The sequence below is a fragment of the Pistacia vera genome, unplaced genomic scaffold (genome assembly GCF_008641045.1).
Source record: "Pistacia vera cultivar Batoury unplaced genomic scaffold, PisVer_v2 Contig246, whole genome shotgun sequence".
NCBI classification, from domain to species: Eukaryota; Viridiplantae; Streptophyta; class Magnoliopsida; order Sapindales; family Anacardiaceae; genus Pistacia; species Pistacia vera.
The window spans coordinates 13513-85349 of NW_022196053.1; the positions used below are offsets into that span (position 1 = coordinate 13513).

At 37.4% G+C, this 71837-nt stretch overlaps 4 protein-coding genes and 2 pseudogenes across 7 annotated transcripts; all 6 read right to left on the reverse strand.

Annotated features, from left to right (window-relative positions):
- Positions 1 to 340: 340 nt before the first annotated feature.
- On the reverse strand, positions 341 to 9651 carry LOC116131927 (non-functional NADPH-dependent codeinone reductase 2-like). 4 transcript variants are annotated; one of them, XM_031417597.1, is made up of 5 exons: positions 9239 to 9651; positions 8908 to 9148; positions 8643 to 8822; positions 8308 to 8511; positions 341 to 422 (listed from the first exon to the last, which is right to left on the reverse strand). In XM_031417597.1, the coding sequence occupies exons 1-5, from the start codon at positions 9550 to 9552 to the stop codon at positions 402 to 404; spliced, it is 960 nt and encodes a 319-aa protein (XP_031273457.1). In that variant the 5' UTR covers positions 9553 to 9651; the 3' UTR covers positions 341 to 401. The 4 variants fall into 4 exon arrangements, with proteins under 4 accessions (XP_031273457.1, XP_031273456.1, XP_031273455.1 ...); XM_031417596.1 differs by having other exon boundaries at positions 356 to 407; positions 8293 to 8511; positions 9239 to 9650; XM_031417595.1 differs by lacking the exon at positions 341 to 422 and adding an exon at positions 6996 to 7249 and having other exon boundaries at positions 8286 to 8511; positions 9239 to 9649.
- LOC116131930 lies at positions 467 to 1534 on the reverse strand (annotated as a pseudogene).
- Positions 9652 to 12895: 3244 nt separating the features above from the next.
- On the reverse strand, positions 12896 to 14259 carry LOC116131929 (non-functional NADPH-dependent codeinone reductase 2-like). Its single transcript, XM_031417599.1, has 4 exons — positions 13845 to 14259; positions 13522 to 13762; positions 13266 to 13430; positions 12896 to 13177 (listed from the first exon to the last, which is right to left on the reverse strand). Exons 1-4 carry the CDS (start codon positions 14156 to 14158, stop codon positions 12953 to 12955), a joined length of 945 nt encoding a protein of 314 aa, XP_031273459.1. The 5' UTR covers positions 14159 to 14259; the 3' UTR covers positions 12896 to 12952.
- A 948-nt stretch (positions 14260 to 15207) lies between these two features.
- LOC116131867 (non-functional NADPH-dependent codeinone reductase 2-like) lies at positions 15208 to 26730 on the reverse strand. Its single transcript, XM_031417530.1, is given in 6 exon segments — positions 15208 to 15432; positions 15997 to 16052; positions 25880 to 26005; positions 26081 to 26322; positions 26401 to 26484; positions 26696 to 26730. Coding segments are annotated over 6 exon segments (768 nt in total).
- A 199-nt stretch (positions 26731 to 26929) lies between these two features.
- On the reverse strand, positions 26930 to 28974 carry LOC116131926 (annotated as a pseudogene).
- A 40154-nt stretch (positions 28975 to 69128) lies between these two features.
- LOC116131928 (non-functional NADPH-dependent codeinone reductase 2-like) lies at positions 69129 to 70614 on the reverse strand. Its single transcript, XM_031417598.1, has 4 exons — positions 70164 to 70614; positions 69848 to 70088; positions 69583 to 69762; positions 69129 to 69451 (listed from the first exon to the last, which is right to left on the reverse strand). The coding sequence occupies exons 1-4, from the start codon at positions 70475 to 70477 to the stop codon at positions 69227 to 69229; spliced, it is 960 nt and encodes a 319-aa protein (XP_031273458.1). The 5' UTR covers positions 70478 to 70614; the 3' UTR covers positions 69129 to 69226.
- Positions 70615 to 71837: the final 1223 nt, after the last annotated feature.

Here is a 71837-nt window from a genome sequence, read left to right on the forward strand (position 1 = left end):
CTCTATCTGAGAAAGTGAAGCAGAGGAATCTGGTCATTGAGATTTGGGCTTTGAGGGTTAGTTCCAAAATCTGTATACTCCAAATCATTGTCATTAGTTTTGTATATTCACTGAACCTTTTTTATTTGGCCCTTAGAATTGAACCGACTACCAGTTAATAAGCTTATATTTTGAAATAATGCTGTGGCTGATTTTCTTGCGAAATCTAATGACCATCTCCTCATTATTTCAAAGAATTTATGAGTGATAATAAGAGGTTTAAGGATTAAATTTCCTTCCCCTGTTCCAACCTTGGAACAAAATTAGTTTAATTCTGAGTTTATTATGGGAGTGCATAATAAATATAAATACAATTAGAAATACATAGTTTGCATTGAAGTCACAACAACAGTAAATTGACCTTAAATTTCTCCATCCCAGATCTCTTCAATGGACTTGTAGAGAGAAACCTTCACATATACAAAATAAAGCGGAGAGGAAGTCAAGCATTAAATCTCGTCCTTTCACTCGAAAATATTACTAAAATAAGTTCAGATAACTTGAAAAAAATTGGAATGAACTGACTCAGAAATCTAATTAGCTGAGCAACTGTCTTTCCTTTAGCATCTCTTTCAGCACTTGAGAATCCATGACTCTGTTAGTTCCCCAAACTACTCCTTTGGCTCCCAACGGCGAGTAAGCTGTTATATGGATGCCCTTTTCCTCACAGAACTCTCTCAGCTTCTTCTGTTGCCAAACTGGGTTCATCTCCACCTAACCAAAATATCCAACACGCGTGTTTATTCAGCTATATCAGCACTAGAAACATAAAAATTTTGTTAAAAGAATTGACTTCTAACTTGATTGATAGCCGGAGGGATTTTGGCAGAGGCAAGTAATTTCTCAAGCTTCTTGCAGGAAAAGTTGCTGACTCCTATGGATTTCGTAAGACCCAGCTTTTGACATTCCTCCATGGCCTCCCAAACAGATTCTAAATCAATTGCAACGATATTTTCTTCATTAATCGCAAACCCCGACCCTGGTTTCAAGCTTCCCGGAAAATGAATTTGATGAAGATCAAGGTAATCCAACCTAAGATTCCTGTAATATTGAAACAAAATATCAAGGAGTCTGTATATATATAATACATGTAAAAAATAAACTAAGAAATTAATGAAAGTAGTAGTTTACTTGAGAGAGTTTTGCAGGGCAGGGAGGACAAGCTCACGGTGTGAATCGCTAGTCCAAAGCTTTGAAGTGATGAAAAGCTCATCGCAAGATTTGATGAGGCCAAGATGTAAAGCTTCCACTATTGCTTCGCCGAGATATTGTTCGTTCTAGTACATTGAAGTAGTAGCGAAGTGTCTGTAGCCCAGTTGAATTGCTTGGAGAACATAATCTTTTGTAGCTCCAGTTGAGTTGAAAGGGAATTCGGCTGTGCCAAAGCCTACCAGAGGAATGGTTTCGCCATTTGAGGGTAAGATTGCCACTGGAATGCTCACCATTTTCTCCAAGAGAACTCAACCGCGTTTAGTATTTGCATTCCTTTGTTATATATAAATGATGTTACTCTTTTGATATAGACTTTGGATCAAGCTTTAAAGAGTTGATGTTAATCCAATGGTTGCAATAAGGTAGCGTATATTATTTACAGCCGGCCGATTAACTGTTTTCGAATTAATTTTTTAAAGTAATTTTTAATGTTTCTTCATCAATTGCACATCACTTCTCTAAATATAAAAATAAAAAACAAAAAAATTAAAATAAATTTATGTAAGCGTGGCCTCATCACTTGATTTTATTAATTTTTATTAACCACTTTTATATAAAACATAACTGAGACCGTGGGTTGAAGCCATATACAACCCCTTTGATTTGTTGTTACTATTGGACTATCCATGGGTGGATCATATAGGTCTTTGGGGTAACGTATTATTGCAAATTGGGATATAAAATAAATTGTTTAATGATCTAGATAATCAAAGTGTACAACCGAACAAATTAAAAGAATTGTTATTGTCCTTTTTCAGGAAAATTGCTATGTTTCAATAAGGCTTTCTCTGTCGCTGCTAATATTGTGTGTGTGGTTGCTTCCTACTGAAAGATGATGAGAGGTCTGGTTTTCTGGAAGAAAAGAGAGGAACAGAGCAACAAGAGTGATGAAGAATTACTCTATCACTTCCTTCTTTTAAACTTAAGCCTATACAGTAGCCTATTTATACAAGTGAAATAAAATAACCTTTACAAGAGAAAACAAAAAGAATATACAATATTGCCCTCAAGCATATGTATAGCTCATGATCAAATCGGTTGAGAATTTGTTGGGCGTGTATGTATAGCTCAAAATGTCATGATCAAATCTGTTGAGAGTTTGTTGGGCATGTAGTGGTGTTGCTCTCTCGGTTTTGCTCTTTTCGTGTGACAGCTGACTTATCATCCTCTAATATCCCCCCGCAAGATGGAGAATAGATGTTTTCTATTCCCATCTTGGACAAAAGAAAGCCAAGTTGAGTGGAAGGAAGTGCCTTGGTGAAGACATCCGCAAGCTGAAGTGAAGAACAAACATGGGAAGTGCGTAAAAAACCAGATTGAATTTTGTCGCTAATGAGATGGCAATCGATCTCAATGTGTTTTGTGCACTCGTGAAACATCGAATTTGCTGCGATATGTAAGGCAGCCTGATTATCGCAATAGAGATCAGCTGCAAGTGAAACCGAGATGTGTAAGTCCTGTAAAATATAAGACAACCATTGTGGTTCACAAGAAGTAGTTGCCATGGCTCGATACTCAGCTTCAGCGGAGGAGCGAGAGACCACAGTTTGCTTCTTTGAACGCCATGAGATCAATGAGGATCCAAGGAAGATGCAAAAGCCCGTAATGGAGCTGAGAGAATTGGGGCAGGAGGCCTAATCCGAGTCAGTATAACCTTGAAGATGAAAAAAGGAGCTGGAGGGAAAAAGGAGTCCTTGACCAGGTGCATTCTTGATGTAGTGGAGAACTTGGTGAGCTGCATGTTGATGTGAGGAAGTAGGAGCAGTCATAAATTGACTTAAAACATGGACAACGTAGTTGATATCGGGGCGAGTAATTGTGAGATAAATTAATCGCCCAACCAAACGTCGATAAGGGAGAGGATCCGAGAGAGGTGGACCATCATCCATTCGAAGCTTCAAATTTTGTTCCATTGGCAACTTGAGTGGTCGAGTACCGAGAACACCAGCATCAGATAATATATCTAGAGCATACTTCCGTTGACAAATAGATATATCATTGGAAGAACAAGCAACTTCAATTCTAAGAAAGTAACGAAGATTACCAAGACATTTAATCCAAAAACGCTTACTGAGAAATGACTGAAGAGCAACAATAGAGTCCATGCTTGAGCTGGCCATAATGATGTCGTTAACATACACGAGAAGTGTTGTGAAAGAGCAATTGTGCAGCCGAGTAAATAGGTTGTGGTCAGCCTTAGATTGTTGGAAGCCAAAAGTGAATAAGGCTTGAGAAAACTTTGAATACCACTAACGCGGGGCTTGTTTTAAGCTATAGAGACTCTTGTGTAAGCGGCAAACCTGATTCGGTGCCCCTTTGAAATAACAAGGAGGTTTGCACATAAAAACTTCTTCTTCCAAGTCGCCATGTAGGAAGGCATTTTGAACATCAAATTGCCTAAGAAACTAGCATTTGATAGAGGCAACTGCTAAGAAAGTCTGAACAGTAACAAGTTTTGCTACCAGGGCAAAGGTTTTGTTGTAATCAAGTCCTTCTTGCTATCCTTTGGCGACAAGACGTACTTTGTAGCGCTCAATGCTTCCATCAGAATTATATTTGACTTTAAAGATCCATTTGGAGCCAATGGTGTGCTTACCAGCTGGTAAATCAACAAGTGACCAAGTGTTATTGAGTTCAAGGGTAGATATTTCAGAATTCATAGCCTCACACCAATGAGGGTACTTGACAGCTTCTCCATAAGACTGAGGTTTAAGTGTGGTAGACAAAGTAGAGATAAAAGCATGATAAGATGAAGAAAATTTATGGAAAGAAATAGAAGAAGAGATAGGAAATGGCTTACTTGAGTTGCGGGGCCTTGCTGTGGACAAAGATGAGAAGGCAGCATTGTCACATGTCTCTGACAAGGGATTAAGCTGCATTGCTTGAGAAGGTGCAGGACCATTGTTGGAGAGCATATAAAGTCACTTAAATTAGGGGAAGGGCGTCGAGAGCGAGTAGTCTTACGAACAAGAGGAGGAGGAGGAGGAGGAGGAGGAGTTATGGATGTGTCAATGGGAGGTAACGCAGAAGTATCGGTGGTTGTGTGTTGCGGTGTGGGTTGAGGGTGTGTTGATATTGAGTCTGGATCAGGTAATTGGAAGTTGGGGAAAAGGGTGGAAGGAGAGGGAATGAATGACTTAGGAAGTAAGGATAGAGTTTGGAAAGGAAATAGAGTTTCAGGAAAGATAACATCCCTTGAAATGAAAATTTTATAGGTGTTGAGATCAAGTAGTCGATACCCTTTCACACCAAAAGGATATCCAATAAAGGCACAGCATCGACTATGGGGATCAAATTTATGACGATGGTGGGAGGTGGTGGAAGCAAATGCTAGACACCCGAAGACACGAAGATGAAAGTAGGAGGGAGATTTATTGAATAGGACTTCATAAGGGGTCTTGTTGTGAAGAAAGGGGTGGGAATACGATTTATTAGGTAGGTGGCTGTAAGAACACAAGCATACTAGAATTCTAATGGTATTCCTGATTGAAAACGTAAGGCACGAGCCACTTGAAGGAGATGTCAATGCTTTCTCTCGACTAACCCATTTTGTTTAGGGGTCTCGACATAGAAGGTTTGATGAATTATGCTGTGTTCAGAATAGAAGTCTGTCATGGAAAATTCCAAGCCATTGTCACTATGCATGATTTTAATTCCTATATTAAATTGAGTGACAACCAGATTACAAAAGGATTTTAAACAAGGACGTGCATCAGATTTATTTTTCAGAATATACACCCAAGTGCAACGAGAGAAGTCATCAACAATTGTGAGGAAAAACCGAGAATCATTGTGGTCTGAAATATTGTGTGGTCCCCATAAATCACAGTGAACAAGATCAAAGCAATTAGAAGTAGAGTTAGTGCGAGAAGGAAATGGGAGCCTTGTTTGTTTGGCAAGAGGACAAGTAAGACAAGGTAAATTTTCATTGATATTCATATGAGTAGTTACATTGGTATCTTGAATGTGTAACATGTGAGAATGGGAAAGGGGACCCAATCGACAGTGCCATAAATAATTAGCACTGTCGAGAGGTTGCACGGAGGCTAAAATGGGATTTTTAAGTGTAAAATGCTGTGAAAAAGTATGAACTAAAGCTTGAGGTGAGACATCTGCTGTGTGTAAGTGATAGAGACCATGTAGTAGGCTACCCTTCCCAATCGTTGTCCAGGGAGAAACGCCTTGTATAAAACAAATATCAGAGAAAAACATAAGACAACAATTCAGTTGTTTGGCAAGTTTAGCTGCAGATAGCAAATTAAAATGGAAATTGGGAACACATAAAACGTCATGGAGGAGAAGAGTTGCTGTCACTTGCACGGTACCAATGTGAGTGACAGTAGCTACTTCTCCATTTGGGAGTTTAACAAAATTAGAAGTGGTAGATGTTATTTTGGTGAAGAGGGAGGGGCTGTAGATAATATGATATGTAGCCCCCGTGTCAATGATCCAAGGTTGAGAAGTAGAGGAAAAAGAAGACAAACACAAAGAGATACTAGCAGCCGATGAAATATGGGATTGATTTAGAGGAACAATTTGGAGTTGGTTTGCAGATGGAGAAGCAGTCGAGTTCGTCTTGTGTAACAAGGCTATAATTTCTTGATATTGCTCTTTATTCAATACAAGGTTTGGTTCATTGCTGGTTGCCGAAGAAAGGGTTTCCATGGAGACAGCATTGAGGGGTGGCTTGTGATACTTGTGTCCAGGGGGATAGCCATGAAGCTTGTAGCAATGTTCGATAGTGTGTCCAATCATCTCACAATGAGTACAGATAGGGGCTGTGGCATTTCCAGATTGAAGCATTGGGCCAAAGTATGGCTTGTGATTTTACAATGAGAGTAGTACGGCTTGTCTTGCTTGGGAGAAAATTGAGATGGTCGACGAGTAGCCAATGTAATAGTTTCAACTGGAGGGGCAGCGGAGGTGATGAGATGATGCCGTTCTTGTTATTGAATGTAGGAAAATACTTTATTGACAGGTGGTAGAGGATCAGTCAACATAATCTGGTAACGAACATTTGTAAACGAGTCATAGAGACCCATCAAAAATTGGAGCACACAGTCTCGTTGGTATCGGGCAGAGATGATTTTCGTTGAGGCACAAGAGCAAACAGGTAAGGGGTCATAGATGGAGAGTTCATCCCAAATGGATTTAAGTTTGCCATAGTTGGTGCTTACCGTATCTGTTTCTTGTGACAGATTAGCAAGGGTTTTCTTCAACTCATAAATACGGGGACCATTTTGAGGGGAAAAACAGTCCTTTAATTCAAGCCACAATGCGCTAGCATCATCAACAAATGCAACTGATGGACGAAAAGGCAGACTGATAGCGTTTTGAAGCTAGGACACAAGCATATCATTGCATCGTTCCCACAATGAGAGGAGGAGTGCAGAGGTAGAGGGGGGTTTGTCGATAGTTCCATCAAGAAATCTGAGTTTATTCTTTGTCCGCAGTGCTCGTTGAATGGATCTGGACCAAGTGGAGTAATTCTCAGTTGTAAGATGTTCGGTGACCAGAAGGGTACCATGATTATCAGAGGTTTCAAGACGGTATGGGTTGTTTGGGTTGCTGAGGTCAGTAAGGTTGAGAGTGGGAGTTGACTCATCATTCTCTAATGTTTCAACAACTGCTTCTGATGCCATGAAAGATGATGAGAGGTCTGGTTTTCTGGAAGAAAAGAGAGGAACAGAGCAACAAGACTGATGAAGAATTACTCCGTCACTTCCTTCTTTTAAACTTATTATTAGAAGTCTGTACAGTAGCCTATTTATACAAGTGAAATAAAATGACCTTTACAAGAGAAAACAAAAAGAATATACAATATTGCCCTCAAGCATATGTACAGCTCATGATCAAATCAGTTGAGAATTTGTTGGGCGTGTATGTACAGCTTAGATTGTTATGATCAAATTTGTTGAGAGTTTGTTGGGCATGTAGTGGTGTTGCTTTCTCGGTTTTGCTCTTTTTGTGTGACAGTTGACTCATCATCCTCTAATACCTACCTCCAATAATAGAAAGAGAATTAGAAGACCAGCCGACGTCCGAGTATTAATCAACCAATAAAACAACAAACCGGCTAAATTATTCAACAGATTTAAATAATAGCTAAAGTACAAATGCAGTAACCTTATGTGTGGCTATAATAGCTAAAATACAAATCCGGTCTTATAATTCAGACTTTAATTTTCAGTAGCAGGTATTAACTTACGAATGAGTTAATCCAAGTAAAAAATGACCAAAGATACTAGCAAAAGTCAAGTCCGAAATTTTAAAAAACCAGAATGTCTACAAGAGATTGAGATTGATCATATATTTATAGGATGAACGACATGTTCCCACCCGAAGTTTTCATTTACTGCTCAAAAACTTTTGAAAAGACAATTACCTACTTTCCGCTGATATATATCCGTTAAGACTGAAGGAGGATAAAATGGTAATTAAATCCAAGAAGAGTCAAGGGTAATGTTTACTTGCCCTATATTCCCATCATCTTTTATGTCCCCCCTCCCATTTCATCATCTTCATCTCACCTTTTTTCCGGCGAATACCCATATTTCAAGCTTGTTTCCGGTCGATTGGCAAATCGGAAATTCATCCTTTCAGCACCACTAGAACCCCTTTCACCCCCTCTTCTAAACCCACCATTCAATCGGCTTTTGCCACTCCCTGTTTGCCGTCCATTGGTCCTTTTTGGGCTGCCCACCACCGATTCGTAAAATTCCCCAGCCAACCCACCCACTCCAAACACCAAAAGGCAACCTATCAATACCTAAGGACTCATCGGATTCACCTAATAGTGGTTATATTTTGAAATATTATTATGGCTGATTTTCTTGTAAAATCTAATGACAATTTACTCATTATTTCAAAGAATTTATGAGTACTATTGAAACATATATCATCATTCTCTCTTACTCGAATTGATTTTGAGTTTAATTAGTTTAATTCTGAGTTTATTATGGGAGTGCATAGTAAATATGAATACAACTACAAATACATAGTTTGCATTGAAGTCACAACAACAGTAAATTGACCTTAAATTTCTCCAGCCCAGATCTCTTCAATGGACTTGTAAGGACCCTTCTCTGACACAAATGACTGAATGATGTTCCCTCTCATCTGTGGAATTTGTTCTATTTTCTGAAGTTCTTCTGCACTTAACTGCCAGTCAAATATCTCAAGGTTTTCTTTCATTCTTTCTCTGTCAAAGCTCTTCACAACTAAACTTACTCCTTGCTCATAAACCCACCTGAGAGAAATCTTCACATATACAAAATAAAGCAGAGAAGAAGTCAAGCATTAAATCTCGTCCCTCCACTCGAAAATATCACTAAAATAAGTTCAGATAACTCGAAAAAAATTGGAATGAACTGACTCAGAAATCTAATTACCTGAGCAACTGTCTTTCCTTTAGCAATTGCAATCTCTTTCAGCACTTGAGAATCCATGACTCTGTTAGTTCCCCAAACTACTCCTTTGGCTCCCAACGGCGAGTAAGCTGTTAGATGGATGCCCTTTTCCTCACAGAACTGTCTCAGCTTCTTCTGTTGCCAAACTGGGTTGATCTCCACCTAACCAAAACATCAAACACGCGTGTTTATTCAGCTATAGCAACACTAGAAACATAAAAATTTTGTTAAAGAATTGACTTCTAACTTGATTGACAGCCGGAGGGATTTTTGCAGAGGCAAGTAATTTCTCAAGCTTCTTGCAGGAAAAGTTGCTGACTCCTATGGATTTCGTAAGACCAAGCTTTTGACATTCCTCCATGGCCTCCCAAACAGATTCTAAATCAATTGCAACGATATTTTCTTCATTAATCGCAAACCCCGACCCTGGTTTCAAGCTTCCCGGAAAATGAATTTGATAAAGATCAAGGTAATCCAACCTAAGATTCCTATAATATTGAAACAAAATATCAAGGAGTCTGTATATATATAATACATGTAAAAAATAAACTAAGAAATTAATGAAAGTAGTAGTTTACTTGAGAGAGTTTTGCAGGGCAGGGAGGACAAGCTCACGGTGTGAATCGCTAGTCCAAAGCTTTGAAGTGATGAAAAGCTCATCGCGAGATTTGATGAGGCCGAGATGTAAAGCTTCCGCTATTGCTTCGCCGAGATATTGTTCATTCTGGTACATTGAAGCAGTATCGAAGTGTCTGTAGCCCAGTTGAATTGCTTGGAGAACAGAACCTTTTGTAGCTCCAGTTGAGTTGAAAGGGAATTCGGCTGTGCCAAAGCCTACCAGAGGAATGGTTTTGCCATTTGAGGGTAAGATTGCCACTGGAATGCTCACCATTTTCTCCAAGAGAACTCAACCCCGTTTACTCTTTTGATATAGACTTTGGATCAAGCTTTGAAGAGTTGATGTTAATCCAACGGTTGCAATAAGGTAGCGTATATTATTTACAGCCGGCCGATTACCTGTTTTCGAATTAAATTTTTTTAGTAAGTTTTAATGTTTCTTCATCAATTGCACATCACTTCTTTAAATAAAAAAATAAAAAACAAAAAAAATTAAAATAAATTTATGTAAGCATGGCCTCATCACTTGATTTTATTAATTTTTAGTAAGCACTTTTATATAAAACATAAATGAGACCGTGGGTTAAAGCCGTATACAATCCCTTTGATTTGCCCTTATTACTAGGTTACCCATGGATGGATCATATAAGTCTTTGGGGTAATGTATTATTGCAAACTGGGATATAAAATAGATTGTTTAATGATCTAGATAATCAAAGTGTACAACCGAACAAATTAAAATCATTGTTATTGTCCTGTTTCAATAAGGCTTTCTCTGTCGTCGCTAATATTGTGTGTGGTTGCTTCCTACCTCCAATAATGGAAAGAGAATTAGAAGACCAGCCAGCGTCTTGAGTATTAATCAACCAATAAAACAACAAACCGGCTAAATTATTCAACAGATTTAAATAATAGCTAAAGTACAAATGCAGTAACCTTATGTGTGGCTATAATAGCTAAAATACAAATCCGGTCTTATAATTCAGACTTTAATTTTCAGTAGCAGGTATTAACTTACGAATGAGTTAATCCAAGTAAAAAATGACCAAAGATACTAGCAAAAGTCAAGTCCGAAATTTAAAAAAACCAGAATGTCTACAAGAGATAGAGATTGATCATATATTTATAGGATGAACGACATGTTTCCACCCGAAGTTTTCATTTACTGCTCAAAAACTTTTGAAAAGACAATTACCTACTTTCCGCTGATATATATCCGTTAAGACTGAAGGAGGATAAAATGGTAATTAAATTCAAAAAGAGTCAAGGGTAATATTTACTTTACCCCTATATTTCCATCTTCTTTTCATTTCCCCCCTCCCATTTCATCATCTTCATCTCACCTTTTTTCCGGCGAATACCCATATTTCAAGCTTGTTTCCGGTCGATTGGCAAATCGGAAATTCATCCTTTCAGCACCACTGGAACCCCCTTCACCCCCTCTTCTAAACCCACCATTCAATCGGCTTTTCCCACTCCCTGTTTGCCGTCCACTGGTCGTTTTTGGGCTGCCCACCACCGATTCGTAAAATTCCCCAGCCTACCCACCCATCTCCAAACACCAAAAGGCAACCTATCAATACCTAAAGACTCATCGGATTCTCCTCTTCATAACCCCCATCAGTTTGGCCCGAGCTTGTCCATCGTTTTTGTTGGCGACTCCCTCTTGGATTTGTGTGACTTTGAAGTTGGGCTTGTATTGATTGGAGCTTTTGAGGGGTTGATTGGGGGTAATTGCTTATTTGTTTGGAGTTGGGCTTGTTGGCAGTCTGTTGTGGTTTTGTACTTTAATTTTTCGGCCGATTCCTGTCGCCGGTGGTTTTGCAAAACGCCCACCAAGTGTTCGTAAAAAGGACTCAAAGAGCCTTCTGTGCGCGCTAGAGCCAGAATTTGAAATTTTTTCTTCTTAGTTTTCTATTTTTGGTGATTGATTGATAATACCTATTTGAATGAATGAAAAAAGAAAGAAAAGAGCGCATTCATTTTCCATGTGGATTCTATTTAATGTCATGCTGAGTCATTTAAGATTAATTTATATGACCATAATCTGATCAATGTCAGTAATTAAATAATTCTATAACATGTAGGATAAAATGAACTAGGATATAGGAAATTAAACTTCTTTTGGTATACCGTAATTTTTTTTTAAAAATAATTATAGGTTGTTTTTTATTGTATAATCAAACAAAATCAATTTCACTATGGTTATCAAGTTTATAATATTTTAAGAAGTAAACGCCATTTCCCACCCAAGATTTAACGAAATCTTAGTTGGTACCCCATGTTCTATTTATTCTAGATTCCACCAAAATAACAGAGTTAGCAATTTTAGGCTTTAGAGTGTGCAATTATCATAATGCCCTTAACCTTAAATTAATAAATTATGTTTTAACCCTTAAATTAGTAGAATTTTAACTTATCATTTTATGTTCAAATTATGTCAAAAACACCCTCGGTCACTACATACCCTCATTGGAAATAGCCCGATCTGGGCTATTTCTGACAACATTGAACCCCGAGGTCACCTGCATCAACTTCCCGTAGTCCGTCGTCCAAAACCCCTCTGGTTCCCGACTCATTGGCCCCTCCAATCTCCGGTGCCATTAGGCTTAGGGTTTTGGTGTTCTTCGTTGGATTCCGGTCGATTTCGGCAACAAAATCCAATTGGACACCACCACTGCAACCACTGTCTCCAAATCTATAAAATCTCTATGTCCCCAACAACCGTTTCGTTGTCGTTCGTCGGTTGAGAGTTCATGTTCATCAGCTGTTTTTTGGTGAAGTAGTGGACGGCAAATGGTGAGTTGCCGTGGTTGGAAAGGTTAGGGGTTTTGTAGGGGAGGATGCGAGGAGTCAAATGGGGGTGGTGGTTGGGGTTTTCGCTGTTCAAAATGATCAAAAACCGGCAAAAACCAGTCGCATGTCGTGACTGCTGTAGATGGCTATCGGCGAGTGATGGAGGGTTGTGAAGGGTATGGTTTTGTAGAGGGAAGGATGGGGGTTCAAATGGTGGTGACAAGGGTGATTTTGGGTGGAAGAATCATCGGAAAAAGGGCGAAAAACATCGAGGATGCCATCTGCTAACATGAGTCGGAGGACTGTTAGAGACGATAGTCTGCTAATGTGCGCAACCCATGTAAAATGACCAATTTACCCCTTTACCGTTACATCAAACATTTTTCTGTCACTTTAAGGGTGAGAATCTAGAATAAATGTAACCTGGGATATCAATTTAGGATTTTGTCAAACCTTGGGTGGGAATATGTTGTTTATCTATTTTAAGTGTATTAGTCTGAAGAGTGTCCAAAAAAAAAAATATTATAGTAAAAGAGCAAAACAGAATGGGTCAAGGATCTATTTAAAAGCGATTTTAAATGTTAATTTAATAATAAATATAAATTCAATTCTTGAATGTTCGTGCTTTTTCAATAATAAAAAATGATCACGGTCCCAGTGTCCCACTTCTCCTGGGGAAAAGTAATGAATTTAGCCGTCGTGTATTGTATTGCGGTTGTTTGTTTGCTTGTTGACTGATTCTTAATCGCCATTTGTATTATTTTGGTTCATTGAGTCCATTTAAATAAGCTCAAGAAGGTGTTCTTTGAGTTAGTCCACCAAACAAATTAAAATCATTATTCTTATCATACAAACAAAATTTATGTAAACAATTGACCCTATAATTCTCCATCCCAGATATCCTCGATTGACTTAAAAGGACCAGTTTCTGATACAAATAAATCAAAAAGATTCCCTCTTTGCTGAGGAATTTGCTCTATCTTATGAACTTCTTTGAGACTTAACTTCCAATCAAATATCTCAAGGTTTTCTTCCATTCTTTCTTTGTTAAAGCTCTTCACATCTATACTGACCCCTTGCTCATAAACCCATCTGAGAGCAACCTTCTCATGCAACAAAATAAACCTCAGTTACTTGTCCTGAAAACAACGAAATAATTAATGTCAACAAGAAAAAAAAAAAAAAATTTACCTGAGCAACTGTCTTCCCTTTGGTACTTGCAATCTCTTTCAATACTTCACACTCCAAGACTCGGATTCCTCGGCCTCCTAATGGCGAGTAAGCTGTTATGTGGACGCCATTTTCGTTACAGAAGTCTCTCAGCTTCTTCTGCTGCCAAATTGGGTGCATTTCCACCTTACCAAAACAAATTAGTGTGAGCGTGTGTATATTTATATTATTATTATTATTATTATTATTATTATTATTAAGGAGATCTGAAACTAACTTGATTGACGGCAGGAGGGATTTTAGCAGTGGCCAGTAATTTCTCGAGCTTCTTGCATGAAAAGTTGCTGACTCCTATGGATTTTGTAAGACCAAGCTTTTGACACTCCTCCATGGCCTTCCAAACAGACTCTAAGTCCATCGGCAGAATATCTTCTGTTTTACATGGAAACCTTGTTCCTGGTTTCAAGCTTCCCGGAAAATGAATGAGATAGAGATCAAGATACTCCAACCCAAGATTCCTACAATATTGAAACAAAATATTAAAGATTTTCATATAAAAATTCAGTCTCTTCACACTAATGTTTGGCCGGACTACGTTACTTGAGAGTGTTTTTAATTGCAGGTAGGACAAGGTCGTGGTGTGCATCGCTGATCCACAATTTTGAAGTGATGAAAAGCTCATCGCGTGATTTGACGAGGCCAAGCTGTAAAGCTTCAGCTATGGCTTCGCCAAGAGATTTCTCCCTCCGGTAGATTGCAGCAGTATCAAAATGTCTGTAGCCGAGTTGAATTGCATGGAAAGCAGATTCTTTTACTGAGTCAGTTGAGTTGAACGGAAATTCAGCAGTGCGAAAGCCTACAAGAGGAATAGTTTTGCCTGTTGTGGGTAAGGGTGCCACTGGAATCGTCACCATTTTCACAAGACAACTCCGATGGATTAAGCGATTGCTTGGTTCTTAACTATTTAGGTCGTTGGTTTCTAGCTCCAATAATTGAAGAGGAAAACAATTTAAAAAGAGAATTAGAAGACAAGCCGGCGGATGATTATTATCAATGAACAAAAGAACAAACCGCCACCCGGCTAAATTATGCAATATATGGAATTGAATAACAGTTAAAATAAAAATGCCATTCCCAATTTGTCGCCATTGTGTGGAAAGAGTCAAAATTGAAGAAAACATAACATTGCATTCATATAATATATGAAAAGAGAGTTTTTGCCAATTTTTTTTTTTTAATTTTATTATTATTTTTTCAAATGAGATGAATACTTGAGAGTGTTTTTAAGTAAATAACATTACATATACAAATAGGATATACAAAGAGGAGATTCTAATGTTATAAGTTTTATTCTTACAACTTATTTATACGTCGTGATACTGTTTGTTAGAATAATGAGAATTTCTTGTGATAAACTAATATTGTTCATAACCTATCCACATTATATTAATTATACATTTGAGATCGAAATTTATGATTTCTAACTTTGTATATATTATTGTTTTTTTAACAATTGTAGGTAGATATGATTGTATATAGAAACAAAATCATTGTAGTTATCCCTTTCAACTTTGTAATATTTTATATGAGTAAGTTGAAGGTCTCAAAAGGAATCCGTTAAAGGTTATTTTTGAAAACGATTTTAAATTATACTTTAACTTAATAAATAAATAAATTATATATCAATATCATGTATGTGAATTCTAGTAATACTTTAACGTTCTTGATCCATATATCCTTTTCGATATCAATAGATTTATATATTTCAACAATAAAATAAAAGGTGATAATGCTCAAGGCCCTTGTGCCCTACATCTTTTAGAGGGCAATAAACGAATTCAGAACTTAGATGTATTTTTTTATTTCTTCTTTTGGTCTAAATTCAAAGTACATTTAATTAAGAATAAATTTTACCAAACAATACTCTATTTTACTAGTGGAATTTAGAAGCCACAACTTGAACTTAAATTTCTCCATCCCAGAACTCCTCGATTGATTTGTAAGGACATTTTTCTGATATGAAATATTCAACAGGATTTCCCCTCCTCTGAGGAATTTGCTCTATCTTATGCAATTCTTCTTTAGTTAAATTCCAATCAAATATATTCAGGTTCTCTTCCATTCTTCCTTTGTTAAAGCTCTTTACAACTAAGCTTACTCCTTGTTCATGAACCCATATGAGAGAAACCTTCACATGGCACCAAAATAACCCCAAATTCAATGGTGAAATAATGAGATATTAAAACTAAAGTTTGAAAAATAGTTAAGCACTACTTTATACTTATCTACTATATATATTGAATTATTCTTCCATTTAATGATTGATCTTGTATTTCCCACAATGCTTCAAAGTTTATCTTAATTTTCTCAATATTATTTTCACCACGATAAGCTTTCACATGGATTAAATATTTTACATAATCTATCTCTTAACTTCGATGTTTCATGGATCTGATTGTTTTATTACAGAAGAAGAAATCATATGCTAATAATGCCACTCTTTAATAGTACCATAGCGATACCATAGACTTACTTTATAACCTATACAAGAGAGAGCAGTCTAGTAATATAATTGGGTGGCTCAACTTTGAATTTCAAATGTATGCAGTTTTGGAAGCAAGTGATTGTATGTAGATGTATATATAGAAAATGGAGTTTGTTGGAAGATTCAGGCCAACTGAGATAAAGAGAGGAATAAAGTTCCAAAATAAAAAGACAACAGTAAAGCTTTAACAACTAAATAATTAATTACCTGAGCAACTGTCCTCCCTTTGGAATTTGCAATGTCTTTCAGTACTTGACATTCCATGACATGTTGATTTCCCCAAAGTGTGCTTCCACTGGCTCCTAATGGCGAGTAAGACTTTAACTACATCAAAATATAGTAAAGAGAAAGGTTTGGATCCACTCACCTCTCTAGAGCTAAAGCCTCTACCGGAAGAAGGGATCGGGATCCTTCGACAGTGCCTTGCTTATCTTTCCTTATCTACAGTCCAATGAACTCTCCATGTAAAGGTTTTCCTGTGGTAACACATCAATATTAAACCTATTGAACAACCCATACACCAAAAGGTAAACTTAACTTCCTTTTTAACAAAACTGTCTTATAACCAAACACTGGCCGCTTCTAAATTTTTTTCCATAAAAACTCCACTCAAGTAAAATATCTTTTTACTCCTCATATTTTTCCACTATTTCTTAGTCCCTCAACTTTTAAACTTCTAACTTAACCCCCTGTCTTTGTGACAGGTTTCAAAATTGACAAAATATCCCTGGAAATCTTGCTGAGGCCAAGATTTTTCTTTGCTGCGGCGAAACCTAGGTTTTTCTTCACCCAGCACTCCAGAAACATTTTCGCCGAGGCAAGATATTTTCTTTGCCGCGGCGAAACCCATATTTACCCAAATTATGGGTTTTTCCTCACTTCAACCCCGTTTTCCACTCACTTCTTTCATTTCACCAATAATTCCTCTCAAAAACTCTATCCCAAATCAACCTTTTACACATGCCACAACACATTTACAACAACATAAACACAAATTTATTAATTAAAGCTTAAATAATCCTAACCTCAAAGCCCATCTCTCTCAACCATCTCTCAAATCTTCCACAACACCATAAACAAACCAAACCTTCCAAAAATTGTTGGATTTTCACTCAACCACACCAATTACACACACACACACACACACACACACAACCGTAAAGAAAGAAAATGGAAGAAAAACTAGAGTTTAGGATGAATACAAGCATGATTTACACTTATCTTGGCTCAAAATAACTTTCTGTCTCTTATTTCTTTTCTTCTTCCTCTTCCTCTTCTCTTCTTCTCTTCTTCTCCTCCTTCTTCTCTTTTCTCTCTTTCCCTTCTCTCCTTCTCGATTCTTCTTCATTTTAGGCAAACAGCCCATTTTTATACTAACTCTGCCAAATTTATTTGGCCCTCCATCGTTTCAATTGTGACACTTTACTTCCACCAAGGCTTTGAATTCTTACACTTTGCACCCTGCACCAAAACCAATTCCTTAGGGACACTGTTCACAGATATGGGGTATTATAGTTGTCACTAAAATGGCACAAGGTGTTTGAAGACATGTTTGGTGCTTCCTTGGTTGTGATGCTGCAATGATAGGCTTGGATAGTATTAAGAAGAAAGTATGCTGGGTTATTTTGCAAAGCTTAGAAGTTAGACGGCTTGAATTTCAATTAAGCCAAATGTAATACACTGTCGTTTTATACAATGTAACAAACTATAAATATGTTTGTTTTCTGTTAAAGACTCAGTTAATAAAAATCAATGAATTCCAGAATATTCATCTTTCTTCTCAGCCCTGTTTTTCGTTTTTCTTGGTCTCTTTAATTTTCTTGATTCTTCATCTCAATACTGAATTTCTACATGGTATCAGAGCCCTAGACAAGCGTCTATGGTTAATCTTAGCTTTGAATCTTCAATTTTGAATTCACAATTAACCTATATGGATAATGTTAACACCAACTTTACTACCTCAAACACCACACCCTCTTTACCAACCATTTTGGTGAAATTGCTGGAGAAAAACTACTCATTTTGGCGTTCGTAGATCCTACTAGCTCTGGTCTCTCATGGAATCGATGATTTTGTTACTGGAGAAAGAATTTGTCCTCCTCCATTTGTGTTCGATAAAGCTGATGAATCTGGGCAAACTATCAAGAAGTCAAACCCTAACTATTCCTCTTGGAAAAAGATCGATCAATTCCTGGTGAGTTGGTTGTATTCTACACTTTCAGAATCAATGTTTCATCATGTTGCTAATTGTAGCACTGCTTATGAGATATGGAGTACTTTAGAGCTTCATTTTCAATCTGTTTCTAGAGCTAGGACTCTGCATCTTAGAAATTTGTTGCAATGCACTAAGAAAGAAAATTGTACTATTAGTGAATATGTGTTGAAAATGAAGGAGTTGGGAGATGAACTGATAGCTAGTGGTGTGAATATAACTGATGAGGAGTTGTTACTCTATATACTGGATGGCTTAGAGCCGGAATATGATGCAGTAGTGGCCAATTTGACCTCCACTAGTAGTCAAACGACACTGCAAGAGGCTCAAAAACATGAAATTAGGCTTGAAAGGCAACATAATGAGTTCTCTAACTTTCATGAAGCTCTTCTGGTGTCCAAACAGCAGAGTCAAATTGATTTTTTTTTTCAGGTCCTTATCATGTCAATCCTACCTTAACCTCAAACTCTCAGCCTCAAATACACTCCTAGCCTCAACCATCTCTCTCACAATTCAATCCTAATACTTGTCAGTTTACTGGAAACAATATGAGTCAAGGCTTTTCCAGATCAGGCTTTGGTTTGCCACATCAACAATCACTCTCTCAGTTTCCAGTGACAAGTGAAGGCTTTAATCCTTTTAATCAGTACCAGGTTTACAACTCACAACTAGTGCGTAGTAGGGGACAAGGAAGGGGTTATTTTAGACCCAAACTGATCTGTCAAGTCTGTGGTAAAGGTGGACATTCTGCCTTGCAGTGTTACCACAGATTTGATCATACTTACCAATACCAAAGTTTTGGAGTTGCTGGAGTTGGTTCATCTACTAATTCTCTTGGCTATAATGTTGAATCTGGTTCTCAAGGATCTTCCCACTTCAATGCCTCCCAAAGCCCAGTTCAGATTCCTTAGTCAAACAACTCAGCACAAGCACTTCTGATGACAAAGACTACTATGGCAGATAAGTTATACAACAAGTCAGCCTCTACTTCGTACAATGGTTCTGGATTTTCTGGAGTTTATCAGCAGAATAATAGTTAACCTCCTCCATAAAATCTGACCTCTCAAGTGTTTTCACCCACAGTTGGATCCTCTAGTGTTACTGCTTTACCTGAAGGAAGTCAGTCTTATTTGTCCTCTGCACATAATTCTCACAGTATACTAGTTACCAATCCTCATACAATTATGGATCAGACCTGGTATGTTGATTCTGGAGCAACTAACCACATGATAGCAGATATGAGTAACCTGGTTATCAAGGACAATTATCAAGGTGGCCCCACAGTTCAAGTGGGCAATGGACAAACAATTCCAGTCTCCTAAACAGGTTTGTCCTTTCTCAACTCACAAAATTCTCCTAGGATCTTGTATCTCAAGAATGTGTTGTGTGTACCACATATAGCAAAAAATTTGTTAAGTATATCACAAATTACTAAAGACAATGAAGTTATTGTTGAATTTCACTATGACCGTTGTCTTGTAAAGGATAAGTGCACTAAAGAGATACTGTTGCAAGGCTTCTTGAAGGATGGTCTGTATCAGCTGAAAGGTTCTTACTCATCTGTGGCCTCTTTTATTAGAGGTGCTTCTGGTTCTAAAGCTTTCTGTCATGTTGCTACTATCACCAATACAAGTACTAGTATTAGTAGTAGTGATGATAAGACATGTCATGTTCCTGATTGTTTCAATCTTACACCAACTGTTAGTAACTCAAATAAAGAGAGTGTATCTCAAATAAGCAAGTCTGATGTACTGTTGACAGCATTGTGGCATGCTCGGTTGGGGCATCCACAAGTTAAAACTCTCAAAGATATTATGAATAAAATTCATGTATATGGTTGTTTTGATAATAAAATGTTTTGTGAAGCATGTCAATTCGGCAAAATGTCACAAACTTCTTTTCCCATTTCTGCATCCAAATCCACAATACCTCTTGAGTTGGTGTATTCGGATTTATAGGGCCCTGCTCCAATTTGCTCTTCCGAAGGTTTTAAATATTATATATTATTTGTGGATGACTATAGTAGATACATGTGGATATATCCACTTAAGCTTAAATCTGAGGCATTCAAAGTTTTTACACATTTTCATAAGTTTGTTGAGAATCAGCTAGATGTTAAACTCAAGACTCTACAAACTGAATAGGGAGGTGAATTTAGGCCCTTTACTGAATATTTAAAAGAGCATGGCATTGGTTTTAGACATCCATGCCCTTATCTACATCAGCAAAATGGTAGAGTTGAAAGGCGACATAAAACAATCACCGAATTTGGATTAACACTGCTAGTACATGCTAGTATGCCTTTGTGTTTCTGGTGGCAGGCCTTCTGTACAGCCGTATACATTGTTAACAAACTTCCTTCATCTGTTCTTCAGGATCTCTCTCCTTACCAACAATTGTTTCAGCAAGAACCAAAGTACGGTGAGCTAAAGGTATTTGGTTGTTCATGTTACCTTTACATCAGACCATATCAGAAGCAGAAATTGTCCTATCATACTGAAAAGTGTGTCTTTATAGGTTATAGTCTTGCCCATAAAAGGTATAAGTGCCTTTCGTCCACAGGAAAGGTTTACATAGTGAAACAAGCAAAGTTTGATGAGACTGTTTTTCCATTTAAGCTTGGTTTCAAATGTTATCTCATTAAGGATGAAACTACAGGAGGACTCAATTCTCAAACTAGTACAAATAGTTTTTTGTCCTCATGAAATCTTGGTCATTGCTTGAACAAAAGCAATGTTTATTCTGTTACTATGGCAGCATCGTCTGACACTACTACTGCAGTCCAAACCGCTCCTCCTTTTAGTTCTACAGCAGATGTTCATACTACTGATACAGTTCAGCCTACTCCTCTTTTTAATTCTATAGCAGATGTTCATGCTACTGATGCAGTTCAGACTATTCATACTACTGATGCAGTTCAGCCTATTCCTCTTTTTAATTCTATAGCAGATGTTCATGCTACTGATGCAGCTCAGCCTATTTCTCCTGTTAGTTCTAGAGCAGATGTTTATGGTAATTCATCACTGTTTTTCAGCTCATCTGATGATACAACTACTGATGCAGTTCAAACAAATGTATATGAAGCTACTGATGCAGCTCAGATTACTCCAGGGTCAATAATCCTGGATTCTGCTACTATCTCTCCATCAGAAGAACCATCTGTTTTCATTGATCAACTGGAACCTTCTTTCAATCAGCATTATAATGCACATCCAATGCTTACTAGATCAAAAACCCAGACCTTTTCAAAGCCTACTAAGTCAAAATCTTAGGGTTGTTCTGGATGTGCATATTTCTTTACTCTGTGTGTTCTAGCTGAACCAAAAATTGTCTCAGAAGCTCTGCGAATTCTAGAATGGAAGGTACCAATGAATGATGAGTTTTCAGCTCTGGTGCGAAACCAAACCTGGGAATTAGTTCCTTTCTATTCCAATATGCATGTTGTAGGACGCAAATCAGTATTTAAAACCAAGCTGAAATCTGATGGCACTCTTCAAAAATACAAGGCACGATTAGTGGCTAAAGGCTTTCAACAAACCCTAGGTTTGGATTATTTCGATACATTTTATCCAGTTATTAAACTTGCCACTATAAAGATCATATTCTCACTTGCTGTTCATAATGGTTGGGATATCCAACAAATTGATATTAACAATGCATTTCTGAATGGAGATCTCACAGAGACAGTGTTCATGTTTCAACCTGAAGGTTTTATTGATCTTCAACACCCCAAACATGTTTGTAAACTCAACAAGGCCCTTTATGGCCTAAAACAGATGCCAAGAGCCTAGTTTGACAAGTTAAAGGCGGCTCTTACTAATTAGGGTTTTCTTGGTTCAGTTTCTGACACCAGCCTATTTTTCTTTAAAAAGGAGTCTCACATAGTGTATTTACTAGTGTATGTGGACGATATTCTCATTACTGGGAATGATTCTGCATTGATTACTCAAATAGTTACAGATTTAAATAACAAGTTTGCTTTGAAGACTTTAGGGTCTGTTAACTATTTTCCTGGCTTTGAAGTGCAAAGAGACAAGTCAGATTTGCTGCTTTCTCAATCAAAATATGCTCTTGATCTATTGAACAAAGATGGAATGGTAGAATGTAAGCCCTGCAATACACCTATGGCCACTAGTACAAAATTGATGAAAGAAGACAGTGAAGCTTTTGATCAGCCCTCTCTTTATCGAAGTCTTATGGGAGGTCTTCAATACTTGACTTTGCCTAGACCTGATTTGTCTTTTGCAGTGAACAGATTGAGTCAATTTTTACAGTCTCCTACTACAAATCACTGGACTGCATGCAAGTGAGTACTTCGATACATTAAAGGCACCCTACAACATGGTTTACTCTTCCAAAAACATCAGAATTTTGCCCTAGAAGGATATGTTGATGCTGACTGGGCAGGTGATGTTGGTGATAGGCGATCCACAACAGGGTATAGCATATTTCTTGGTGGCAACTTAGTACAATGGGTGTCTAGAAAATAGAAAGTGGTGTATCTCTCTTCAACAAAGGCTGAATATTGGGCTGTTAGTCAAGCAGCCACTGAACTTGTTTGGATCCAAAATTTGTTTCAAGAACTTGGCATCCTAATCAAGAGTATTCCAATTTTGTGGTGTGATAATATGAGTGCAGGAGCACTATCTTCTAACCTTGTTTTCCATGCTAGGACAAAACATATTGAGATTGATGTCCATTATGTGAGAGAACTGGTTATTGATAAGAAACTTGTTGTTCAATATGTTTCCTCTGAGTTTCAAACTGCAGATGTGTTAACAAAGGCAGTTCTTGTTCACAGGTTTCAAGTTCTTAAAGAAAAGCTTACTGTTATGTCTTCTTTGCCAATGTTAGTTGCTACAATCAAAGACTAATTAAGTCTTATGCAAACTGAAGTCAATATGTTACAGAAAGTTGTGTTTTCAGAGGAAGATAGTGTTGCCAATTGAAGTTGCAGAAAGTTGTGTTTTTAGAGGAAGATAGTGTTGTTTACGGGGAAATGTTGAGTTGGTAGAATGTTGAAGCATGGTAAAAGTGAAGATAAGTTTAGAGAGGAAGATAATGTTGTTTACGGGGAAATATTGTGAAGGGAGAATGATAAAGAATAGTAGGAGTGTTCTGTTTACCGGGGAATATTAAGAAGAAAGTATGCTGGGTTATTTTGCAAAGATTAGAAGTCAGATGGCTTGAATTTCAATTAAGCAAAATGTAATACACAGTCGTTTTATACAGTGTAACAAACTATAAATATGTTTGTTTTCTGTTAAAGACTCAGTTAATAAAAATCAATGAATTCCAGAATATTCATCTTTCTTCTCAGCTCTGTTTTTCGTTTTTCTTGGTCTCTTTAATTTTCTTGATTCTTCATCTCAATACTGAATTTCTACATGGATAGGTAGACAGGTGATGCTTTTGTTGCGTGTTACAAATATGGCGATGATATTGTAGGGAAGGGAGAGATTGGCAATGGGAGAAGGAAGGCTGTAGTGCGAGATGGAAGGAAGGTAGGTGGGGTGGAGTTGCTGGCCACATAGAGAGGGGCGTGCATTGCGGGGTTGTTAGACCGATCGTCACGGTCTAAAAATTAAACCTAAATACCATAGTTAGCGGTAAGCAGGGTCGAATCCACAGAGAGCAAGACTAATGACCTAATGTATATTTGAGTTAACGAAAGAGAAATTAGCAGAATGATTGATTAAAATTAAGGAAACTAATTACTTGCAGGAAATTAAAAAGCATTAAATAAATTGCTGACTAAAACACAATATCAAAAGCTTTGCCGCTACGGGTTCGGTTTGACTCAAGACCAACTCTCACAATTCCTCTCCTTGCTCTTCAATTTCTTAAACCTACAAGGCTAGGCAAATCAATAAAAATATCTCTCGGCAATCTAGGTATAATCTATCCTGTCTCCCTGTCGTCTTAGTTACAGATCGATTGGTTAAAGACTATCATCGACTAACCGAAAAACGCTAAACCCTTAAACACCACTAGTTGGTACAACGTTAACAAGTACAACCTATCAACCTGTATCATCCAATCAACTAATTACACAATAAATGCATTCCTAGTAGAAATGATATTAAACGCTACTACAACTTGATTGCAATCAGTACCGAAGCAATTTAAAGTCATAATCAACATTCAATAATCTCAAACCGACATTCAATTATGCAAAAAGTTATATATCAATAAACGTTCTCAATGGACATTATCAATTCAACACGTCGAGCATCAGAATAATATTAAAGCATCGCAAACAAACTGAAACGAAAACAAATATAATCTGAATACAAGAAACTTAACCAAATATCCAACATTCGGGCTCATCTAACTAGTCGAGAGTTTTTGAGGAGATCAATGGAGTCAATCTCGATCTCGCCTACATCGTAACGGACAACCGGGAACTTAGCCGCTCATGGTGGTGATGACGAAGGCTGAAACGGTGGAAACGAAGCTGATCATGGCGAAGAGGAGGTAACCGACAGCGATATGATGTGAAGAAGGGGTGAAAACGACCAACGGACAGCCCGGAATACGAACAGCCGCACTTCGCCGGAAAACATTAATTTTCCGGCGGGTCTTTTGGAAAACGGTGGCGGAAATGGGATCCGAAGGTACCGATGGAAAGCTCTGGTGATGGGGAGTTCAGATCAGGTCCTGGGGAGGTGAGAAGTCATCGGAAATGAGCAGGATCTGGGCTGGAAGATGAAGAGGCGCGGCGGCAAAATCGCGGATTCCGGTGGTTTTTGCGGCGGCTGAAGCTTGGAAATGCTAGATCCGGCCGTGGGGAAGGGAGAACGACTCTTGGGGAGCTGAAACATCGCCAGAAAATGGCCAAATCTGGCCGGGAAGACGAAACGTCGCGGTGGTGGAAGATGAAACGTCGCGGCAGCTCTTCACTTCCCACGGTGGCGTTGACGGTTGATGAAGATGATAGGTGGTCGGGGAAGATGAATCATCGCCAGAGGGAGACGAAGGGTAGCCGGAGCTCGTCGGAAAACTGGGTGAACAGCCTCCCCTGTATGTGACTTTTCATCTTCTTTTTATAGAACAAAATGTAAAATATCACTTTGGTCCCTGCATGTTTGAAAGTGACAAAATCAACCCCAAGATTATGACAATTTGACCCCTGAAAGGCATAAATGAGACAACATCAACCCTAGAAAATAAATCACATCCTAATATCAACTTACACAATCTCAAATTTAAATCCAAACATGCCAAATTAGTAAGAAAAACTCAAAATATGATTTTTAAACATAAATTCATAATTTCTCTTAATTGTCTCAATATAACTTCAATTCAATTACACATAGGGTCTTTTTGTCACCAAAGTAGAGTCACTTTCATGACTCTAACAGGGGTAGAAGGAGGGTGGGAGATCTATGCCGAGAGTGGGTGAGTGGGTTGGGGAGATGAGTGGAGAAAATTGTAAAAAAAAAAAAAAAAAAAAAAAAAAAAAAAAAAAAAAGGAAAAAGGAAAAACTTGTTAAAATTTTGTAAAAGATAAACTATGTCAAATTTTAGGATAAAAGGTAATTTAAAATGGTTTTGTGACGAAAATTGTAACAAAAGTTTACAGACGGGTGGTATTTAAATAATTCTCAAAAGATTAGGAGTGATGTCGTATAATAACTCCACATTCAGCATCTACCCTTTAGGTTTTGAAACCTGAGAGGTGGTTGTTACAATTAACCTAAACTCTTTCTATGATGCTCTCATTGAGATGCATGGATTCTTGTGCACAATTTACTTCCACTCACCATCAAACATGTTATAAATTAATTAAACTATCTTGTTCTCTGTGCTTTGAAAATTAAAATAAAGTATGTACCTGAGCGATTGACTTCCCTTTGGCACTTGAAATCTCTTTCAGAACTTCAGAACTTCCCCAGAGTGTTCCTTCGGCTCCTAATGGTGAGTAAGCTGTTATATGGATGCCCTTTTCCTCACAGAACTTCCTCAGCTTCTTCTGTTGCCAAACTGGGTTCAACTCCACCTTAAAACAAAACACAAAACACCGTACCATATCAACATCCGAAATATAAATATAAATCTTGTTAAAGAATTAATTTTGATTAACAGCAGGACGGATTTTTGTAATGGCAAGCAACTCCTCAAGCTTCTTGCACGAAAAGTTGCTGACTCCAACGGATTTGGTGAGACTAAGCTTTTGACATTCCTCTATGGCTCCCCAAACAGACTCAAAATCCATTGTTATAATATCCTCTTTCTTGATTGGAAACCCTTACGACCCTCTTCACAAACTTAATGGATAATGAATGAGATAAAGATCAAGATACTCCAGTCCAAGATTTCTGTATCGAACAAAATGTTTAAATTATTTTCGTAGAAGTAAATCTGAAGATATTCATTGAAATTAAGGATCACATTACTTGAGAGTGTTCTGTAATGCGGGGAGGACAAGGTCTCCGTTAGTGTTGTCGACCCAAAGCTTGGAAGTGATGAAAAGGCTGCCACTGGAACATTCGCCATTTTCTCAGTGTATTTCCTTTTAAGTGATAACCAATGCAATTCTGTGGCTTTTAATTGTTTCTGTAAGATGTGATGTCTTTATAAGAAAATTCAAGAGTAGGGAGATGGAAATGTCTAATGGTGTAATCAGACCACTTAATTAATTGTTTTATATGTCATTTTGTATTAATGTTCATAATTTTTAATTGATTTTACATGCAATTGGGAGAATCACCGCAATTCCAAGTCATTTCTTTATTTTTATTAAATATTTATTAAGTTGACTTTATACATACATTCTTTAAGTCAATTTATAACACATCAATTTGTATGGAAAAATTTGTATAGATAATTTTTACATGTAGCATTCGTTCATTAAGATAGATAAGTGTAGAAGCTAAGTTTTATTTTAGTTTGATTTATCAAATTATTTCGTCTTTATTGGCATAATTTTCACTCATTAAATGAAGGTTTTTATTAAACGATTAGTGTAGATAATCGTTTCGTGGAAACAGTTTTACATAATTAATGACACAATAACACAAATCAAATGGTTATGAACCGCAATGAACTTTATATTTCTCCATCCCAGAACTCCTCAATGGATTTGTAAGGACCTTGCTCCGTTACTGTAAACTCAGCAGGATTTCCTCGGCTCTGTGGGATTTTTTCAATCTTGTCCAGTTCTTCTTGACTTAATTTCCAATCAAATAAATCTAGATTCTCCTTCATTCTTTCTTCGTTGAAGCTCTTAACAAGTACACTTACTGTTTGCTCGTAAACCCAGCGGAGACAAATCTTCACATGCACCAAAATAACCCTCAGTTAATAAGTTATATTTGTGAACAACTCATAAACAAGTTGTCGTTCTTTAATTTATTGACAAAGACTTGGACTTGGGGTCCATAGATGTTGAATCTATTGCCAAATCACACACCAAACTTTGGAGCAGAAAAGTAAAAGGAAACAATTAACGTTCCCAATTTGGGAACTATGTCCAACATTCAAGATGGAGAAGTTTTTCAGAAATATGCAATAATACAAGAATAGCAGGACAGCTCACTCACACTGTTCTTTTGCAATATTTCTCACATTTAGGTTTTTTACTATTACAACACCAACATATATAAAATGAGCAATAATAAACCTAATCACATTTAGGCTAAACTATTCCAGACCCAAATATTTGCAAACCAATTTCGAACCTACTTACTAATTGGGTTTGCTAGGTAGGGGTGCTGCCCCCTCACCCCCGCCCTCTCATCGGCGAGCGGGACCTCGGGTGTGCGTCTGTGTCTGCCAATAATCCGTTAATCCCGTGTAAAGTATGAACAACATCCAACAGTAGACTCCGCGTGATTAATTTTACAGCTTAGTGGACTGCTCTTTATATAATGCTGTCATGTGCATGCATGGAGTCTTTTATATATGTGTGTATATATGTATATAAAAGATCACTAAGGTTTAATATACAATGAGATCATCACAATCATCTATACAATTACCTAAAAAATCCAAGTTATAGATCCGAAAAACTATTTATGTACCTGAGCGACTGACTTCCCCTTGGCTCTTGCAATCTCCTGGAGTACTTCAGAATCCATGACTCGGTTAGTTCCCCAAAGAGCTCCAGTGGCTCCTAATGGTGAGTAAGCTGTTATGTGGATGCCCTTTTCCTCACAAAACTTCCTCAGCTTCTTCTGTTGCCAAACTGGGTTTAGCTCCACCTAACAAGGACACGAAACATATGATATACTCAATACTTACCGATATAAAAAAACATACAAATATTAAATTTTGTTAAAGAATTGACAAACTTGATTGACAGCAGGAGGGATCTTCGCAATGGCAAGTAACTGCTCAAGCTTCTTGCATGAAAAGTTACTGACTCCTATGGGTTTGGTAAGACCAAGCTTTTGACATTCCTCCATGGTCCCCCAAACAGACTCAAAGTCCATTTTTCATAATATCCTCTTTCTTCAATAAAAGGCTTGAATCTGACTCCGGTCTCAAGCTTAACGGATAATGAATGAGATAGAGATCAAGGTACTCCAAGCCAAGATTCCTGTATCCCACAAATTGTTGGTTACATATCTTTACATAAAAGGCAAAAAATTTACATCGATCGTTTGGCTACATTACTTAAGAGTGGTTTGTAGCGCGGGGACGACAAGGTGACCGTGAGCATTGTTGAGCCAAAGCTTGGAAGTGATGAACATCTCATCGCGGGAATTGATGAGGCCAAGGCGTAAAGCTTCGGCTATTGCTTCGCCAAGAGGTCGCTCGCAGAGGTAAAGTGCAGCGGTATCAAAATGTCTGTAGCCGAGTTTAATTGCATGAAGAGTCGATTCTTTCACGGAGCCGGTTGAGTTGAATGGATATTCAGCTGTGCCGAAGCCTACAAGAGGAATGGTTTTTCCATTGGAGGGCAAGGTTGCCACTGGAATGTTCACCATTTTCTCAAGATATTTCCCCCTATAATTATTAGAATTATTGCTGTTGTGTGGTGTGGCTTTTATCACTTAGTCTGATGCTTTTATAAGATAAGGGAAGGGTAGGCTAAAGGTCAATTTTACCCTTTACTTTTCCACTAATTAATTTTCAACGAATAATAGGCATGTAAAACCGGAGATTCCATCTTTTAATTGTGATCATTTATAAGACAATATTATATTAATTATAAATTAATAAAAGAGTAAATGACTTTTTCACATCCAAATAATGGTTTAATAACACTACGCTGAATGCCCTCGCAATCTATTTTTATGTTTAAGTAAACTATAAATCTGCAAATGGTCATTAATTAAGAAAGTTTATTTTGTTTTACATATGTGGAAGACTGAAAGTTTGCTCCTGGTTGAAGAAAGCCGATTCCGGTGAATGATTTTTGCGGTATTATAAAATTATGTAGAAAAAGTTTTTTTTTGGTTTGAAAATAAGAGAAAAATGGTACAAAGCACAACAACTACATTGTTTTCTTTTGAGAAGAAGTCATAGTTAAAGTCATGAGTCTTTTTCACTACTCAGATTACCCTGTTCCCCCAACTTGTTCAACTATATTCCAATTATACTTTTTTTGTTTTTCTTGTGTTTAATTTCAAGTTGTCGATCACGGGCGATATATGAGAGATGGTTTATCTGTAACCAAAAGTCCAACTAAAAAACTTTGTTAAAAGAGCTGTCTATTTCATTGTATTTATAACTGTTTGATTACTTCTTGAGTTAATTATGCGTAATTTTAATTAATAATGGGGGCATTTGAATTAAAGTTTCAGCTGCCGGAAGGAAGTCGTCTTTGGAAGTAGTTCACAAGCGAGGTCCGTATTTTAGAAATGGGGATCAGAAACCAAACTCTGTTTCTCACTCGGAAATCCTCCTTCAAGACCAGGCTAGAGTTGATTCAATTCAATCAAAACTCTCCAAGAACTCCGGCCGTGCAGATAACTTAACGCAGACATACGCCGCTAATCTTCCGGCGAAAGACGGTAGCGTGGTGGGTTCAGGCAACTATACTGGTACAGTGGGACTCGGGTCACCAAAGAAAGAACTATCTCTCATTTTGACACAGGAAGCGACCTCACATGGACACACTGTCAACCTTGCGCTAAATCTTGCTATCAACAAAAAGAATCAATCTTTGACCCCAGAGTTTCCAATGCATATGCCAAAAAGAATCAATCTTTGACCCCAGAGTTTTCCAAAAAGAATGAGATTACTTTTGTTTTTAATTTTTTTTTTTTTAAATTTAAACAATGGAGTATGGACGGGCGTCCATGATTTTTGTTATCAAATTTTTTTAATTTAAACTATGGACGGGCATTTTTATAGGTGAACTCCCGTCCGTAGTAAATAGATTCTCATCTATATAATATGGACGGGAGTCTATTGTCATTTTCGCATGGACGAGAGTCCATTTCAAATGAATGGCCATCCATATTTAATGGACGGCCGTTCATTCGCGAAATATTTTTTAACGTGCTACATGACTCGTCTGACTTAGGTGGCACATCGTTCTGTTTAATATTTCAGTGCAAAGCATTGGTGTTCGTAGTATTATTGTATTCGTGACACATGACAATTGTATAGTCATATGAAACAGTTCTCTTAAATCAAGGAAAATCTTCAAGAGTGTTGATTGAATTTGCTATAGTTGCCCTAAGTGGTCAATTAGTTTCATGACTTTAAAGCAAAATGTTGATTGAATTCATGGTTTATAAATGACTGAGAAGACTTCTATGTTTCCAGGAAACCAGGTTACTGTTTGTCTTCGTCCTATTTCATTATCGTGTATTATACCCAAGTGCCAATTACAGTAGAAATTGTTAGAGTCCACACCGATTAAGCACGCTCAAGGCTCTACTGGTTTACAAGAGGGTGTAATTTTCCCATTCAATAAAACATTATTAGCTGAGGAGTCGGACCTACTTAAAATTCTATTATCCTATCAGAGCTAGGCCCAGTTGAGCTGAGTGCTTAACCAGCGGGTGAGAAACACATATGGGCTTCACCGTGAGGGAGAGTGTTGGAGTCTCACACCGACTAGGCACGTTCAAGCCTACGGGGTAATCCTCACATTCAACAATGTCTTCTTGAGTGAGAAGTTAAGCCCACCTCAAATTCTATTAGAAATCTCTCTGAAAATCTGGCTTATGTATTCTTTATTTTTAGAGTTAGAGATGGTTCATATGTTAATAAATATACAAAATATTTAACAATTATCATGAATTTAGATTTTCCTTCTGGGATTTTTTTTTTTTTTTTTTAATCCTTTCTTTGAGAAGATCAAGCTCTCTTTTTTCAGTGTATTCCTCTATTTCCCACAGAACAGAGGATTTTATTATCCTGCCCTTGGAGAGTTGGAGTTCAGTGCTGGCCATAATTTTTAAGCAAATTTGACAAATTATTAATGGAATTTTGTATTCATTAATCTTCAATGGATTTATATTTATTAATAGTGTAATATGAAAGCGATACAATATCATTGAATCACAATACTAACATTAGGCTCCCTCGAAGAATCTCTTGCGGGTGATTTTGGAGAAGTTAAGAAAAGCTCGGGCGGAATTTGCAAGGAACGAAGGCTTCCTTCCAACATTTCCACTACTTTAATAATTGTTACTCTGTATACACCACAAACTCACCATTATGATGTCCTCTTCATTTACAACCCCTTGCAGTCCTATTTCTTCATCTAGTTCAAGACGGTTGTAAATTCAATGTGGAAAATATATTTCACTATTATCATCAACTTTGACATTAATGTTTTTTCTTCCTCGAACCATTTCCAAAACCATCATGCCATAACACTAAATACCTCTGGTGCAATATAACCACTAGAAGTGTTTCAAATTAATTCATGAATATGCTTAGATATAACTGAAGCTCAAAAGTTGGCTCAAGAGAAGAGGGAGCTCAACTCTCTCTCTCTCTCTCTCTCTCTCTCTCTCTCTCTCTCTCTCTCTATATATATATATATATATATATAGTATATTATATATAGATTATATATATATATATATATATCAACCCACAACTTGGCGATATGGGACAAACAAAACTTCTAACACTCTCTCTCATGCTTGGAGTGCCAGGTTGGGGTTATATATATACGGTCACTTACATGGACCCTCATCCATATTATATGGACGGGGGTCCATTTACTACGGACAGGTGTCCCCATTTAAAGGACGCTCATCTATAAGTAAAATAGAATAAATTTTTTTTATAAAAATTAGAGACGACAGTTTATAGGTTATGGATGGTTGTCCCTTCATTTTGGACGGGCGCCCGCAAATAAGGGATGTCTGTCCTTAATCTAATGAAAATAAAAAAAAAAAAAAAACTTTGGGGACGCCCGTCCATAAATTGTGGACGACCGTTCCTTATGTTTGGACGAGCGTCCGTAAGGAATGGACGCCCATCCATTATTTTGGTTTTAAAAACAAAAAAAAAAAAAAAACTTTGCGGACGCCCATTCACAAATTGTGGACGGTCGTCCCTTACTTTTGGGCGGGCTGAAAGAAGAAGCCAATCTCAAGGAAATCAGTAAAAAATAAAGGTGACATTTAGCCTCTGAGAGTTTCATTTGAGCTCTCTCTTCATGCAATACATCAGCTAACTGCATCATTTCCCTTTCCTTCTCAAGCTCTTCACGAACTACAACAGATTCTCTTTGCCTTAAGAAATGATGCTTTAATCTCAGCCAGTTGGCCCAGCTCTTTGCCAAGGTTCTTGTTCAAGCTTTCAAACCGTATCCTCAACTTCCTTTCTACCTTAAGTTCCCTTGTAATGGACTCAATAGCAGCCTCAACCACTTCCTGCTCCTTGTTTTTCCATGCCACCTTTTCTTCAGCAAAACACTTCCTGCTCCTTGTTTTTCCATAAAGAGCACATATAAAAATGGTGAATTTTGATATTTTGAGTAGCAAAAACCTTTTCTTTTCCTTTCTCGGTCGCTTTTTAGTGTTTACTCCATTTCCCATGGATCTTGAGTTGGGTGTGGGTGGGTGAGAAGTAGTAATATTAAGTAAACGAAAGTTTTCATTTTTATTGTCCATTCAATATGTTTAGGCTCAACTCAAAGCTTTGTATTTGTATTGGGTTCCTTTTCCTTTGGCGTTTGGCCTTGAACCTGGGGTAAAAACTTAAAAGCCTCGAGAGGTCTCATTAGTTTGCTACTCTCCTTCACTTTATTCTCTTCAAATTCGATACTTTGCTGTGTAGTGTACCCATAACGAGGTTTTATTTTTATTTTTGTTAAAGATTTATACATACATCTGTAACATCTCTTTTTCTTTTCCTTTTTTGGTCGCTTTTTAGTGTTTATTCCATTTCCCATGGCTGCTGTTTCACAAGAGATAATGAGAGCACAAAAATAGTACCTTTTGTTTGTTTATGTAATAAAAAGGAAGCGATTATGGGAAGAAAGAAAATTCCAGTTTCTTGACATTTTCATGAATTTTAAATTTTCAAAGATGGAATAGAAGAGGGAAAATACCCAACTGGGGTTGTCTTCGTTTTGAGTTTCACTTAAGAGTTTGTTGGGTCAGTGCAGAGAAAAGAGAGGAAATAAAAGAATTGAAACGGAAATGTAGAAAGAGAGAGAACAAGAGATGCCTGGAAGTAAGACTATGAGATTCTGAGAGTAAAACAAGACAATTTTCAAGAGACGTAAGGGACGGCCGCCCACAATCTATGGACGGTCGTCCACAATTTTTTTTTTTTTTTTTTATGGGACGCCCGATTTGTGGACGGGCGTCCCCAAAGTTTTTTTATTTTTTTTTTATTTTCATATTTAGATTAAGGACGGACATCCCTTATTTACGAGTGCCCATCCAAAATGAAGGGACAGCCGTCCCTAACTGATGAACGATCGTCTCTAAATTTTTTTAATGTTTTAAAAAGAATTATTAATGGACGGGCGTCCATTAAAATATGAACGCCCGTCCAATATTTAGGACAGCTGTCTATAACCTATGAACGGCCGTCCCTAATTTTTATAAGAATTTTTTATTTATGGACGAGCGTCCTTTAAATAGGGACGTCCGTTCGTAGTAAATAGACCCCTGTCCATATAATATGGACGAGAGTCCATGTAATTGAACGGTTGTCCATATTTGATGAACAGCCGTTTACTAAAAAAAATAAAAATAACGTGAAACGTGTTTGGTTTGCTGGTGTGAATCGAGGGACACGTAGGCTGGTACAATATTTTGGTGCAAAAATCCCGGTGTCCATAGCATTACTGTAACTAAATAGGGGCTGACCCAGGGCAAATTTTTTTTTTTTTTTTTTAAATTTTTTAGATTAGGATGAGTTTAAATGTAAATTGAATTTTAATTAAACTCTTAATATTTTTCTTTTTATAATCAACTAGTCATATTTAATGTGGATTAAAACAAAACTGATGTAATAATATTTAAAGAGAAAAAAAACATATTTATTTATTAATATAAATTTAGAAATAATTCACATTTATTTATTAATATAAATAAGTCATGTGGGTATTAAAACATGAAAACACGTGTATTATTAATCAACTACCAAGCAATGGAGGAGGAGAGGAGGCCAGCCGTCGAGAGGTTGTTACGCCAGGAAATGTTAAATTGTCTTGAGAAAGTAAGGAGGAAGTTTGATCCATACGATTATAAGTACAATTTTCTCCAACATTTGGATGTTTTTTGCATCCGAAAGATTGACAGAACTGAAAGGGAGGAGAAGGTTTTTCACACAATTGGTCAATATCCTGATCTTTTGAAAATGTTCGGGAACATCCTGAAGCAGTTTGAAGAGGAAGGTCTTAGGGAATCTTGGCCACGAAGAAACAAAATACATATTAGGAGGAAGAAATATTAAGTGTTTGTGTGTGACTGGGAGCTTCTTGAGGTACTATTATTCTTCGAGTTGTTCCTTTCGTCGTCGATGATTTGATGGATGATGTTGGCTGGTGCTTTATAGACTTTAAATCTTGATGATGTTTTGTGAATTGTATGTTCTATTCTCTGTGATTCCTAAAAATTCTACATTGTGGCCTTGCTGAGACTATCCAGGAGTTGAGATTCCTTACCATCATAAAACTGATCAGGATCTCTGAAGAATTGAATGATGGAGATTTTCTGTTCCAATGACTGTTTTCTTATTATTTTCTAAACTTTTCCCAAAATTCCTAAACATTTTATTGGCAACCACAAGAGGCACCACAAGCATAATTCGACAAGCCCTTCAATCATTAAGAGAAGTACTCAGGAGGAATTGGGTGATTATGCTTTGCGAAATCATTGAAATTCAATAATGATCAAAGAAAGGAATCGTTAGATTACAGCGATGGGAAGTGGCTGAAGAAAATTCAGCAGAATGGTCAGAAGGGTGAAGGGTCATCAGTACTACAGCTACTCAAAACCGAGCTAACAAGAGACAATGAGCAATTTCTTTAGGAGAAGGGATTTGATTATTTGATTAAGATTTCCTAGTGCAGCTTTTGTGACTAGAGCTTTTAACTTTTCCTGCAATACAGACCATAACATTATTGTCAAAGTACGTGATATTTTGCTGGAAACTATTTTGCAATTCAGTTTGAATGTTTGGTGCCATATTTGAGTTGGATGTAGGCTGTTTGTCAAGTGCAGTTTTTGATTATTTTTTTAATGTAATATGTGATGGTTTAGGTGAGGACAGCCTGTGATTTAGGCCAGCATATGTCATTGTAATTTGTATTAGTTGGAGTTGTTAAGACTGTATTGTATTTGAAAAAAGTTCTCACTGTAGAGTAGTTGTACAGTGATGAAAACATGGATTTATATTTCTCTGTTAATGAAAGAAAATATAGCAGACTTTGAATATGATTTTTCTGTCATTTCAGTTCTCTCTTTTCATGCATGTTAACCTTCTTTCTCTTAGCATATTCAAAATAAAAAACCTTCAATTGGTATCAGAGCTGATCTTGATCGTTCAGGACCAAAAACAACTACCGTAAGTGAAGCTTCCTCATGGCATCAAACCTTGCCCCACTTTCTCCTCCTATCTCTAATGGTGACCAGTACCATGTTTGGGCTGTCAAGATGAAAACCTACTTGAGAGGCCATGGTTTGTGGCAATATGTGGAAGAGGAGAAGCAAGTTCCTCAGCTTGGACCAAACTCGACACTGAACCAGATGAGAATTCATGAAGAAGAGGCAGCCAAGGCTCCAAGAGCCTTGTCTTGTATACACTCGGCTGTGATAGACCAAGTCTTCTTCAGAATCATGGCATGTGAGACCCCTAAACAAGCTTGGGACATCCTCAAGGAGGAGTTTGGAGGGAGTAGCCAGACTCACAATATGCAAGTCTTAAACTTGAGAAGAGAATTTGAGGTATTCAAGATGCAGGAGGCTGAATCTGTCAAGGAATATGTGGACAGACTTATGGCTGTGGTGAATAAAATTAAGCTGCTTGGGGAAGAGTTGACTAACAAGAGGATAGTGGAGAAGGTCCTGGTCAGTTTGCCTGAAAGGTTTGAAGAAAAAATTTCGTCCCTAGAAGACTCTAAAGACCTGTCCCAGATCAGCCTGGCTTAACTGGTTCACTCACTTCAAGCCAAGGAGTAGAGAAGGCTGCTGAGGCAGCCATGGTTGCAAGTTAGAAAGGAAGAGTGTACCAAAGGGAAGACAAGAAATATGGTGGTGAGAAGAAGGGAAAAGAGAAGAGCAATAATCAAGGAGGAAAACGTGGTGGATTGAAATCATTTCCTCCATGTTTGCATTGTAAAAAGAGGAACCATCCAGAAAATAGGTGCTGGTTTAAACCTGACATACAATGCAAGTCATGTAAAAAATTCGGTCACATAGAAAAAGTGTGTAAAAATAGATGGAATCAGTAGGAGCAGCAGGCTGCAGGCTATAGTGGTGGAGGTCCAACAGCCAAGTTCAGAAGCTGAGGAACTTTTCATGGCCTCATGCTTGAACCATAAGATATGTGCTAATGTATGGCTAATTGACAGTGGTTGTACAAACCACATGACCCCAAATCTTTCAAGCTTTGTGAGTATTGACAAGTCTTTTCAATCTAAAGTCAAGACTGGCAATGGAGAATTTGTGGAAGTTAGGGGAAGAGGTGAAGTTACTGTCCCAACTCCATCAGGTACAAAATACACTTTAAATGCCTTTTATATGCCTAAAATAAATCAAAGTTTGCTAAGTGTGGGTCAAATGTTAGAAAAGGACTACTCTTTGCATTTTCAGAACATGTCATGCATTGCAGTTGATAACCTTGGCAATGAATTGATGAGAGTGAGAATGTTAGGAAAAAGTTTTCCAATTGAATGGAAAAACTCAGTTTCACAAGCCTTGTCTGTCAAACTTGATGAAACTGAAATTTGGCACAAAAGACTTGGCCATTTTCATTACATAGGTCTTAAGAAAATGAAGAGGAGAGACCTTGTTCAAAACATGCCTGAAATTGAGGAGAAAGAAGGGGTGTGCCAAATCTATCAAATGGGCAAACTTCGTAGACAACCTTTTCCAGCAAACCAAGCTTGGAGAGCTGCTAAAAAGCTTCAGCTCATAGACATGGATGTATGTGGTCCCATGTATGTGTCTTCTTTAAATGGCAGTAGATATTTCCCTCTGTTTATAGATGACTTCTCTAGGTTGTGCTAGGTTTATTTCCTGAAGCAAAAGGGAGAAGTGGCTGCAATGTTCAAAAGGTTTAAACACATGGTGGAGAATGAAACTGGTCTAAGTTTGAAAATTGTCCAAAGTGATAATGGTGTAGAATACACCTTAAACCAGTTTGAAGAACTATGTGTGAGAGCTGGAATAAAGCATCAACTGAGTACTCCTTACACATCACATCAAAATGGTGTGAGTGAAAGGAAAAACATGACCATAATGGAGATGGCAAGATGTATGCTGTTTGAGAAAAAGCTTCCTAAACTTTTCTGGCCAAAAGCTGTAAATACAGCAGTATATCTGTTGAATAGGTTGCCAACTAAAGCCCTTGACAACAAAACACCATTTGAGGCATGGTATGGAGCGAAGCCAAACATTAACAATCTTAAAGTGTTTGGAAGTATTTGTTATGCACAAATACCAGCCAGCAAGAGAAGTAAACTGGATAAGAGAGCTGAAACTAGAATATTTGTTAGGTACAACAGCTTGTCCAAAGCATATAGGATTTATAATCCTAAAACAAAGAAGTTTCTAGTTAACCGAGATGTGAAGGTAGATGAAGGAGCTCTGTGGAATTGGGAAAGAAATGAAGTTGAGAAGAGTAAGATGCTGGAGCAAGGAGGAGATTTGATAGACAACCAGGATGATTCAGATTTCAGTTCATATTCTGAAGCAGATTCTCCAGTCAGAGGAACAAGGACTTTGGCAGAGATTTAAGAGAAATGCAACATGGCCTTGATAGAACCAACATGCTATTCTGAAGCAGCCAGAGTAAAGGAGTGGAGGACGGCAATGGAAGAGGAACTTGGCATGATTGAGAAAAATGCAACCTGGGAACTAGTGGACAGACCTGCTGGGAGAAAAGTTATTCAGATGAAGTGGATTTATAAGAAGAAGCTGAATACTGATGGTTCAGTTAATAGGTACAAAGCAAGGCTTGTAGTAAAGGGTTATGCACAGTAGTTCGGGGTGGACTTTTCTGACACTTTTGCACCAGTTGCAAGGCATGATACAATCAGATTTCCACTTGCAATTGCAACCTAATTCAATTGGAAAATTTTCCAACCTGATGTCAGGTCAGCTTTCCTAAATGGGTGGCTTAATAAAGAGGACAAGAGGATAAGGTGTATCTCTTTAGGAAGGCTCTTTATGGTCTAAAACAAGCCTCTAGGGCCTGGTACAACAAGATTAATGAATACCTGGCGAGTTCGGGGTTTGCAAGGAGTCCAAATGAACACACCCTATATGTTAGAGAGATTGGTGATGAGAGAACATTTGTATCCTTGTATGTTGGTGACCCCCTGGTGATAGGATGCAATCCCACACGGTTGCATGACTTCAAAAATGAGTTGCACAATGAATTTGAGATGACTGACTTAGGTGAAATGAGTTTCTTTTGGGGAATGGAACTGTGGCAATCTCCTAATGGCATATTCATTTCCCAAAAGAAATATGCTAATGAACTTCTTAGAAAATTTGGAATAGAGAATTGCAAGTCTGTCAACACACCACTGGTGCAAAATCTGAAGCTTTGTAAAGATGATGGAGCTGCTAAAGTTGATGAAACTAAGTATAGAAGCATTGTTGGGTGTTTGTTGTACTTGACTGCAACGAGGCTTGACATCATGTATGCAACAAGCCTACTCTCCATATTTATGAATGGACCAAGTGAGCTGCATTTGCAAGTAGCAAAAGAGTTCTTAGGTATGTTAGAGGCTGTCCAGACCTAGGAATTTGGTTCAAGAAAGCTGAAAACCTCAGCTTGTATGGTTTCACTGATGTATGGTTTCACCGATGGTGATTGGGGTGGCTCTTTGGATGATATGAAGAGTACCTCTGGATATGTTTTTTTGTTTTTTTCTTAAATACAGGTGCCATAAGCTGGATCTCAAAGAAGCAGGAAGTTGTAAAACAATCAACAGCAGAAGCTAAAACTGTTGTTGCAATCAACCAATTGGTTTGGATGAGAAATATTTTGGAGGATTTAAGGCTGGAACAGATTGAGGCTAATGTGTTGTATTATGACAACCAATAAGCAATTGCAATGTCCAAAAATCCAATCCTTCATGGCCGTACAAAGCACATCAAAATCAAATACCATGCAGTGAGGGAGGCTAAGCAAAATGGTGAAGTAAAACTGATTCATTGTAAGGGAGAAAAGCAAGTGGCAAATATAATGACTAAGTCCTTAGACAGATCCAAGTTTGAAGAATTAAGATTCAGACTTGGAGTTTCTAGCAAGAATATCAAGGAGGAGTGTCAAAATATGTGATATTTTATTGGAAACTATTTTGCAATTCAGTTTGAATGTTTGGCGCCATGTTTGAGTTAGATGTAGGTTGTTTGTCAAGTGTAGTTTATTATTATTTTTTGAATGTAATATGTGATGGTTTAGGTGAGGACAGCTGGTGATTTAGGCCAGCATATGTCATTGTAATTTGTATTAGTTAGAGTTGTTAAGATTGTATTGTATTTGAAAAAAGTTCTCACTGTAGAGTAGTTGTAACAGTGATGAAAACATGGTTTTATATTTCTCTGTTAATGAACGAAAATATAGCAGACTTTGAATATAATTTTTCTCTCATTTCAGTTCTCTCTTTTCATGCATGTTAACCTTCTTCCTTTTAGCATATTCAGACTAAAAAACCTTCAATTATAGTAAATTTCATGGAGAAAGAGAAAAATTACATCTCTTATTCAACTAATCCTGATCCTTCCAAATCCTGGAAGTTTTTAAAGTAAAAGAAACTTTTGATAGAGAAAACAAATTAAGATATAATTAGCTGGATCTATACATTAGCCGGAGTTGTTTTGCCACTTGAATCATGGTTGGCCTGTTTTCTGCAGAATTTGAGAGACATTTGAAGGCTAACTCTACCAAAGCTTGCAAGTGTTGTTCTTCCCCGGGACATGACCCAGCTCTAACAATTACTGGACTTATGATCTCATTGAACTTGTTATTTTCAATATGTATCTTCACTTGATCCCTTAATGAGTATAGATCGCAATTCATAAGACGAAGAAGATCAATTGTTCTTTGCCCTGTCAAAACCTCAAATAACAATACACCAAAGCTATAAACATCACACTTCTCATTCAAATAGCCTGTGTGAAGTCTCCCAGGTGCAACATGTCCTGATGTTCCTCTTACTTCATTTGTTATGTGAGTTTCACCTTCTGGAATAAACTCGGATACTGAAAAATTGAACAATTTCATAACATAATTTTCATCGAATAGTATATGTGATGAATTGATATCTTTAAAGAGAATAGGCCTGGAGAATCCTAGATGAAGGAATGCAACTGAATTAGCTGTCTCCACTACAATCTTTAGCCAATGTGTCAACTATAAAGGCTTAATAGGAGGCAGTTGAAAGCTGTTGTCACTCTGATCACGAAATGTCCCATGCTTCACATACTCGAAAACTAGGATGGGTAAACGAATCTCTAAGCAAGATCCGATCAACTTCAAAATATTTTTATAATTCATCTGAGATGGAAACACAATGTTATTCAACCAAGAGTAGAAATCAGTTCATTTGCCCAATAATCCTTAAACTTCAAGACAGAAATTAGACGGTCCTGATAGTGAAAATCACCCATGTACAATTCATAACCACCTTCTTTTGTTATCATTTTCTGTCTGTCATAGTCGTTGGTTGCTTGCTTTAACTCTTCGATCGAGAACCTACAAATAGGATTACATTTTCCGTTACAAGAGGCAATACTCTTTTCAAGTACAAATTTTCCATTCTCCACAATAAATGCTTCTCTTTGTTTTCTATCTGCCTTCTCCTGATTCTCATTTATTTTCAAACATGAATCCATCTAAACCTGCCCACAAACCTTGTAAAGTTACTTCCACTTCTATATACAGTTCAACTATGACACATGTAGCACCAAAAAGAGATATCATGTAGACATGCTAAAAGAAATTGAGGCTTTTCGATGAGAAATGTACCTGTGGCTTGGCAAATTCAGGAGTCAAGATGAAGGATACGTGAACCTGGTTTTGAGAGAGATCTCTACTACATTTGGCACTTCGGTGTAAAATATGAAGCAGAATGAAGATAGATAGTAATGTGGCTTCCTGGAAGTCTTCCATATCATCTATAAATTATAAATTCAGTCAACATTTAATTTTTGTTTCAAAGTCATGATCAGAAATGTTGGCCACTTGGGGAGATTATTATTCACTGAATAGTTTACATGAGAAATCGTGTAGCTACTGAGAATTGCACTTAACCTAAAGTTTACATGAGAAATCGTGTAGCTACTGAGAAAATGTATTGACTATGAGATGTTGTCTTTTGTCCTATCAATGCCTAGATAATTCCATCATTTAGAAAAATAGGACTATTGAATTGATTGGTAATGTTAGGATACTAGTTAAAATACGTAAATGATATAATAAATTATGACTCCTTTAAACTATTGATCCCAGTAAATATTTCCAAATTTCTTTGGAAACAGGCTCTCTTCTCTCTCTTTCAGTCAAATCAACAGAACCATCCGAATCCTCCTTATTCTATAAGATCCAGGTTCTTATTAGGACTTAGGTGACCGAGACGTGGTCTAGTGCTAAAAAACTGTTTCTTACAAACCTTTCATAAAATCCTTTTCAATTCACAACACTGGAAAACAAACTGAGCAACTCATATAAACTCTTAAGTCTGAAAAAATAGTACTATTGGGTGAAACATTTATAGAAGGGTGAGCGAAATAAGGCAATTTAAGTTTCTATATTAAGCACACAATTTAAACATGGAAGCTTTAGCAATCTCTGTTGTAAGACTGCATTAATCTTCATAAACAATAGCATTCAATCTTCATTTATTAATTAACCATCGAAAGTCCTGATACTGATCCATGTCGCCGAGTGTGAGCATGAAAGACAGAATTGGTAGCCATATGAAGGGCGAACTGATTGTCACAAAGGAGCAGGGGAGAAAAGTGTAGAGGAATGCCCAACTCATGTAGTAGATAAAAAAACCATTGAACATCAGTAGTAACATGAGCAAAAGCACGATATTTAGAATTAGCATTAGAGCGAAACACAATAGATTGCTTCTTGGTAGTCCAAGAAATCAGATTGCACCCTAAAAAAACACAACTTCCGATGATAGAGCAACGAGTGGTGACATCGATAGCCCAATCAACATCAGAATAGGCCAATAGATGAAGATCATGGTCACAATGAAAGGTGAGACCACAAAACAAAGTGCCTTTAAGGTACCAAAAAATACCCTTAATAGCACACATGTCATAATAAGTGGGAGCAGTCAGTCGTTAGGTAACTTGATTCACAAGAAAGGCAATGTCTAACCAAAGGAGAGTGAGATACTGAAGAGCAACAACCATACTATGATGGAGAATGGTATCCAAAAAGGGATGATGATTGGAGGACATAGATGGTTTAGAGGATCCAATGGGAATGGCATAAGGAGCGTAGGAGTCAAGCTTAAAGCGTCAAAGTAAATCCACCATATAATGACGCTGAGATAGGTACAAAATAGTAAGGTCCCAAACAACTTCCATGCCAAGAAAGAAACCAAGAAACCCCATGTCTCGACAGGCAAAGGTAAAGCATAATATAGAGACACAACCAACAACGGTTGACGAATCAAAACTAGTAACAACCAAATCATCCACATAAACAAGGAGGATCACCATGGAAGTGGAGTTACGGTGGATGAAAAGAGAGGAGTCAGATCGACTATTGGTAAACCCATGATTAACCAGGAAAAAGTATAGTTGGTGGTGCCATGCACAAGGAGCCTACTTAAGGCCATCGATAGCTTTAATGGGACAACAGACATGGGATGGATGTCATGGGTCAATGAAACTAGGAGGTTGTTCCATGAACACTTCTTCAGTCAGATAACCTTGGAGAAAAGCGTTCTTGACATCAAGTTGGCAAAGCGGCTTACCATGCATTGTGGGAAGGGCAAGATAGTGTGAATAGTGATAGGCTTGATAGCAGGACTGAAAGTATCCTTGAAGTCCACACCAGGCTACTGATGAAAACCCTTGGCAACTAGACGAGCCTTGTATCATTCAACAGAACCATCAGCTCTACGCTTAACCTTGGACACCCAGCGACAACCAACAAGATTTTTTTGAGGAGTATGCAGAACCAGGACCCAAGTATTATTCCTCAGAAGCGCATCATACTTTTCACACATTGCCTAATGCCAATAACGGATAGATTATGCTTGCTTGAAGGATGAAGGTTCATGAAGCATGAGATCTAAAGTCTCTGCAGCAAGAATGGGTAGAAGGACATAAGGGGGAGAACCCATGATGGAATTGATGTTGCGACATATCTGATGGAGAGGCGGTGTTAGGGTCACAAAACTGTCAGACACAGAAATGGTAAGCGTTAGAGGAGAGGTCGTAGTGAACCAACTGATGGTGACTGAAGTAGACTTGTGGAGTTTGACTGAGATTGCAAGCCCGGGGAAGTGGTCGGAATTGAACTGGTGGAGGGATCCAGAGCGACTGAGGATGATGGTGTCTCAACAACCAGAGCAGAGGGAGAATCAAGACTAGAAAAAAAAAAAATCAGAAAGCTAAACAGCTGTGGATGGAACATACAAGGTTTGAAAGTCTAACAAAGGTGTCAATGAAGTGGTAGCAGTAGTACAACCAGGAAATGTCATCTCATGAAAAACCACATGGTGAGAAATGTAGACATGACCTGAGGGTATGTGGAGGCAATGATACCCACAATGCGACAAGTCATACCCCAGGAAAATAAAGAGAGCAGAACATGGGGCTAGTTTGTGTGCAGCTATTAAAGTAAGTGATGGATAACAGACACAACCAAAAGTCCACGCGAAGCAATAGTTAGGAGGACAGTGAAAAAGTGCTCCAAAGGGACACCAATTCTTGAGCAATGGTGTGGATATTAATAGAGAAAACAATAATAGAAAAGGCCTCCACCCAAAAGGATGGTGGCAAGTTAGCTTGTAATAAAAGACAACATTTTTTTTCCACCATGTCTTAGTGTTTCCTCTCAACGACATCATTTTGGGCAGGGGTTTAAGGGTAGGATAGTTGATGGGTAATATCTTAAAACGCAAGAAGAGAACGAAATGACTCATTATCAAACTCACCACCCCTATTGGAACGCATAATTTTAATAGGACACGAAAGTAATTTTTCTACTAGTAATTGGAATTTTTGAAAAATTATAGTAATGTTAGATTTATTAAACATAGGAAATAACCAAGTAAACTGATTGAAGTTGTCTACAATTGATAGGTAATATTTAAAGGAGGACAAAGATGGGATAGGACAAGACCCTAGACATAAAGATGAAGAAGCTCAAAGGGAGCTCAAGCGGTGTATGTTTGTTTGGCAAAGGGAAGACAACAACCTTTACTAAAAGGACACATGGGACACATAGTAGAGAGATCCTACAGACCACGGAAAGGACTGGACATGGAGGCAAGCACAGTCTTGAGCATAGTAAAGGAAGGGTGTTTAAGATGACGATGCCAAACATCAGACGACAGACAAACAAAGAAAAAGCAGCGATAATTAGAGATGTTAACTAGTAGAGCCCATTATTGCTGCAACTAGAGAGAAGAATCTGACCCATCCATTTTTCCTTAATCACGAAAATATGAGTCAAGAAGACAAATTGAGTCAATATCTAATGTAAAATTTATGAATAAACAACATATTTTTATGTAGTGACGGAACACACAAAACATCAAATAAAATAATGCAAGAATCTGGGGACTATAACAGACACGCAGAGTCCTTATGAGTAATAGATAGAGACTGATCATTCCCAACAACAACGAAAGACACTATGAGTTTGAGGAGAGGACAAAGTTGTAGTAATATGTGTCATATGGTGTGTGGCCCCAAAATTAAGAACCTAGTTGGAGTTAGAGGTATCACACATAGACTTAGAAGCAAAGGGCATGGCAACAACATCCACAAAGTAGGTAAAGTTTTCGCGTTGGGGACAAACGCGAGCGGAGTGCCCATATTTTTCATAGATCTAACAGGTACCCTGAGGATGACCATCTACTGCAGTAGGTAGCAAGGGAGGCTAAAATGAGGGAAGGGGTGGTTTTAGAGTAAAGGACTGAGTACCCTAAGGAGAGAACTAAGTACAATGACCACGTCTACCTCCACGTCCACGATTACCACGATTGCGAGATCATGAGTTGCGTTTATTGGAAGAAAAGCTAGAGGACCTCGGAGGATTGTGACGAGTTGTGAGTAGTAGCCATAACCACAACTTGAGTGGATAAACCCGAGTGCTTCTGTTGAAATTGTTCTTCCTGAACCAGGAGATCATACAACTCATTAAAAGTGGTAGAGGGTTGGAGATGCATAGATGTGATTAATCCTTGATACTTACGACCTAAGCCATCCATAAAATACTCAACCAAGTCAGAATTTGACACTAGAAAACCAGTTACAGCAAGGGAATCAGATAAGGACTTGGCTTCAATAAGGTAATCAACCATTGTTTGATCGGCAGTCTTGCAGAAAGGATGCAACTTGTCATGAATGGATTGCAGATGAACATTGGAAAGTGGATTTAGTCGTTGATCTAGGAGAGGCCATGCTTTGACAGCAGCGATGCATGGTAGTATCAAGGACTGGACAATGGAAGGTGAAACATTGGACTTGATCCAAGTCAAGACCAATTGATCAGCCCTCAACCAATAAGAGTAAGTGGGGTTGGTAGTGCCATTCAGAAGAAAGGGTGCTAGAGGATACACATCACCTACGATCGAGAAGTGGTGACCGGCGATGGAAGAGAGAGCTGGCGGAAGATGGACTGGCATTGTGGGTGAAGAGAAGCCCGGTGGTGAGAAAAGGAATCCACCTATAGATGAGGAGGATGACAGGAACATCGAGTGGATGATCGTCAATGCGGACTAGGCAGGGAAAAGGGCGTTGGAGTGATAAGAGCTTGAAAATACATATTTTTTTTGGTGATTCAATTGGATTTGTGGAAAAATGTTTTTTTATTGTGAAATTTGAGTTAATTATTTCATAAATACCTTTTATGGGATCACGAGTGTATTTTGAGTATTTTCAGGTTAAAATGGATATTTGAATAAAGAAGAATGATGTTGATGGAATTCGTGACTAGTAGAAACAAATGGTGCAAGAATCAGAGTTGAAGCGAGAAAGTTGTGACGCGTTGAAGATGAGACTTAAAACCTGGAAATTTTTCAAGATGAGCATGCTTCGATATTTTGATCATAACTTGAGCTGTAGAAATCAGAATTTGATGATTCTTGTGGCGTTGGAAATCTTATTCAGAGAGCTTCAAAGTTCACGTTGATGAATTTTTCAGATTCTGAATATTTCAGACTGATCAGACAAAACGAACAATCATCGCAATGACCATTTCTGTCGCTGAAGTGATGGATCACATGCCTGTTTGGGTTATTTTGTTTTCCTAGTCTGAATCTGAATGGTTTAAGCCATTTAATTCTTTCCTAATAAACCTCTAAACTCTAGCGCTAGAAATAAGGGTCCTTAATTAGTTTTTAGGAAGTTAGAGAAGGAGAAAGAGCGACTACTATTTTAGAGATCAGAATTCTTACAGTTTTTGTTCATCAATTACAGAAGTTTTTCTTTTTTAATTTCTTGAACTCATATTTGTTAATACAATGGTTGTTTTTATTACTGTAATTTTGAACTAAATTTCTTTTCTAGGGCTAAAGATGTAGCCCAATTTATGAATATGTGTTGACTTTATTGTTGCTAATCTTAATTGAGCATTAATTCTAAGTTTTATTATTATGTGTAACGCTTTCAATTCTTAAGGGCCTGAGAGTTGAATGATTTTATGGGTTGGGTTCAGATTGAGAGATGAAACCTAATTAGTCTAAGGTAATAAAACCATAGATTGAGTGAACGGTAGAGATAGGTTACCACGATCTGTGAGGCTCTGGTAAATTCCATAGAACTTAATGATCTCTTAGCTTCTAAATCCACTTTAGAGATATTTTGGGTTGTTGCTTAAGGGTTAATTCGCTAATTGTTTGAGAGAAAGTTAGTGAAATATTAGGGAGTTTGGCCTTGAGAATAAGCTTAATTAGGTTAAAATTATGTTTCATCAAATAGCAATAAAATAGACTAGTTTGGTACTTGGTAGGTAGTTCTTTTGGGATTCGACACTCGTTTATTCGAGCTTTATTACTTGCGCGATTTCGTATACTCGCGAATAGCCTGTCATAGAGTCAGCGATTGGAATGATCACAACATTAGTAGGTAAAGATGAAGATGCCATGGGAGATCATAGGGGTGTAGGTGTCACTTTTCAAAGTTTGAGGGTGGCAGAAGTCACTTACTTCTCAAAGTTTTTCTTTTTTTTTTTGGGGTTTGGGAAGAGAGAGAGGGGGGGGGGGGGGGCGGTGCAGATCACTTCTCAAAAGACTAGAGGGTTAAGAGGAAATGTCGTCGGAAAAGAAAATGGCGGGTCGACAACGAGGCAGATAGGGATTCAACTAGAAGAAAGGGAAGTGACTAGATGGTGGGAAAAAAAAAAACAATTCGACGACAAAGCGATGGGGTGGCTCGCAATTTGTGATGACAAGAGATTAGCTCACGATCTTCAGCAACAAGAGATCAGGAGGAAGGAACACGACAGCTTAAGCCAAGATCGGTCGGAGGTGCAGTGACTGTTGAGAACAAAGGCTCGGCTTAGGCTAAGGGAGGTGGCGACGCGAGTGGCTGTGATTGCTATAGAAGTAAGAGGCTGACAGGGGTTAATTTGCAAGAAAGGAAACTTGAGAGGTGGCGATTGCTAGGAGAAAAGGAAAAAACCTTGGAGGCAAGAGGAGAAATTGTCGGTTCCAAAGATTAGGGGCACAGAAGGAACTTGTCACTTTGATACAATGTGAGAAAATTAATGAAGAAGTTTTATATTGAATTGATGAAATGTTACGATTAAAGGTGGGAATTAGGCCTAGGCCCAAAGGACACAACCTAAAAACCTGGTCTTAGGATTGGTCCTAGGACTGAACCAGGCCTAAGGGAGTAGGGATTGGGCCCAAGCCGATCCTTTCTCCAAGGCTTGGGCCTAGGACTGGTCCTACGTCTAAGCCCCAATTACATTTAAACCCCTGTAAAATATCTAAAACCCCATATTTAATATGAAATGAATAATAAATGTAGGGGTTAAAAATAATTTTACAAAAAAAATAAAAAAAAATAAATAGAATCCATTCGGGCCGTAAGAAATCTGATGGGGCCAATACTGGTCCTTAAAAAATTGAGGGCCTAGGCCTTGCCCACCTCTAGTTACAATACAAAGTCCCAACATATAGAAAAGAGTAATGCTACGGACACTGAATTTTTACACCAAATTTTTGTACCAAAGGACATAGCAACCAATCAGACGTGATCACATTGGAGTCTTTTGTGAATGAACAGCCATTCAGCATTTATAGACGCCTACTCATATTTAATAGACTCCCGTTCATATTATATGGATGAGTGTCCATTTACTATGGACAAGCGTCCATATAAGATGGACGCCCCATCCAAAAAATTTTAAAAGCAAAAAAATGGACGCCCGTCCATCCTATATGGATGGGTGTCCATATACCTGCTTCATGTTTTTGCTCCTAAATTAAAACCAATTTCCTTTGCTTCAATCCCATGCAAAGTATCTATCTTATGTTACACAGTTTTGAAGCTCTGCACTCCACTTAACACAAGTTGACATAAATAGAAACTGAACATGACATATTTGCCAAAACACCAAAGCATAGAAGAAATCATAATATATTATCAGCTTACAACTACATGAACAACTACTCGAAGACTATATGCAAAGGATACAAACTTAAAATAACAGTATACTTCCACAAACAAGAGGAAGAGGAAGAAGAAGATGGACGCTCGTCCAATAGCAAATCTAAATCATGTTGCATTATATTGATCTGATCCGTTAAGCCTTTGACGAGACATGTTGCTTTGTTTTCTGAAGCACGTGAAGAATCTAGCTCCGATTGCAGATAGCTGACCTGTGCCTTCAAGTTTTCGATTTTAGATGTTAAATTTTTCTCATTGTCCTTCAGTTTTTTTTTTTTTTTTTGCACATCACTCATCTCATTTTTACTCTCTTTTGATATCAATTCAAGTTTCGAAATCTGGCCTTGCAGTCCTTTATTCTCCTTCTCTAATTGCTTAGCTTCAGTTGTTTTCTTCACACATTGCGATTCCAAATCTGTTTTCTGGCTACGCAAGGCTTCAAGCTCAAGCTTTAATCCAGATATCTGGCCCCCCACGTCCTTATCCGATGTCTGTGTTTTGCTAAATGCTTCCAGGTTTTCATCAGAGTCTAAAGCTTCATTTTCGTCGGTCGTAGACACCGAGTTCTGCTTCCTGTCATTAACTTCTGAATTTTCTGTTCTACGTTCTTTCTTCCTCGAGGCATTTGACATCTTTTGCTACCCATTTGTCAACATGTGATTATTAATATCTATGTCCTCAGAGGAGTAATAGTCTAAGTCAGAGCCAGAGATTGGCGAAGCTGAAGCTTGTCTTCTTTCCTGCCATTTTATGGACGGGAGTCCATTTTATGTGGACTCTTTTCCATAGTAAATGGACTCCCGTCCATATAATATGGACGAGAGTCTATTGTTTATTTCACATGGACGCCCGTCCATTATTTTTGTTCAGAAACTTTTTTTAATTTAAGAATGGACGAGCGTCCATTTTATGTTAACTCCCACCCATCGTTCATTTCGCATGGACGGGCGTCCACATATAATGGACTCCCATCCAATAACAGTGAACGATCATCCATTCACTCACAAAATATTGGTTCATGGATATGTGGCTGGTCTGAATCACGAGACACGTAATTCGGTGTAACAATTTGGTGCACAGTGCCGATGTCTGTAGCATTGTTTTATAGGAAAACCTAAGCACATAATTTAGGAAAATAAATCTTAAATATACAAATAATAATGAAATATACATTATAGTATCATATAATATATTATATGATAATATAATAAATACTTTAATAATAAAATATGTATTATATAATCATATAGTTATATAATCATATAAGATATTATATGATCATATAACATATGTTATAATATATTCTAGGATTTATATAATATATTTAGAATATACTATTCCTTAAATAGTCACTGATCAATGGAGAAGGAGAGGAGGAGGCTAGCCGCCGTGAGGTCTTTCCAGGAAATGTTTTCTTTTGTTCAGAAAGTGGAGAGGAAGTTGGATCTTCCAGTACCATTTTCTACAACATTTACGTGATTTTGGCATCGGAGAGTGTGAAACCCCGTTTTTAATCCTAATACATATTACATATTTTGTGTGATTTTATTTTTATGGAAGGGGATTTCTGTTAGTTTTTAAAAGTTTTATTGGGAATGAAATTTGCAAGAAAAGGAAGCTGTTGGGTTTGCATGTAATAAGGGGCAAAATCTGGAGGTTTATTTGAAAGAAAAGCTGATGTGGTAGGGGTTTAGCGGGATTACCTGTAATCTAGGGGCAGAAGCATAAATTTAGAAAGAATTAAAAATATAAAAAAAGAAAGAAAAGGGGCTGGTTTTGGCCCAAATGAAGAAGAAGGAGACGAGAGCAGAGGGAGAAAGCGGAGCAGAGAAGAAAAAAGAAAAGTTAAAAAAGGGAGGCTGATTTTCGCCCAGATGAAGAAAAGAAAAACGGAGAAGAGAGGGGAATGGGTGCGGCTGAAAATGGTAGAGTGAGAGAGAAAGTGGAGGAGAGTGCAGGGAGCTTCGGTTTGTAGAATAGTGAGTGGATCTAAACTATTTTCCTTAAAAACTTAAGCTTATGCCCTTGCATTTGATTTCCTTTTACTACCATCCATTTGCTTTTGCGAAAATCCTTACAACATGATGTTTGTAAGTGGAATAGTAGAATTTTGCATAAAATCATGTTTTTAGTGAAATGATTTCTATGTGGTGCAAAATGCCTTACTTCGAATTTATTTCAGTTTGTAAGGTTATATTCATCTTCTGTAAATTATCTTTGGCATGCATGTGAATGTGTTACATATCATGAAATTTGTAAGTAAGTGTGGACATGCATGTATAAATAATAATGCCTATACCAATGTTGTTGAATGGAAAGCAGAATTTTGTGTTTCCGCCTGTTTGATTTGGTTGATGATTGATAATTCCAGCTAATTTTGGTAGGGCTGGTTTGTTTGGAAATTAATTGGTGGCAGTAATGGTTGGAATGAAGGGTATGGAAATTATTATTTATATAATTGATTAATTTTGACAAGCATATGTGCATTATATGTTGATCCTAAAGAACCAAGAGTTATTAAAGTTGTTTTGGTTATAAAAAGTTATGCTGTGAAATTCTGACAGTCCGAATTTCTGAAAATTTATATATGTTTCGGGTTTGCAAATGAAGCTAAATTTCAGGTATTTTTTTTTAGACTTATTAGAGATTGGTTGAAAATTGTTTCACCCCAAATTCGGAGTATTGGATTTTTAATGAATTTTGAATTCTGCTATGAAATTCTGGAATTTCATGTTTTCTGTAGAGCATGCATTTTTAAGAACTGAATAATGCACTTATACTTATCCAAATTGAGTGATTTTAAATTCTGGTGAATCCTATCTGTGCTAGTTTAATTCTGGAGAGTTTCATGTGGATTAGATTAAGGGCTGAATTGTTATGAATTTTACAAGTCAGTAACCTCAATTCTGGAAACAGTTGACAGAGTTAAATGAGTTGAAAGAAAATTGTGTTTTAAATAGTTATTGATTCTGAAATGACTTGAAAATATTACTGGATCAACATATATTTCTCTAGAATGCCCCATTGAAATTATGCTCGACTTGGTGAGTGGATTAACCAAATCTTCTTCCAAAAGCTTAAACCCATGTTTACATGTTAACGTGGATTTTATTTAAATGTTTTGATGAAGTTTGGTATATGAAATTATATGCATTCATGCTATATGAATAAAATGTGCTGTTGAGAGTAGAGAATTGGTTGAATTGTATACGTTGAGGTTCGTGATGTTGGTAGATGGTTTCTTGGTAAAAAGAAAAAGAGAGGGGTGCATTCTGTCAGTTTTGAAAGTATGTTTAAAACTTCCATTCTATCCCCATTTTGCATGGAATTTCATACGTTTTGGCATGATTTTCTTTATATGAAATGTGGTATATATCTTATGATTAGTGTCGGACACATGCTTGGATGTGATGTTGAAAGTATTTTTAATCTGGGTTAAACTGTCAGTTTTAAAACATGTTTGGAATTTTCAGTTTTAAAACATGTTTGGAAATTTTCAGTTTCACCCCTGGATGTGATTTTTGAATATTATGTCATATATGCATGTTATAAGCACATATGTGGTATGTTCTTGACTTATATATGTTACTTGAGATTACATGAGATGCATTATAATGGAGTTTAGTGATTTTGATAAATATGCTAAATGAGAAACGAAAAAGGGTTGATTTGTCAGTTTTGGGGCATGTTCATAAATCTATATTTTCCCCCCTTGGGCATAATTCATATTTTTCAAGCAAACTATGCATTTTTCATGAAGAAAAGCATGTTAGACTATATATAAGAGTAAAGTGGTTTTCAAACCACCCTACGAAGTACCCATCCCCCAGAGATACAGATTATTGGCTCTGCCCGACGATGCAGATTCCGCCGGGTTGACAGTTTCAGATTTTGCTCTGCGCATGCGTATGACATTTTATTGGCTCTGCCTGGGCGTTGAGTGGTCCGCCAGGTAAGACAGTTTCAGTGGCTCTGCCCGTGCGATGATAGATCTTCCGGGTATGACAGATTTTATTGGCTCTGCCTGGCGTTGAGTGGTCCGCCAGGTATGACAGTTTTGTGCTTTGCCCGCGCGATGACAGATCTTGCCGGGTATGACAGGTACATCCCTTGCTCTGCCTATGTGGGGACGCCCACCAGGTAAGACAGATTTCCCCGAGGGCTAGTTGCGGTGAGAGTTTTCTGTTATTACATCAGAATCAGTTTTAGAATGTTCAAAAATCACATTCAGTTTTTAGTATCTGCTACGAGCGATAGCCTCAATATGAGTTTCAAAATGTTAAGAGAGCCTTCAATATTAGCCACAGTTTTAAAATAAGATATCAGCTTATAGTTTTAGTATCAGTAAAAGCTACAGTATCCGTTTAATTTCAGTTATCAGCATAAAGTTTACAGTATTCCAAAACCAGTTATCAGTGCATAGCTTCAGAAAACAGTCTTCAATTTTATATCATCACAATAGTTATAAATTTAGTTACCAGATTTTTGTTTTGAGGTCATGAGTTTTCACTGAATGATGGTTTAGATTTTTGTACGATGATAAGTAGAGTTATTATTTTTCATAATCATATGCATTCTTGAGTGATGACATAGATGGTTGCAGCATGACTTATAGGAAATATTGTTCCCAGAAGCATAAGCACTTACAGTTATGTTTTAAGTTTCTAGAAAAAGAATTTTAAGCATTCAATGATGAGCTATAATTCAAAATTTGTTTTCAGCTTAAATGATGAGATTACAGTACTTAGAACAATTTTAGAAAACGAGTTATACATGCATACAGGAATGATTTAGTTACTTCCATAACACGTTCATAGAATCATGTTGTTTTCAGGATTTCATAAGAACTACTGCATGCCATGACTATTGTTGAAGAATGTTTTGCAAACTCTCCCCAATCCCCCACTCACTGAGTATTTCAGCTCACCCTTTTTTAGACCCTTTTTCCCAGGTTCACAGGAAGAGTCGTGCTGAGGAGTGATTCCTCTCGAGGTTGGGCCCTTACGTCATCGACTCATCATGTGTGTAAAAATGTCATGCTTGTTACCGCTACCGAATTATGTACATGTTTATCTCCTGTGTTGATTATAAAAGATATAAATATCTGATACCATCCGTTTTTGGATTTTATGAACGTACAAGTTAGCTTTCAGATTTTCAAATGTATATATGTGTGTGTGTGTGTGTGTGTGTGTGTGTGTGTGTGTGTGTGTGTGTGTGTGTTTATGCTTTCAAAATGAGTCCAAGCGAATGTTTTTATGAAAAACGTATTTAGAATACAGGTTTTTAGATTCCCACACGGCACGTCTCGGCCGCCCGAGTCTCATAGGTGCGCCCGGAGCTTATGGGGTAGGGAGGGTCGAGGCAGGTCGTGTCAGAGAGATTGACAGAACTGAAATGGAGGAGAAGGTTTTTCACACGATTAGTCAATAACCTGATCTTTTGAAAATATTTGGGGACATCTTGAAGAGTGCAGGCGAATAGACTAAGGTCTCGGACAAATTTGGCCACGAAAAAACTGAAAAACATCTCAGGAAGAAGAAATATAAGTGTTTGTGCGTGAACGGGAGCTTCTTGAGGTACTGTTTTTTTTCAGAGTTATTTCCTTCTTGGCCGATTGATGGATGATATTGGCTTGTGCAATTTGTAGACTTTAAAGCCTGAATTACGTTAAATCTCGATTTGCATTTCTTTTATTCGATGTTTATTGAATTTTGCAGAATTTCTGAAATCCACTTGCATAAAGAATCTCTACAAAAGCAAGAATCATGTTTTGCCAATAATCTAATGACTGTTTTCTCATTATCTTCCATTTTCAAACTTTCCTCCAAGATTCCCTGCCAATGTTGTTGGCACAGAGATTTCTGTAATTCTGGATCAAGAATTCTCAGCAGCAGTTTCTAGCCAATCCAAAACTGACAAATTGTCAGAATTTTGAGGGAGTCAAGCGACTGCAAAGTCAAACAAATTCAAGTTCAACAAGGCCAATCTGAATCTTGTTTTTTGGATTGTTTTCTTACATCTTATATACATTAGTTTTTTCACTCGACTTTCTCATTCCCACAAGCCAAACTGAAACTTCTACATTAATGTGGCCTGGCTGAGACTGTCCAGGAGTTGACATTCCTAACCATGATAAAACTCATCAGGATCTCTATCCTTAGCAGAAGATAGTTTCAATCAGTCTGTCAATCTCTTTATCACCAAACAGAGGATAGTTTCTTAAACCTGCAGGAGAACGTTGAACTGAAACAACAATTAGCATATGCAGTGCTCATACTGATAGCTGTCTACACTACATAATTAAAAATAGAGTAAACTACATGTTCCCACCCAAGGTTTAGCACAATGGTAAGTTCCCACCCCTGGTTTCATTTATTCCAGATTCACCTCTTAAATTAACACAGTTTCCTTAATTTTAACTTTTTACTGTATCGTGTCTTTTGAGCCGAAAGTGGTTCATGTTAGTAAGAAGTGGCTCACGTTAGTATCGCCCAAGCCGTCGGGTTTTGGCTTTTTTTGACCAATCTCGAACTTCAAAATAACTTTTGAGACCACCGTTAGACTCCTTATGACCTTTTCTACAAAACTCATACCTCCATTTGCAGTCATAACTCACTTTTCCGACCACTCCCACACTTGCCTTTTCGGTCGTTTTCTGTTCAATCAGAGAGCAACGTGTCATCGAAATACACCAACAAACTCTCCTTGTGTTTTAGTTTGTGTGGATCACGTCCGCCACCTGCTTGATAAAAGACCTAAGTCAGTTTTCCAGATTCCCTGGGTGGGAACTTGCCATTTGTCTAAACCTTGGGTGGCAATATGTCGTTTTCTCTTAACAGTAAAATAATCAGACAACAGATTGTACAACAAAGATTTTCTTAACAAGGGTTTTCCTATCACAGAAAGTTGAATAAATTGGGTTCAGATTAGACAACTGCCACTTCGCTTTCTATACAAGAGTAAATGCTGATCCACGTCATCAAGATGACGTCGGCTTGATGAAAATTTAAGAATCTTCTCTATCTTTCCTTCCATTTTAGTTTCCATTTCACGTCCATAGTCGCCACAACCTCCCCAGAAAATTACATTGATTCTCATTTGAAGAAACTGTCAGGTTTTTTTTGTAATCAACGACCACCGATCCATGGAGGAGGAGAGGCAGAGGCTTCACCGGGAAACGTTAAGTTTTGCTGAGAAAGTGAGGAGCAAGTTGGACCCTTCAGATTTTAGGTACAATTTTCTAGAACAGTGGCGTTATTATTTTATCGGAAAGATTGACAGAACTGAAATGTAGGAGAGGGTTATTCGTACGATCGGTCAATTTCCTGATCTTGTGAAAATGTTTGGTGACCTCTTGAAGGAAATAGAAGACTCTGCAATAATTTCTAAGAAAGAGAAGAAATAAGTGTTTGTGTTTGAATTGAAACTTGTTTTGCTACATGTGATGGATGATATTGGCTTGTTCTTGTAGACTTCAAAGACGAATTATGTTAAATCTTCATTTTCATTTGGTTTGTTTGATGGAGTGTGAATTCTTTGTTGTTGTGTTGCTGCCGTTATTACTGATGTAGAAGAAAATTCTGCAGAATGGTTTGCTTAAAATTTCCTTTTGAAAAGATCCTATACCCACTGCATAAAGAATTTTACAAAAATGAGAATCATGTTTCGCTAACAGTATGATGACTGTTTTCTTGGTATTCTCTAAACTTTTCCCAAAATTCCCAAACATTTTATTGGGAATTGCCAGAGGCACTACAAGCATCTTTCAGTTACCATTCTATCACTGAGAGACTTACAGAGAGAGGTGAGCGAGTTGGAAAATCAAGAGTACTGTATTTCCAATGCTTTTTGTTTTGTGTCCTGTGGCCTTGCTGGGACTATGATGAAGATGAGATTCCTTTTGCAGCAATGTCAAGGGGATGAGTAATGGGAGCCCATTTGGGGTTGAAGAACAGGCAAAGATAATGTCATATGAAGGGCAAGATGGGCGTGAAGAGAATTTATCTATCAAGAGGGAGTTCTCTGACTCTGATCTCCAAGCGCATGTAACTATTTTAGGTGAAGAAGAGTTTGATCCAGAGTGGATATACCTGTGATCCAGTGATTGGGAGGGTTCAGTTCTGGGCTTTACCTAATACAATATACAGATAATCATGATCTTTTAACGATAAAGACTTAAATGTAGTCATATCTATGTATAGAGCTATAAAAAGATAAATGTAACCACATCTATGTGTAAACCATTATTTCATAACTATAAACGTCTGGCTTGTGGGAACTTTTCCAAAGTTTGTACTAAATACTTCTGGTTCAATATAACCAATAGTTCCTAAGAGATCTCTCATTGTTATGATAATTTCTTTCTCGGGGCCCATTTTAACAAGGCCGAAAGCTGAGATCTTTGGACAAAAGTTTTCATCTAAGAGAATGTTATGAGACTTTATCAAAGTGCAAAATTTGTCTATTACAACCACGATGTAAATACTCTAGTCCTCTAGCAATGCCGATTGCAATTTTGTACAATGTTTCCCACTTCAACTTTGTCTCAGATTGATTGTACATTTTCGTATATGAGCTTTTCAAGTGATCTAGTGGCCAAATATTCATAGATTAGAGCTCTCCAATGACCATTAAAACATAAGCCTAAAAGAGTGACAATATTAACATGAGAAGTCCGATTAATGCTAGCCACCTCATTATAAATTCTTCACCATTACCTTTTGATTCACTTAAGACCTTCACTGCCACATTACGAGCATCAGGTAGAATACCTTCGTAAACATCGTCATAGCTCCTTGACCTTATTTATGCTTGAATGAATTGGTCATTTTCTTAATTTGTAAACAGCTTAATCTTTTAGGGGCTAAGGTTCCATAGTTCCTCAAAAAGAGCTCAATGTTAGGATAATTCTTAGTTTTCCTCATACAAAAGCCCATGCAAATATCTGATGATAATTTTCTCCAGAAGCAGAAAGCTAGAATTAATACGAACAATATTAAATCTCCAGTTAGTATCCGTGAATTCTATAGGCAGTGGTAAGTTGTAATTGTATAGCAAATATATTTAAATTTGTTTAGGAGCGACCACGAAGGTGTCATTAAGAAGAGAAAGGTTATGGATCGGAGGAATTTTATTCAAACAACTAGAGTTCAGAGCTTTAAATATCATGGCATTTGAGAGAAGAAGAGACCGGTTGTGGTAGAAGATTTGGTGGATAATGTAGTCGTTTTCGTTTAAGATGAGAACTGAATTTCCATAGTCATTGCATGAGAGTTGTAGTTAATAAAAGAAAAAAAAAGGGTAGAAGTAAAGACAGCTTGCAGTCGACAAGGTAGAGAAAAGAAAAAGAGAGTGAGTTTTTTTTCATCTCTGCACAGTTCCATCAAAGCTGTGATTCCACTTCGTTTGTGGTTGGATCGAGCTCAAATTTGGAAGAGAGACTCAGAACACAAGGAGCTACAATCTGAACGGAGAAGATCATATTTTGCGTTCTGAAACGGGTGTTTTGTATTCGTAAACAGTAACTTTCGGTTTTTGTGAGATCTTTCCAACAGCTTTTTCTTGTTGGTCATGTTTCTACTATGATGATGATGTTCTTATTGTGATTGTATTTCAAGATTTGTTTGTTCTTGATGTTTGTATTTACTGGATGCATCTTGTAAGCTAAGAAGAATCATTGTAAGACATTATTTTGTTGATAATGGAAGTTTTTTAAGTAGATTTCGATCTCATGGTTTTTCCCTTTGTATTGAAGGGTTTTCCACGTAAATTCTGGTGTTTTTTGTGTGATTGTTTGATGCTGAATTTTGTATACTATATTAGTGTGATTATTCTCTAGTCAATATTTCACAAAAATTGGATCCTTAATTTAGCACAAGTTGATATTCAGGACGGCCACTAGAGGGTTCTTACTGGCCTTAGAATGGGTAGCTTATATTTAGGCCATCGCCATAGTATTTGGGTACACAAGCTCGGTAATTGTGAGTCTGCACAGTACCCTAAGGTTGTTCTTGCCGAAAGAAAGAGAGTAATGAAGATACAAAGGCTTGTTATTAATGAAGAAATTAAATTTTGATCCATTTGTGAAGGTTAGAGAGAATGAGTGAATTGGTAATTGTGGAGTCTTTTTATGACAAGAATGTTGCCCGAAACTAATGATCCACTTTTTGTGAAATATTAACTAGAGAATAATCACACTAATATTGTAAAAAAAAATTCAGCATCAAACAATCACACAAAGAACACCCGAAAAACCCTTCAATACAAGGGCAAAAATCACGAGATCGAAATCCACTCAAAAACCTTCATTATCTTACAATTATTCTTCTTAGCTTAATAGATGTATTCAAGAAACACAAACATCAAGAATTTCCAAATCTTGAAATACAATCACAATACAAACATCATTATTATAGTGGAAACAAGACGAACAAAAAAAATGGATATCGGAAAGACCTCATCAGAACCTATAATTACTGTTCACAGAAGCAAACCACCAGTTTCAGAACTCAAAATCTGATCTTCACCGTTCAGATTGTAGCTCCTTGTGTCGTGAGTCTCTTTTCCAAAGTTGAGCTCAATCCAACCACAGGTGAAGCGGGGTCACAACTTTGATGGAACTGCCAAGAGATGAAAATAAGACCACCTACTTTTTTTTTCACCCTTACTTTATTTTTTCCTTTTAGTCACTACAAGCCCTACTGGGCTTTGAAGAAGGCCACCTCACATAGGAGGGACCCAGGCCCAACGCAGAAGGGAATACTGTTTATGAGAGACTCCAAACTGGGTCCTGGAAATCTGTCATAAAGTTACTGAAGTGATCAACACGTGTTGAAAGTCCTTTTGTTTTGATCTTAAACGCATTTTTTCAGGCGGATTTCTCATAACCACAGGGCAACCTGAAACTTCTAAGAAGTTGTGCAGCATTAGCATGTGAAGTTTCTGTGTTATTTCTGATACTAATTTTTCGTCTTAAACGTGATTACTATCGATTCTGGCTTCATGCAGGCGAGTTGTAGAATCTAAAACTCTTCTAGTTACGTATTACTTGATATGATTGAGCTTTCCAAAAATCTTCAATCATGATGTAGAATCCAAAATATGAAGTTCTGCAGACGGCAATGCATTGTACACAATTTGTCAAATGTTTTAACTCATATACTGAAGAAAAAAATTATAAAAAATGAAAGCTAAAAGATTTCAATATAAATTGGATTTAGATAACACAGCTGCTACTTCGTTTTCCGTACAAGTGTAAATCTAAATACTGATCCAGCGTCGTGAATATGACGCCCTTTTGATAAAAGTATGAGTATCTTCTTGATCTTTTGTTTCTTTTTAGTCACCCCTTCACGTCGGTACTCGCCATAACGGCACCAGAAAATTACATTGATTTCCTTTTGAAAATAACAGTTAGGGTATTAGTTCTTAATCAGACACCAATCAATGGCGGAAGACTTGAGCAGGCTAGTTGCCAACTTGAGGTTATACGTGGCAATGTTCAATTTCCTTGAGGAAGTGCAGAGTAAGTTGGATCCTTCAGATTTTAAGTACAATTTTCTACAACCTTTGCTTGATTTTTGCAAGGGAAAGAATATTGACAGAACTGAAATGGAGGAAAAGACTTTTCACACGATTGGCCAATATCCTGATCTTTTGAAAATGTTTGGGGACATCTTGAAGAGTCTAATCGAGTAGAGTATGGTCTAGAGGAATCTTGGTCATGGAGAAATTGAAAATACATCTTAGGAAGAAGAAATATAAGTGTTTGTGTGTGAATAGGTGCTCCTTGAGGTACTGTTTTCTTGGAGTTATTTCTTTCTTGTGAAGGGCTTGTGCAATTTGCAAACTTTAAAAGCTTGAATTATGTTAAATCTTGATTTGCATTTCTTTGGTTTGATTGTTTGTGTTTTCGTTATTGTTTTCTTGGTGTGATTAATGATGTAGAAGACATTAAATTCTTCAGAAATTTCCAAATTTAACTGGGTTCATAATATATTAGACAGCTGCTACTTCGCTTTCTTTACAAGTGTAAATCCCAATACTGGTCCACGTCATAGACGCCATTTTAATAACAATTTGAGAATCTTCTCGATCTTTCCTTTCATTTTAGTCTCCATTTCATGACCATAGTCACCATAAACGCACCTGAAAAATTACATTGATTCTCATTTCAAGAAAAGGGTTAGAGTTTTTCTTAATCGATGAGAACCGATCGATGGAGGAGGAGAGGCAGAGGCTTCACCGGGAAACGTTAAGTTTTGCTGAGAAAGTGAGGAGCAAGTTGGATCCTTCAGATTTTAAGTACAATTTTCTAGAACAGTGGCGTTATTTTTTCATCGGAAAGATCGACAGAACTGAAATGGAGGAGAGGGTTATTCGTACGATTGGTCAGTTTCCTGATCTTGTGAAAATGTTTGGTGACCTCTTAAAGGAAATAGAAGAATCTGTAATGATTTCTAAGAAAGAAAAGAAGTAAGTGTTTGTGTTTGAATAGAAACCTCTTGAGGTACTGTTTTCTGCGACTTATTTCGTTCTTGGTGGATGTGATGGATGTGTTGTGAGGTGGCCATTGATTTATGCCCACGTGGAAGTCAAAGTTTAATTTGGGCAGTCAAAGTCATTTTGCAAAAGCTAAGGGGCAGTTTTGTAAAAACTAGCCTTCAATAAACCTAATTCAATTAGGTTTTGCTCATTCCCATTTCTCTCGAGTTTTCTCTCTTAGTTAACAGCGAGAGAAAAGTTTGTTACGAAATGTTGGATGCGCTGGAGATTTGAAGAGCGTTGATGGAATCAATGGTGGTGGTAGGTCTTAGTTGGATTGTTTTTCTGTTTTCTACTTCTGTATAAATCTATAACTAATACTTGGTTATTTGTGTGGTGTATGAGAGGTGAGGAGATCTGGGTTTACAGAGGGGTTTTATGCACTGTGTAAAGGGTGATCGTAATCTCTGTAAGGTTCTCTTTTCTCATAGTGAAAATCTGCTTATTGCCCTGGAGAGTGGATGTAGGTAGTCTATACGATTACTGAACCACTATAAATCTTTATCCCCTTTACTTTTTAGTTCTTATTCTGTTTATTGCTTTGTGGATTTTATCTACTGATTGAACTAGAATTTATCTGCTGTGTATGAATGTTGGTTTTGCTTTTGGTTTTGCGGTTTGGTCTCTTTGATTTCAACAAGTGGTATCAGAGCTAGGTTATCATTCTAGCACCTAGGGCTTTTTCTAGGTTAAGAGATCTTTTGCGAATCTGAAGCATCTAGGCTTAGATCTGGTTTTCCTATTAACAGCTGCAAGTTAGGGTTTCTATTTAGTCTCAGGTAAATTGGGGCTTTTTTTACTCTAGGCATCTGTGAAGGGTAGGAACCTGGAAAATGTCTAAGTTTGAGGTGGAGAAATTCACAGGGGATAATGATTACGGATTGTGGAAGATGAAAATGAGGGCTATCTTAATTAAGGATGGTCTGTCTGATACTTTAGAAGGTGAGGATAGCTTACCAGACTCCCTATCTAATAAGGAGAAAAAAGACTTATTAGAAAAAGCCCACAGTACCTTAATCCTAGGTTTAGGGGATAAGATCTTAAGGGAAGTTAAGAAAATGAAAACACCAGCTGAAATTTGGGAAAAACTAGACTCTCTATACCTATCAAAGTCCTCTCCTAATAGGTTAGTTTTAAAACAGAAACTGTTCAGTTTTAAAATGGATGAAAACAAAATATTAGGAGAAAATATGAATGATTTCATTAAACTTGTACAGGATTTAGAAGGGCTTAGTGTTAAGGTTGAGGATGAAGATTTAGCAGTGATCATAATTAACTCACTTCCAAAAATCTTTTCTAACTTTGTGGACACCCTTAAGTATGGCAGGCAAACCCTAAAACTAGATGAAGTAGTGGTAGCAATTACTGCTAAGGATGCTGAATTTAAAAAGGAAGGTAAACCAGATGGTGAGGGGTTTTATGTAAGAGGAATGCCTAATAAGAAAGGCCACAAGAAGGGGAATTTTAGGGGTAGATCAAAGTCCAAGTCTAAGTTCACTAGGAAATGTTTTCACTGTCATAAGGAATGTCATTTTAAGAGGGACTGTCCTGATAGGAAGAAAAAGTCAGGGGAAAAGGATGCTAGTGGGAGTGTAGATATAGCTTCTAATGGTTATGAGAGTTCTGATGTGTTAGTAGTTTCTGAAAATGAAACTGATGTTGAATGGGTACTTGATTCTGGTTGTTCTTTCCACATGACTCCAAATAGGAGTTTTCTGTCAAACTTTAAGAAACTAGAGTCTGGAAAGGTGTTGATGGGAAATAATGCAGTTTGTAGAGTCTTAGGAATAGGAGATGTAAGGCTGAATTTGCATGATGGAAGCTCAAAATGGCTCACTGATGTTAGATACATACCAAAGCTAAAAAGAAACTTAGTTTCTCTAGGAAGTCTAGATTCAATTGGCTATAGTTATAAAGCTCAAGGTGGAGTCCCTAAAGTAACTAAAGGGTCCTTAGTTGTTATGAAGGGTGAGATGAGGAATGGGCTGTATATTCTAAATGGTTCAACCATCACTCGAACAGCAGTAGTATCCTTATCTTAGAAGTCTAATAAGACAACTTTATGGCATAGGAGATTAGGGCATATTAGTGAAAATGGATTGGTTGAGCTAAGTAAGCAAAAGACTCTAGGAGGAGATAAAGTAGAGAAGCTGGTTTTCTGTGATCACTACATTTATGGGAAGATGAACAGAATCAGATTTAGTGTGGGAAACCACTGTTCTAGGGCTATTTTAGACTATATCCATTCAAATGTATGGGGACCAACTAAATATCCATCCTTAGGAGGTTGTAGATATTTCATCAGCATAATAGATGACTATTCTAGGAGGGTCTGGGTTTATTTCTTGAAAACTAAGGGAGAGACTTTTAGGAAATTCAGAGATTGGAAAGTCATGATTGAAAACTAAACAGGGAAGAAAATTAGGAAACTTAGAACTGATAATGGTTTAGAATTCATAAATGAAGAGTTTGATAATCTGTGTAGGGAAAGTGGAATCTGAAGCATAGGACAGTAAGGCACACACCCCAGCAGAATGGTTTAGCAGAAAGGATGAATAGGACCATTTTGGAAAAGGTTAGAAGCCTATTATCCTGATCTAAGTTACCCACCAGGTTTTGGGCAGAGGCTGCCCACACAGCAGTCTACCTAATTAACAGAATACCCTCATCTGCTATTAGTTTAAGAACACCCATGGAAAAATGGTCTGGGCACCTTGCAAACTATAGTAACCTTAGGGTTTTTGGCTACATTGTTTTTGTTCATGAAAAAACAGATAAGTTACAACCTAGGGCTATTAAGTGTATTTTCTAAGGATATCCTGATGGCATTAAGGGTTATAAATGCTGGGATATTAGAGGGAAAAAGTGTATCATTAGCAGAGATGTTAGGTTTAATGAAGATGAGTTGGGTGGTTTGAGTCAAGAAGAGAGTAACAATGCAGATAGAATAGAGGTGTTCAATCTGGATCTAGGTGGAGATTTTCCAAACAATCCTGTTTCAGACTTTGTTTTAGATTCCCATATCCAGGAGGAAGAACCTAGTTTAGGTGAAAATAGTGATAATGATGATGATGGTCATGACTTACAAAATTATCAACTAGCTAGAGATAGGGAAAGAAGGGAAATTAGACCACCTAGGAGGTACTCACATGCTGACATGGTTGCATTTGCTCTTCAAATTGCTGAAGAGATTAATGATGAGCCTAGGACTGTTAAGGAAGCTATGATTAGTAAAAATTCTAGGGAATGGAAACTTGCCATGCAGGAAGAATTTGAGTCTCTAATCAAAAATCAGACCTGTATCCTTGTTAACAAACCTAAAGGTAGTAGGGTGGTTAAGTGTAAATGGGTTTTCAAAAAGAAAGAGGGTATACCAGGGGTTGAAGCACCTAGGTTTAAAGCTAGGTTGGTAGCCAAAGGTTTCACACAGGTTGAAGGAGTTGATTATAATGAAATTTTCTCACTAGTTGTGAGACATACCACTATCAGAATTCTTTTAGCCTTAGTAGCTTAGTTTGATTTAGAATTGGAGCAATTAGACATCAAAACTGCTTTCTTGAATGGTGAATTAGAAGAAAGAATCCTGATGGAGCAGCCTGAATTGTTTGAAAAGGGGTCTACAAACCAAGTTTGTTTGTTGAAAAAATCACTGTATGGATTAAAGTAGTCACCTAAACAGTGGTATAGAAAATTTGACTGGTTTATGGTGAATGTTGGATTTATTCGAAGTAGCTTTGATTGTTGCTTTTATTTTAAGTGTTTGTATGGTGAGTGCTACATTTACTTGGCTTTGTATGTGGATGCTATGCTTGTAGCTTGTAAAGATCTTTCTGAAATTGCTAGGTTTAAGGAAGAGATGAGTAGACAATTTGAAATGAAAGACTTAGGGCAAGCTAAGAAAATCCTAGGAATGAATACTGAAAGGGATAGAAAAAATGGAAAACTAATCCTGTCACAAAAAGAATATGCTGGAAAAGTTATCAGGAAGTTTAACATGAGTAATTCCAAACCTGTCAAAACACCCTTAGGACAGCACTTTAAACTCAGTTCAGTTCAATGCCCAGAAACAGAAGAAGAGAGGAAGGAAATGGATTGCATCCCATATGCAAATGCAATAGGGAGCTTGATGTATTTGATGGTGTGTACCAAACCTGATTTAGCCTTTGCAGTTAGTTCTGTAAGTAGGTTTATGAGTAATCCTAGGAAGAATCATTGGGAAGCTGTAAAATGAGTGCTTAGGTATGTGAGGGGTACAATGACTACTGGTATTGTTTACAGCAGGGGACAAAATCAGGGTAATATCATTGTAGGATATGTGGATGCTGATTATGCAGGAAATGTAGATAGTAGGAAATCCATGACTGGTTTTTGTTTCTCTTTCTGGAATAATCTGGTTTCTTGGAAGGCTAATCTGCAGGCAATTGTTACTTTGTCAACTACGGAAGCAGAATACATTGCCATTATAGAGGCTGTCAAAGAAGCAATGTGGCTCAAGAGAATGCTTGAGGAAATGGGTTTGAACCAGCAGCAGGTTCCAATCAAAAGTGACAGCCAAAGTGCAATTTTTCTGTGTAAAAATCAAGTGTTTCATGAGAGATCAAAACACATTGATGTCAAGCTACATTTCATAAGGAATCTGATTGAAGATAAAGCCATCAAGGTGGAGAAGGTTCCTGGTTGTGAAAACCCAGCAGACATGTTCACCAAGTCTGTTGTCTTGGACAAGTTAAGGCTCTTTAAGAGCCTTCTTCACATTGAAGAAAAGTAGAAGGAATTTCCAAGGCAGTAAGTGAGGGCAATGATCAAGTGCCAAGGTGGAGATTTGTTGTGAGGTGGCAATTAATTTATGCCCACGTGGAAGTCAAAGTTTAATTTGGACAGTCAAAGTCATTTTGATAAAGCTAAGGGGTAGTTCTGTAAAAACCAGCCTTCAATAAACCTAATTCAAATTAGGTTTTGCTCATTTCCATTTCTCTCGAGTTTTCTCTCTTGGTTAATAAAGAGAGAAAAGTTTGTTATGAAATATTAGATGCGCTGGAGATTTGAAGAGTGTTGATGGAATCAACGGTGGTGGTAGGTCTTAGCTGGATTGTTTTTCTGTTTTCTACTTCTGTATAAATCTGTAACTAATACTTGGTTATTTGTGTGGTGTATGAGAGGTGAGGAGATCTGGGTTTACAGAGGGGTTTTATGCACTGTGTAAAGGGTGATCGTAATTTCTGTAAGGTTCTCTTTTCTCATAGTGAAAATCTGTTTATTGCCTTGGAGAGTGGATGTAGGTAATCTATAAGATTACTGAACCACTATATATCTTTGTCCCCTTTACTTTTTAGTTCTTATTTTGTTTATTACTTTGTGGATTTTATCTGCTGATTGAACTGGAATTTATCTGCTGTGTATGAATGTTGGTTTTTGCTTTTGGTTTTGCGGTTTGGTCTCTTTGATTTCAACAGGAGGCACTACAAGCATCTTTCAATAGGCAATTCAATCATTAAACTTAAGGTGATAGAGGTGAATGAGTTGGGAAACAAAATACTACGTTTATAACCTGTAGATGCAAAAATCTACCTTTATGAAAGTAGGGACTGATTTCATGAGGTTGAGACCACTAGCGATATGTTGTACCTGCACACGCAAGAAAACAAGCGTGAAGCAGATGGAAAACACCAGGATGGTGGTTGCCGTAGGCACTCCGAAGCCCAAGTCAACAAGGCTGAGTGAGACTAGTTTAGTGAGGGTTAGGGAGAGAAAAGGTTACCAGAAGTCTAGTCGGAGACTGTAACTACAGATGTAATGCGAAGTTCTTAAGAGTAGGAACTTCGGGGTCTGAAGGTGTAATGTCTTTGTCCCTTGTGAGAGGGTTGACCTCTGTTTAAATAGTGACTACATAGTCTTCGAATCCTAGTGGGACTTGGAGTCCTTGCAGTTGTGGCTTTGTGAAAGAGTGGAGCCTGGGTTCAGTTACCTCAGTAGGAAAGGGAATCCCAGCGTGCCTAGGATACGGATCTTAGATGAATCAGGGTAGTGATTGACCTCCTTGGTAGAGTTAAGACAATACTGGAGCATATAGGTGACCCTAGGCTCTAAGTTGATCGTAAGTCCAGAAGGTGTTCTGGGATCAGAAGGTCTAGGTCCAGATAAGCTGGTAATGAGGCCTAAACGAATCGGGCCTCTGTTGATTGGATCCAAATGGTAAGCAACTGGGAAGGCATACCAAACAGGCCTCATCTGCAGAACTCTGTTGTGGGCCTAATTGGAATTGGGCCCTAACTTCCAGCTTTGTTGAAGGTGTCTTCGTCTTTGGGCCGAGGATATTTTTTGGCCCCAACACAACATTTTCTCACAAATTTTCTCTTATAATTTGACGTTGTTGCTCGCAATTGGTCAACTTACAAATAGACAGGCGAGACCTATAACGAGCAAGTGGAACTTATTTGCAAACTGGTCAATCGTGAATTATCATGTCGAGATTGTAAAAAAAAAATTATGAGAAGAGGTTGTAGGTGTAATATTACTCTGAAAATCAAGAGTACTGTATCTGTGGGTCGACAAAGTAGTTCTTATGTGCAATGGAGAAAGTCTTGTGTATAAAGAAGCAATCAATGAAGGTGAGTTGCATCAGGTCAATGTGTCTGACATACATACATACTCCTCATTGACGGGTGGTATGTGCATCAGTTACACAAAGGTTTTGTCTCTATGTGAGAAAGTGAAGCAGAGGAATCTGGTTATTGAGATTTGGGTTTTGAGGGTTACTTCCAAAATATGTATACTCCAAATCATTGTCATTAGTTTTGTCTATTAACTATGCCCTTTTTATTTGGCCCATAGAATTGAACCTATGACCAGTTAGTAACTTATACTTTCCCTCGGACATGCAGTTGAAACTAGATAAATTTTCTCATTGACCACCCTTATTAACAATCCAATTGAATCTTATTCAGATCTAAAAGTTTTAATTGACGAATCACCCAATAGTGGTTATATTTTGAAATAGTATTGTGGCTGATTTTCTTGCAAAATCTAATGACAATTTACTTGTTATTTCAAAGAATTTATGAGTACTATTGAAACATATATCACCATTCTCTCTTACTCGAATTAATTTTGAGCCTTGGAAGAAAATTAGTTTAATTTTGAGCCTTGGAAGAAAATTAGTTTAATTCTGAGCTTATTATGGGAGTGCATAGTAAATATAAATACAACTAAAAATACATAGTTTGCATTGAAGTCACAACAAAGTAAATTGACCTTAAATTTCTCCGTCCCAGATCTCTTCAATGGACTTGTAAGGACCCTTCTCTGACACAAATTGCTGAACGATGTTCCCTCTCATCTGTGGAATTTGTTCTATTTTCTGAAGTTCTTCAGCACTCAACTGCCAGTCAAATATCTCAAGGTTTTCTTTCATTCTTTCTCTGTCAAAGCTCTTCACAACTAAACTTACTCCTTGCTCATAAACCCACCTGAGAGAAACCTTCACATATACAAAATAAAGCACAGAAGAAGTCAAGCATTAAATCTCGTCCTTCCACTCGAATATATTACTAAAATAAGTTCAGATAACTTGAAAAAAATTGGAATGAACTGACTCAGAAATCTAATTACCTGAGCAACTGTCTTTCCTTTAGCAATTGCAATCTCTTTCAGCACTTGAGAATCCATGACTCTGTTAGTTCCCCAAACTACTCCTTTGGCTCCCAACGGCGAGTAAGCCGTTATATGGATGCCCTTTTCCTCACAGAACTCTCTCAGCTTCTTCTGTTGCCAAACTGGGTTCATCTCCACCTAACCAAAATATCAAACACGCGTGTTTATTCAGCTATATCAACACTAGAAACATAAAAATTTTGTTAAAGAATTGACTTCTAACTTGATTGACAGCCGGAGGGATTTTTTCAGAGGCAAGTAATTTCTCAAGCTTCTTGCAGGAAAAGTTGCTGACTCCTATGGATTTCGTAAGTCCAAGCTTTTGACACTCCTCCATGGCCTCCCACACAGACTCTATATCCATCGCCACAATATCTTCTGTTTTAAATGGAAACCCTGTGCCCCGTTTCAAGCTTCCCGGAAAATGAATGAGATATAGATCAAGATACTCCAACCCAAGATTCCTACAATGAAACAAAAAATTAAAAATTTTCACATAAAAATAGTCTCTTAATTAATGTTTGGCCTGATTACATTACTTGAGAGTTTTTTTTATTGCAGGGAGGACAAGGTCACGGTGTGCATCGCCGCACCAAAGCTTGGAAGTGATGAAAAGCTCATCGCGTGATGTGATGAGACCAAGATGTAAAGCTTCGGCTATGGCTTCGCCAAGAGATTGCTCGGTCCCGTAGAGTGCAGCAGCATCAAAATGTCTATAGCCGAGTTGAATTGCATGGAGAAAATATTTTTCTACAGATTCAGTCGTGTTGAAAGGAAATTCAGCGGTGCCAAAGCCTACAAGAGGAATGGTTCTGCCATTTGAGGCTAAGGTTGCTACTGGAACAGTCAACATTTTTTCTAAAGATTTGAGGCTAAGGTTGCTACTAGAGGAAGTTCTGTGGCTTGAATTTCTCGAATACGATCGATGGCTTTATATGAGAACCAAAAGTAGAGAAAAGATAAGTACAATAGGTGACTTGTGGATTTATTGCCACAGTGATAGTGAGTTTTGGTACCCGTATAGCTATTTAAGATATAAGAGCAGATGACATTGAGTTTTGGTACCAGGTTGACATCAGTAATATGTAATTTTCGTTTTACTTTATTTTCTAATCATGTGCATTTTTGAGAATTTAAAAGGGACGCGTAATACTGGCTTCATTAACACGTCTTTCTTCTTATTTCTGATGAATTTATGGTACATATATGAACAAAATTTATGGTATCAATAATATGTATTTTATGGAATTTTATTAAATTTGACTTAATGATTTTTGGCGGGTTAAAGTGTTAGATTTTGAAAGTTTTTGGGAGTAACGTAATAACTGAAATAAGTGAGGACTAAAGGAAAATTTATTAGAGACGTTGATGAACAGTAATCTCTTGAAAGAGAGAAAAGAAGAAGAGAGAGAAATAAAACTGAGAAGAGAGAGAGGAAAGGGCCAAGAGAATGTGATGGTGGTGGCTGGAAAGAGAGATTGTCGGCGAATAAATTACGGCGATCAGAGAGAGTGAAGAAAGATTTAGCAAAATGGTGATGGGGAGAATTTGCATGGAGAGTCTATTGGATTTTGAATCAGAAGGACAAGCAAGGGTGCTATGAGAGGATTCTGATCTTGCTTCAGATCACTGTTTTTTAGCTTCAAAAGGATTACATTAACAAATCCATCCATCGTCATCAAGTTAACTTAATTGGGTTAATGTTTGTTTATGCTAGCCGTCTTGTTGGTTTTATAATATATTTGAGTCATGGGGATATCATGTCTAGTTTGGAATAAATTGCTAGTAATAGTATGCATTTTGTATACTTGTGGAGTATCTATTGGAGGTTTGTATGTGTAGACTTTGAATGTTTAATTGTCTATGACCCTTTCCTTTTGCTGGAAATTGGATATTAATTTGGAATCTACAGGTCTGATTATTTTGGATTGTATGGGTGTAGTGCGCATGGGATGTTTTTACTAGAATATTGGCGTTGTGTAATCAACTTGGTCGTTGAATTGGAAAGAGATCCAGTAAATGGGTGGGCTGGTTGGTTAAATTAGATAATGAGGCCCAATTATTTTGATTCGGGTTATTAGACTTAAATTATAATTAGTGGGATTGATAGTGTTGATGGGGTTTTTGGGTATTATTGCTTAAGTGAGCCGGCCTATAAATGTTGAGCCCAAATTATATTGGTTGGGTTTTGAGTTGAATTAATTGGTGGGCTG

Bases quoted from the DNA above. Each gene is read 5' to 3' on its own strand.
- LOC116131928 (XM_031417598.1), bottom strand. From the start codon at position 70,477: ATGTTGACTGTTCCAGTAGCAACCTTAGCCTCAAATGGCAGAACCATT. The intron at 70,089-70,163 runs GTAATGTAATCA...GTTTCATTGTAG, and splicing joins GCAATAAAAAAAACTCTCAA to GAATCTTGGGTTGGAGTATC. The intron at 69,763-69,847 runs GTTAGAAGTCAA...TATTTTGGTTAG, and splicing joins TCCCTCCGGCTGTCAATCAA to GTGGAGATGAACCCAGTTTG.
- LOC116131929 (XM_031417599.1), bottom strand. From the start codon at position 14,158: ATGGTGACGATTCCAGTGGCACCCTTACCCACAACAGGCAAAACTATT. The intron at 13,431-13,521 runs GTTAGTTTCAGA...TGTTTTGGTAAG, and splicing joins TCCCTCCTGCCGTCAATCAA to GTGGAAATGCACCCAATTTG. The intron at 13,178-13,265 runs GTAAATTTTTTT...TTGCATGAGAAG, and splicing joins AAGGGAAGACAGTTGCTCAG to GTTGCTCTCAGATGGGTTTA.
- LOC116131927 (XM_031417597.1), bottom strand. From the start codon at position 9,552: ATGGTGAGCATTCCAGTGGCAATCTTACCCTCAAATGGCAAAACCATT. The intron at 9,149-9,238 runs GTAAACTACTAC...TCAATATTATAG, and splicing joins GCCCTGCAAAACTCTCTCAA to GAATCTTAGGTTGGATTACC. The intron at 8,512-8,642 runs GTAATTAGATTT...GTATATGTGAAG, and splicing joins AAGGAAAGACAGTTGCTCAG to ATTTCTCTCAGGTGGGTTTA.